This window comes from Eubalaena glacialis, chromosome 3 (genome assembly GCF_028564815.1).
Source record: "Eubalaena glacialis isolate mEubGla1 chromosome 3, mEubGla1.1.hap2.+ XY, whole genome shotgun sequence".
In the NCBI taxonomy this organism is placed as follows: domain Eukaryota; kingdom Metazoa; phylum Chordata; class Mammalia; order Artiodactyla; family Balaenidae; genus Eubalaena; species Eubalaena glacialis.
Genome location: NC_083718.1, coordinates 33,960,294 through 34,021,241, shown reverse-complemented (window position 1 = coordinate 34,021,241; position 60,948 = coordinate 33,960,294). Strand labels below are relative to the sequence as shown.

The 60,948-nt window shown below is 41.2% G+C and overlaps 1 protein-coding gene across 1 annotated transcript; it reads right to left on the bottom strand.

Moving 5' to 3' along the window:
* Window positions 1-2,258: 2,258 nt before the first annotated feature.
* On the bottom strand, window positions 2,259-56,720 carry DSTYK (dual serine/threonine and tyrosine protein kinase). Its single transcript, XM_061187429.1, has 13 exons — window positions 56,301-56,720; window positions 33,548-33,936; window positions 19,907-20,576; window positions 15,388-15,620; window positions 14,903-14,986; window positions 14,066-14,242; window positions 13,312-13,441; window positions 12,780-12,936; window positions 12,202-12,334; window positions 10,181-10,294; window positions 7,781-7,895; window positions 5,162-5,296; window positions 2,259-4,723 (listed from the first exon to the last, which is right to left on the bottom strand). Exons 1-13 carry the CDS (start codon window positions 56,563-56,565, stop codon window positions 4,536-4,538), a joined length of 2,790 nt encoding a protein of 929 aa, XP_061043412.1. The 5' UTR covers window positions 56,566-56,720; the 3' UTR covers window positions 2,259-4,535.
* Window positions 56,721-60,948: the final 4,228 nt, after the last annotated feature.

Sequence of the window (60,948 nt, the reverse complement as noted above, 5' to 3'; positions counted from 1 at the left end):
AGTGGCTGTATCAATTTACATTCCCACCAACAGTGCAAGAGTGTTGCCTTTTCTCCACACCCTCTCCAGCATTTATTTTTTCTAGATTTTTTGATGATGGCCATTCTGACCGGTGTGAGATGATATCTCATTGTAGTTTTGATTTGCATTTCTCTAATGATTAATGATGTTGAGCATTCTTTCATGTGTTTGTTGGCAATTTGTATATCTTCTTTGTAGAAATGTCTATTTAGGTCTTCTGCCCATTTTTGGATTGGGTTGTTTTTTTGTTACTGAGCTGCATGAGCTGCTTGTATGGTCACCTTATCTTTGACAAAGGAGGCAAGAATATACAGTGGAGAAAAGACAGCCTCTTCAATAAGTGGTGCTGGGAAAACTGGACAGGTACATGTAAAAGTATGAAATTAGAACACTCCCTAACACCATACACAAAAATAAACTCAAAACGGATTAAAGACCTAAATGTAAGGCCAGACACTATCAAACTCTTAGAGGAAAACATAGGCAGAACACTCTATGACATAAATCACAGCAAGATCCTTTTTGACCCACCTCCTAGAGAAATGGAAAGAAAAACAAAAATAAACAAATGGGACCTAATGAAACTTAAAAGCTTTTGCACAGCAAAGGAAACCATAAACAAGACCAAAAGACAACCCTCAGAATGGGAGAAAATATTTGCAAATGAAGCAACTGACAAAGGATTAATCTCCAAAATTTACAAGCAGCTCATGCAGCTCAATAACGAAATGCTACCTTTAGAATATGCTAAGGAACAGGCCATCCCTAGAAGTGCCCTAAGAGGTCTCAACCAGTACATAGCCACCTGTGATAACTACACTTGAAAGGAGGCTATTCAATTAGCACTTTGTGGACTCCTTGGGGACCTGTTAAAGACAGAAATTCTGAAGTTGAATTTAATAATGTTCAGAAACTAGGCCTCTCCCCTCTGAGCCCCACCCAAACAGGGGTTTGGAAGGCCAGGAAGGCCACCCCAGTCGCTCTGCTTGAAGAACAAGGCTGCTGAGGACTGTGTTCTTGAAGAAGCATACCCACGCTAAAAATGTGTACACCACAGACTGTTTTCTCCAAGATAATCATGATGAGGAAGAGAACTCAGTCATTCTGAACTTTATAGTAGGAGAATATACGGTATATGCATAAAGATGGGATATATTTAGCTGTGAAGGATGGCTGGAGTTAGCGGAGAGTTTCACAAGTGTAACAGGCTTATCTACATTAGATGACTATTGTGTAGGGGAGGCTGAGAACCAGAGATTCAACTCTAGCTTTTCCTTTAAGACTTAATCACAAACACATCAACTGTTTAAGGTGTGCTGCCATCTCCTGGCCAAACTTGTGTTGCAGTCAGATCACAAGCCGTTACAGCAAAAAGTGAAGCAGCTGTGAGTATGATGTGGTAATCCAAAACAAAACAAACACGCACATCCCCTGGGAGAAGGCATGCTGCGTGCTGACTGACAGTCCCTGGTGGCTACAGATAGCGCTGCTCTGCTGGTAGAGGCCTATGACGGTGTCCATCAGGCACTGCCGAGCAAGCAAATCTGAAGAGCAGGCTGAGCCTAAGAAGAAAATTCAAATATTCCACATGCAGATAGGCCCATATATGGATTCCATGCCCAGATTCTCTCACAGTGTAATGAAGAGTAGATAGGCTTGTGCAGAAGTTCAGGATGTTGCAAGTTCATGCTGAAAAGAGGCTGGCGGAAAGGGTGTGAACACAGGAGAGGCTCTGAAAAATAAATTGCTATCACTCCACTTTGCTCCCTTCTTCTTCGCTCTCCTACCTCCCATTCCCGGGCCCTACCCTCTGGTAGTGGTCATGTCAAGTGCCCAGAGACCGAGAGCAATCCATGGGGGAGAGTAACATGTTCCATCAATCTCCAAGGCAAACTGAAAGACCTCTAGGGTCCCAGTGGAAATGGAATGGAATAGAGAGCATTCTGCAGACACAGTGAGGTTAAGGGAAAACAAAAGCCAAACAGATATAAACCTAAAACGTTAATGTGATCTTTATTACACAGCACATCTGGTGTTTGTGCATCCCAGAAGTATACACAATACTCTATAAAACCAAACCCAGCCATTCAAAGTTACACTAAATGAAGACTTAACCCATAGCTGCATCTCTTAAAAATATACACAATTAACACTGTCCTGCTGTAACAATATCATGGAAAGAGACAGGTAGCACAAGGAGGGAGAGAGTATAAGAACTGAAGTTTGTGCCAAAGTAATTTTCTCTTGTTATTGCACTTTTATTCTACACACTTAGTATATTACACTTTTATTTAACACTGTAATAATAAACATTAGTCCTTTGAAACAAACAAAAACATTACATAAAGACAAAAGACAACAAGCTGTCCAGACCAATTTCCTTTTCAACCCTCTGAGTAAGATGTCTCCCCAGTGTCAGATGTTCACACACAGTCTCTTCAGTCAGCTCTGTGGACTGGATGTTAACAAAGCAGATAAAGTTAAAAATAAAACCCTTTTCAGAACAGTAGTGTACTTAAAACCCCCAAGGGAGTTTGCCATACAGGTTTCTCAAGTTGACTCCCTCCTAACCCATTTAAACATCACACTAGCCCTGACCCACCCCAACCCCATATTTAGAAGGATAAACCCTCTTTTTTTTTCTTTTAAAGAAAAAGTGGGTTATTTGATCCAGCAAATCCAAAAATCAAGCTTTGAAAACTCAAAGAAAGCAACTACTCTTACGGCAATGGACTCTTCGAGGGCCATTTATTCCACTCTGATGCAGTATGAACTTAGGAGGTTCCCTGATTAGTCAGATGGAATACCACGCATGCCTTCTCTCCAAAGCAAGGCCAGAGGGAGTCTATTCCCCAAAGTGCTGTTATAATCACCAATCCCTTTTGGCTTCTCAGTGCTAAATAATAAGCCAAAAAATAAAGTGTCATTCAGTGCAGTTATCACTTTGCAGCCCTGCTACCCCAAACCACTTTGCTGATCAGGAAAAAACTTTGTCAACACCTCTTTGGCAGCTCAAGTGAAAATGCAAAAAAATGCATTGGAGAGCTGACAGGTACTAGTTGAGAGTCCTACCAGTCCCCTGTTTCTATCCCCCGTGGTAGTAATATATCCCTCCCTTCACTCTTTCCTTGAATTTTAGTGTCAAAAATTAGGAGAAGCTGCTGCCTAGGCTCTGTTCCCTTGAAACTGATGGAGTCACAAATGACTTCTTTGGTCTGGGAAGAACCAGCACAGTTCTCCTTCCCAGAGAAGTGAAAGGCTTTCGCTCAATCAATGAGCCACTCTCTGCAGAGGATCCAGGGAACTAGGGCATGCCTGTGGAAACCTCACCCCGACGTGCATTCCTCAACGCCCCCAGAATGACCTTGCCACTGGCTCCCTAGGACTAAGGCAGCTACTCTGGAGCCCCAGGCTCCACTGCGTCTTCTGATTGCTCTGCAGGAAGGTCCGTCACTCAATTCTGAAGCAACAGAAGCGACCAGACCTCAAGCACGTTAAAAATGGCCAGGTAATCATTTCCAGGCTGGGGTAAATTGCCCTAATTAAGTTGGTAAGAAGGATGGAACACAGTAAGGGTAACTCTTTCATCCCATCCTTCTTCCTCCCCCTGCCACAATCTCACCTCACCATGTGGGAGTACAGACAACCAAAGCTAGGAGGTAAAATCTTCAGGACTTTGGCCTTGTTGAGCCCTCTACAGCCCAAGTGCTGCCAGGCCTCTTTGAATATCTAGTGTCTTCCCAAGTAATATACAATACAGTACATTTCATGGCACTGCATCACTTAAATAATGGATGCCAAGGAACAAAGAACCCCAAATTAGCAGACACTGTTATTCAACAAAAGCAAAGTATACACGCGTGTTATACATATGTATTCCTGTACTCAGCCTGCTGAGTGTTTAAATAACACTTCCAAATATCTACATGTGGACTCTGGCTGGCCTGCGCCTTTTCTCAGAAAAATGAACTGCAACCACTCATCTCCTTACTAAGCATCAGCCCCTCCCTTGCTTCTCCCTACTCAGGCACAAAATGTGGGCAATCTGCTGGAGTCTGAGAGCAGACTAAGCCACGGGGGATACACTGAAAAGGGACTCTGGGTGGAGAAAAACCTAACCTCCCATGTGTAAATGGAGCTATGAACTAAGACTTCCAAAGAATGTTAGGAATGTGGGCTCCACAATGGGAGCACAGAGTCCTAATTACGGCTGGAGTTAAAAGACAGTCTGGAAAAGGGAACTATGTAAGACTTTTCTTGAAATTTCATACAGAAGAGATTTATACTGACTTTTTGGCTAAAGAAATAGCTTGGGCATCAGTGAACTGCTGGATATGCTCACAGCCATCCAACTCTTCCCTATCCAGGAGTCATCTCTGCCTGGGAAGGTCTCAAGTTGCCCAGCAAGCATCAGTCCCCTTGGGAGCTCTCTGTAATGAATGTCAAATTCTTCCCATAGCCAAAAGGTGAGGGGAAGGAAAGAAAGAAAGAGTGAAAGAGAAAGGTCTCTGCTTTCAAGTAGAATCATCGAGTCCTCTGTTTGGCCTCTCAGAATGTGACTTGCATAGCCGGTCCATGATGCCCTGGAGCATGGGCTGGACAATGCCCAAGAGAGGTCTCTGAGAGGGGTCACCATCCCAGCAGGCTTCCATCAATTGCCAGCACTCCTCATCAAACACAGGAAGGCGTTCTGGACGGGCCCCTAGAGAAAGGAGCATGGAAATAAGACCAGAGGCAGCGAGAAGGGAACCAACACAATGAAGAGGCATGATCAGCTCACAGGCTGATTACGCAGTTGGGGCTCAGGATGCTAAACAATGCAGTGAGCTTTGGCTTCAACTGCAAATATCTAGGTTAGAACCTAATAGTAACTGTGATGAAAAACTGGAATACACTGGCATAGGATGTTGAAGAATTAGAAATTTTAAAGATAAAAACCTTTCTGAGAGTTCAGAACCACGCTGCCTGGAAGCAAAGGTTTGACTTAAATGTCTTTTCTGGATTCCATGATGGTTTAAATGTGTATGAGGTCCTGCTGTGGAGTGGCCAGAGAGGAGGACGGGAGGCCGCTGCGGCAGTGCCTGGTCTCAGTCTGCTCTCTCCTGGGGAGTCAGGGCAAAGCAAGGCTCGTGGCTCTTACCTCTCCGCACATTGTTCCAGAGATGGTCTTTGCTGGCACACCTCTCAAATGCCTCAGGGAGCTTGACAGAGCCTGAGCAGATATACCAGAAAAGAATGCCAAAAGCGTAGACATCCACAGAATTATCATACTTCCCTACAGCAAGAAAGGGTGACAAGTAGTGAGCCAGGGAGGGAATCAACAGCATCACCGCTAACTTGCATCTGCAGAGGTCTTTACACATTTTTTCCTAAAGCCTTTAATACCCATTATCTCTTATAACAACCCTGTTAGGCAGGACACATTTATAATGCCCATTTTATAATACGAAAAACTATGGCACTGGGAGGGCTAAAGATTAAAAGAGCCAAGACTAGAACTTGACAAAGGGGAAGGAAAACAGGCCTTTTATTTTATTTTAATTTATTTATTTTATATTTCACTGATATTCATTATATTTTGTATTTGATTATTGTTTGTGTGAAGTATTTTATTTTTTATATCTATTTATTTATTTATTTATTCATTCATTCATTCATTCATTCATTTTTGGCTGTGTTGGGTCCTGGTTGCTGCGCATGGGCCCTCTCCAGTTGCAGCAAGCAGGGCCCACTCTTCGCTGCGGTGCACAGGCTTCTCATTGTGGTGGTTCCTCCTGCTGCGGAGCACCGGCTCCAGGCATGCGGGCTTCAGTAGTTGCAGCACTCGGGCTCAGTAGTTGTGGCTCACGGGCTCTAGAGCGCAGGGGCTCAGTAGTTGTGGCTCACGGGCTTAGCTGCTCTGCGGCATGTGGGATCTTCCTGGACCAGGGATTGAACCCGTGTCCCCTGCACTGGCAGGCGGATTCTTAACCACTGAGCCACCAGGGAAGTCCGGGCCTTTATTTTAATGGGACAGTCAAAAAGATTAATCCTGAAAGGTCATGTTAGGGAAATAAGGTTGGGAAATACAGGTGGGTAGATAGGTTGGAACCATAACATAAAGATTTTTAAAGTCGGACAGAAGAGTCTGGATTTGGTGGGCAGCAGGAGTCATTTATGCTTTAGAGCAGGAGGTGACATGAAGAAAATATTTTAGAAAGATTATTTTTACAGCAGTAGGATGAACTGCAGTAGAAATAATCAAATGAATTTAAATACGAAGTAGCCAAGATAAAATAATAAAAGTGGGGATAGAAATTTTTTTAAAAGTCAGGGAAAGAAAAATGATGACTGTCTACTTCTTTTCAATGTGCGTAGGACTACAGCTATCCAAGTAACTCCTAATCCTTATATGTATCACTCAATGAAGGGTTGGGGGAAGACCTGTGGCTAATGAGAGAAATCCAAATATTATAAATTGCTAATTTTAAGTCTTACCAATACTAACGAGTGACCTGCCATTCCCTTTCCACCTTCCCTGGCAATGACACAACCTTCCTCATCCGTTCAGGCTCAAAACCTCAGAGTCATCTTTTAGTCATTCTTTTCTGTTCATCACCCATATCAAGTTAATTACAAAATCTTGCCCATCCTTCCTCTGAATTGATCTCAAATCTGTAACATTTTTTGTTTCAGCACTACTACCAACTTAATCCTAGGTCTGGTCTCCACCACTGGTCTCCCTACTTGGCTCTTGCCACTCAATCTGCCTTACCTACTGCTACTAAACATTTCCATGAACATCTCTTTTCATCCCTCACCTGTTCAAAAGCCCAGTAGCTCCTTACTTCTTCCAACATTAAGCCTTCACTCCACTGCATGAATTTCAAGCTCAAATATATCTTATCTCCAACTTGTTTGCTATTACTTCCCGAACTGATTTCTTTCCTGTCATGCTTATTTCTAATCGGCAATTTTGCTCCTATTTCCTCTCCCCCAGCCTCCAGAATTTTCTCTCCTACCTAACATGGTTGGACTCTAGAGACAGAAGGACCTAAATTCCAATCCCAGCCTCATTACTTCTAGCTCAATGTTTTGGGGTGGGTTTCTTCATCAATCTGGCCTCAACTTTATCCATGACATGGACATAAAAATGCATCAATATCACCACAGAATTGTCATGAGGATTAAATAGAACAAAATATATGACATAACATACCCACAGTGCCTAGCTCAAAGAATATATTAATAAATATATTGAGTTCCCTTCCCACCTACCAAATTTTCCAGATCTCATTCAGTTTCTATCCAGAATTTCACCTCTACCACAAAACCATCTAACATTTCTTCTCTGAACACCAACATTACATTATGTAGCACTTAATCACATGTTATCTTATACTGCTTCTTAATTATTTTACCTCTCAATATATCTCTGTCAACTGTAAGTTCTTTAATGATAGAGGACAACTCTTATTATATAGGAGTTATTCAATCAATACTTTAGGATTAAATAATTGGTTGACTATGGCAATGATGGCACTAATAGCCCAGAGAGACATCCAGTAGAATAGTTGGTGACTCCCATTTACACTTTTCTTTCTTGCCCCTTTACCTCTTCACTTGTCCCCCTACTTGTCTTAGGTTTCCCCTGTTCTGGTTTCTCCCCTGCCTATGCCAGAACTGCCAGTAGTACTTGTGGATACTACTTAGCCCAAAGGGTAGCACTTGGTTAACACACGGAGCCCTGCCGAAACCCACTCCCTGCCCTCCAGCTTACCTGTGAAAAGTTCAGGGGCCATATGAATTGGTGTCCCCACAATGCTGCCTGACATCATGGCCTCTGGCTTGCAGAATCCTAAGTCAGTGATCTTGGCACGGTTCTGCTTGTCCAACTGCCAACAAAGCAGGGTGAGAGTCATCCTATGCCTGGTCCTGCACATAGCGCTCAGCTGCATACCCAAGCTCAAAAGTAGGCATCTACCTCACAGCAGTACTTAATCAACTCTGCCTCTATTCTCCCTGTCGCCAGATTCACTCCCATTACTGTCTTCTCCCCATACTGTAAACAACCTGATGGCAAGGACTGTCTTTTTCATCTTTGTATCCCCAGCACTTAGCATAGTGCCTAGCACATATCAGGAGCTTAGCAAATCTTGGAAGAATGAATAAATGAAGGACACTGAGGAAAGTATTATTAGTTCCTGATTATTCTCCTCTGACCTCCAGAACCCAGGGCAGAAAGTTGCTAAATAAGAAGGTTGAGGTCCTCTGGTCAGCTGAGGAGGGTTTTTTAATTCCCTCTAGTTTCCTTTCCTGAGGTCCAAGACAATAAATCTGTCTCAGATGAATGGATAAAGACGATGTATATATACACAATGGAATACTACTCAGCCGTAAAAAAAGAACGAAATAGTACAGTAACATGGATGGAACTAGAGATTATCAAAAGAAGTGAAGTGAGTCAGACAGAAAAAGACAAATATCATATGGTATCACTTCTATGTGGAATCTAAAATATGATACAAATGAACTTATTTACAAAACAGAAGCAGACTCACAGATATAGAAAACTTATGGTTACCAAAGGGGAAAGGGGGTAGGGGAGGGATAAATTAGGAGTTTGGGATTAGCATATACCAACTTCTATATATAAAACAGATAAACAACAAGATCCTATTGTAGAGCACAGGGAACTACATTCAATATCTTGTAATAACATAAAATGGAAAAGAATACGAAAAGGAATATATATGTAGAACTGAATCATTTTGCTGTACACCAGAAAATAACACATTATAAATCAACTATACGTCAATAAAAATAAAAATTAAAAAAAAAATCGGTCTCATTTGGCTATTGACAAGCCTCTTAGGTTTCAGCCTATAATTTTAGGAAGATATTTCCCTCCCCCCAAAACTGCTATCATCTTTATATATCATTTTTTAAAAATAAATTTATTTATTTATTTATTTTTATTTTTTGGCTGTGTTGGGTCTTCATTGCTGCACGTGGGATTTCTCTAGTTGCGGTGAGCGGGGGCTACTCTTCATTGTGGTGCGCGGGCTTCTCATTGTGGTGGCTTCTCTTGTTTCGGAGCACGGACTCTAGGCACGCGGACTTCAGTAGTTGTGGCACGTGGGTCTCAGTAGTTGTGGCTCGCGGGCTTAGTTGCTCCACGGCATGTGGGATCTTCCCAGACCAGGGCTCGAACCTGTGTCCCCTGCATTGGCAGGCGGATTCTCAACCACTGCGCCACCAGGGAAGCCCTCTTTATATATCATTTAAGTGTTGCCAGAGACACTTCAATGATAATCCAATATATTTTCAAAAGGAGTATGTCAAAAGATTCTTTACAATTAGATAACAGGACTGGCAGGTTCATGACTATCTTACCTTTCAAGGTGTGTTTACCCATCTCAGTCCTCATCCAGCATCTCAAACCCTAAGCAATAACAAGACCTGGAATCCTCAAAAATATCAATGTCACAAAAGCAAAAAAAGGCAGGACTATTCTAGATTAAGAGGCTAAAGAAACATGACGAAAAGCACTGTATGATCCTTGGATTGGATCCTGGGCCAAACAAACAAATAGACCATATTTGGGATAGTTGAACATATTTGGGACAACTGGAAAATGTTAATATAGACTGTGTATTAACTAATAATATTGTATCAATTTAAACTTCTTGGGTGTGAAAAATGGCATTTTAATTAAGTGGAAGAATGTCCTTTTCCTTAGAAGATACAAGCTGAAGTATATAGGAGTAAAGTTTTATCTGCAAGTTACTCTCATATAGTTCAGTAAAAAATGTGTGTGTGTGTGTATGTGTGTGTGTGAAGAAAGAGAGAGACAGAAACAAAGAGAGACTACACTAGGAAAGAGAATATGAATCTGGGTGAACAGTATGTGAATCTTCATTGTACCAGTCTTTTAGCTTTTCTGTAAGTTTAAATTTTCTCACCAGTGTTGGGAGAAAAAATCTTAAGCAATATAAGCTAGGCCTATGATGCAACTCCTCCCTAAGCTTTGTCAAGTCCAAGAAACCATCCATCCACTCTGCTGTTAACTGGTCACAGTCTTTTCCTGTGACCAAATTTACATTTATGTATACCTCCCTCCAAAGGTCACTTACACATAGAGACAGGGAGTTATCTTGGGGAAACAGCTCTTACTTACCAGCACATTTTTCAGTTTGATATCACGGTGGACAAGTCCCTGGCTGTGCAGGAAGCGGATTCCTTCCACCACATCTAGTGCTATCTGCAAACGGGTCTCCAGGGTCAGCCCAGCCTTGGGGAGACAAAAGGGTTTACTTGTCACTAAGAAGACAACTCCTCAATCCAACTTGCTTATACCAACTAAGAGTTCCTTCTGTGAGATACTGAAAGACTGACCACACTAGGGTACACAAGGACAGAAAAGTGGATGAGAATAAGGGAAGAAGAAGGTAGGAGAGGGAAATAAAGGAAAAGCAAGGAAGGGCAAGCTATAAAGGCCAGATCAAATTCCTTGGAGGCAGCACTTAGGCCAGGTGGATGATCCCCAAATGTGACTAGGAGAGCCACAACCAAACGCCTGAAGGCATGAGTGCATCTCTAACCCTGAACAAACTCTAGAACTGCCTTAGAGGCTCAAAGTGAGTATTTCTAGGACTCTCAGGCAGATTTACTTCCATTGCTTTGTAGGACTGGTTAGCCTTTGGTTTTATGGATTCAAATACCAAAGTCGCTCATCTTACTTCTACCAATCCTCCAATTTAGGGTCTCTTGAATTCTGGAGAATGTTATATCACTCATCCAAAAGCCCATATATGGTTCTCTAACCCACTTATGGAAAAGCATCACATGGTGCTGAGCTTAACTCCCCTGAAATGAAGAAGGAAAGCCACTTGCAGGGTCATTTTATTCACCGTATTGATTTCTCATGGCTCCTGCAAGCATTTCTAAGGATTCTTCTGTCTTATTCCATATAAACTGGTACAAGAGGCACCTGTGAGAAGGGACCTACCAGATACTCTGGGGTTAGCTTTTCCAGCTCCAATGTAGAGGACAAACAAAAGAAACCTCTCTATTTCCCTGCTGGTGGCTGTTTTAGATGAGGGGAACTCAACATCCAACTGAGGGTATTTCACCTTCATTCAAAATCTTTCGCTTCTCACTGTCTACGGCAGAATTTGAATGCTATGGAACTGCTAACATTTTTGGTCTTCTATAACTTGTTCCCAACATTTCTTTGCATATTATCTCCCCTCTATTCCCCAAATGAACCAGCTGCTCCAACACAGTCAGTGTCCTTCAAATGTTCTGGGCACTAAGCTATTCCTTCCCCCTGGTATGACCTCTTCTTTCCATCTGCCCAAATTTTACCCATCAGGGTTCACTTATCCAACTCAAATGCCACCTGTTCATGAAATATTCACTGACTACAATTATTTTATTTTATTTTTTAAAATTTTTTTAAAATTTATTTTTGGCTGTGTTGGGTCTTCATTGCTACGTGCGGGCTTTCTCTAGTTGTGGTGAGCAGGGGCTACTCTTTGTTGCGGTGCGCGGGCTTCTCATTGCGGTGGCTTCTCTTGTTGCAGAGCACGGGCTCTAGGCGTGCGGGCTTCAGTAGTTGCAGCACACGGGCTCAGTAGTTGTGGCGTGGGGGCTTAGTTGCTCCGTGGCATGTGGGATCTTCCCAGACCAGGGCTCGAACCCGTGTCCCCTGCACTGGCAGGCGGATTCTTAACCACTGCACCACCAGGGAAGTCCCTACAATTCTTTTAAAAGCCCCTGGCCAATTATACTTTTTGATATCCCCTTATGTTGCTTAATACAGGGCCTTGTACAAAGTAGTCACTAATAAATATTTGTTGACAACAAAAACTAGCTTAATTCACTGAGAACAAAAAAAGAGAAAGAATAGCAGAGTTATAGGAAGCTTTTCTGCTCTTCTGTGTAGTCTAGATTTTTACCACTACCACGAGAGGTAAAAGTGGTGAACTGCAGTATTCTGGATATAAACTGGGCAAAAAAACATGTTCTGAGACATTTTTAAGGTTTTTTGGAAATGAAGGTAATAAAGCTTGATTACTCCAACATTGTCTTATGAGAGCTAGGGGCTCTGAATAAAGAAGAAAGGAGGAAAGGCCAGAAAGGAACCTGTGGATCTGGCTGCCAGCTGGACCTCACTCCCTCTTTGCCCTGCCTCACCTTCAGCCCACTGTAGAGGTCCCGGTGCAGCCGCTCCATAATGAGCAGCACAGCGATGCTGGAGCCGCCACCATAGTTGTAGTCGATGACGGAACCGTGCAGATCCACCAATCGCTCATGCTTCGGCAGAGACCTGGTGAGGAGCGGAAAGGTCTGGGCTAGAGCTAACCTTGCATAGCATGTCACCACAGTGGAAGAAATAACCCTGAGACCATGCATAGTCCAGGCCCAGAGGTAATAGCCCTCAGTACAGAGAGAGGGCAAAGAGAATGGCCTCTCTAACGAGGACAGAGAATTATGGAATCTAAAAACTGACAGGCCTTAAGGACTAAGGAAGAAAGTCAAATGGAAGGATGGGTCTGAGAAATTAGGATGGTGGGGAAAGGGCAGGTAAAAGCAGGAAAGGCCTTGAAGAGAGCACATTTCTGGGCCAGACACTGAAATACTGGCCTACAACATTCTGAGACATAGGAATGGAGAAACAAGGCATACTATAGCTCTTGGTACAAAATTTATACCAGGCTTCTAGCTTCTTCTCTGGATCGTTCCCCACAAAGATGAATGAGACCAGAACCTACCTCATGTAGTGGAACTCCAAAGCTAGGTCATTCCAGTGCTTCTCATCTGGAGGGACAACCGACTTGAGGGCACAAGGGAAGTGCCCCCCCCAATTGTCACACAGGTACACCACACCATACTGGCCCCGGCCCAGTTCCTGTCCCAGTTTAGGTTTACCTATAAGGTACAGAGACAGAGATAAAGCAGGAAGGATGGGAACTTGCTGGGCAACCTCCCTAAGATTCTTAGACGTGGACCTGCCTAGAAGCAGGAAGTCATAATTATGCCAGGGGAAGAAATCTGGATGTTTTCTAAACCAGTAGTAACCTAACTGGTTTAATTTAAATAAACTTTGGTTGTGTTATTTGAACTATATAAATAGCAGGACCAAACAGACTTCATCAGAAATTCAAAAATACATCAATGGGTGTTTAGGCAGCTTCGCAAGGAAGCAGCTTTAGACACTGGGATTCTCCAGGGTTGGACATGAGGATGTCAGGTATCCAGAACCTTCCTCCTCCAATTTACTAGGGAAAAAAAATAAGGACTCACGATGCAGCAAGACATCCTGTAAAGAACGGCTTTCCAGTGAAAGGCGGGCCAGGCGGGGAGCATGATCTTTCCGAACCTTCAGCCATAGATCTTCAGTTTTCTCCAACCGGCCTGAGTGGCCAGCTTCCAGCTGGGAAGGAAAAAGAAGAAAGAAATATGACTTATCAGGTCCCCAGCTTTGGCTTCCTCACCTATTATATAGGGATAATAATATCTACCTCATGAGGATACCTGTGAGAATTAAATAAGATATATGTAACATAGCTCAGAGATTGGCAGATAGTGAGCATTCATTAAGTAATAATTTTTCTTCCTGGATGCATAATCACATCTACCCACCCTCCCCTTCACACACATGTACACATGCACACGCGCACACCCCAAAGGGATAAGCAGATGTCACATAACTGCAAACTACTATGGAAGTTGGAATGTCAGCCCTTTCTGTCACTCATTCTTAAAATACTATATAAACTCATATAAAATTCCTACCCCTCGATTTTCATTCCTCACTCAGTGAAGTGGGGAGAAATTAATTGAGTTCCCTCCATTCTCTCTAGAGTTAGAAAAATATCCACATGAAAAATTTACTGATGAAACACCCTGTAACTTAGTATTATCCTTTAACAGAATAGAAAGGAAATATACTGATGATTTTTTTAAAATTATGTAGACAGCAGTAGACAAAACATTCCACAGTGGATGAGGTTCCTCTCTGATTGATCCAGCTGTATGTCCTTTCCTATATACCCACCTGCCGCAATGAGGCTGCAAAGGCCTCATGAGAACTGTTGAGCCGAGTCCGGAATTGGCTGCAAATGCTCTTGGCCAACTTGGAGGCACTGAGGCTCTCGATGGCTTCCTGGGCCACCTTTCTCTTCCACTCTAGTGTGATGGCAGGTGGGCTCACCCATGTGATGCGCTGGATGATCTGTCAGGATGAGGACAGTGAGAACACTGAGGGATGGGAGACAGGAACCACCAGGAAGAACCAACGCCCCTCCCTCTCTGGGTTACCCACTCGTTAGGCCAGGATCTTAAGATAAGAGCTGTATGAAGTCCAACACTCTCCAATTCCATCTACCTCAAAATCGGGGCTCAGCCCAACGGAAATCATCAAAGAACACTAGGCCTAGTCTGCATGCTCACAAATCAATACATTACATTCAGTACTGGGGGTGCCTGATAAATCCCTTTCTAAATACAGCAAATAACTCTACGTAAGAGTCAGATGGAACATCAGAAAGGAAACCACACTCATGGCCTCTGGCAACAAAGCCTGGTTCTGAGAAAACACTTAGGTTGGGAAAAAGAAATATGAAGAAGCCAGTGAAGTAGGGTTTTATGGCTCCATAAAATATCATTTAGACACATCACTTTTAATAGTTAAAGGGGGTACTGTTAATAATTATTTCAGAACAGGCATAAACCAGGGTTCTCCCAGGCAGGCAAACCAGGACAAATGGCCACCTGCCCTGACAGACATCAGTTTGTTTAGGACAGACATCCTAGACATCAGTTTCTGTTGGAACGACCAAGATTCACCTAAGCCAACTAGGGGCTGAAAAACACTTCCCTAAACAACCTCTACCTGTTTGATTTGCTCCCACAGCATCCTTGTAACTGAGGACCCTGAGTGAAATGTGACTTCAACATGATAGGCAGCATTTAAGATCTGAAAGACAGTACACAAACGAAAGTCAATATTCCCTGAGTAGAGTGGCTAATTAAAAATGCAATAAATGATATTTATTTCAAGAACATGGTCCCGTTTCAAGGTTCCCAAATCTATCCCTCAGTATATGTGCAGAGTCAATGCAGGCTGATCATCTATTTGATGACTATTTGGGCTCCTTTACTTCATCTTCATCTTCTTGCTCATTGACTTAACTGCAATTTGACAATTCACAAGCACCTCCCACAGGCAGTAGTCATGAGATAGGAAAACAAAATAAAATTCAAACTGGACTGGCAAAAAGTTGAAAGGGAAATTCTTGACTAACTTGAAGCTGTGTTCGTGGGTGGATTCTGTTTCATGTGTTATCTGTGACACACTCTTAACTACCCTTTGAGTACCTGTTTGAGATAATTACTGGTGATGTGAACCGAGACATCCTGAGACTTCTCCAGGCTCTGCAGACACCGTTCCAGGGTTCCGACGAAGCTCTCACGTAGGTAATCCACAGAGCTGATCAGCTTGTTAGCCACTGCTTGATTAAGCCGGGAGATGATGAGTTCCTGGATCTGTCGGATGCAGCATTTGATCTCTCTGGTGCCCACTGGTTCTCCATTCTCAGGGACAATGACATCTATGGAGGCAGAGCAAAAAGCTAGTTGGCTGTGAGGGGAAGGGGCGGGCACACTGAATAAAGGCAGCTCCCAAGTCAGACCCAAGGAGCTACCATGAACAACAGCTACTAAATGCATATGGTTGACAAACTGACTCTCAGTATGACCACGGGCCATGCAATCCTCAACTACTTAAGGCATCTAAGAATCGTGAGAAGGAGCAACTGTGTACAGAATGAACCTATTGATTTTGTCAGCTCTTATATCACATTTATAGAAGAGGAGGAACAACATTTATTGACTGCAGACTATTTGAAATGCACAGTAAGTATTTTTCATATGTAATCTAATTTAATCCCAACAACAACACTGTCAGGGGTATATTACTGGTTATATTTTATATGTCGGGAAAAAGCCTCAAAGAGAGAATAAAGTGGGCACTGGGAGGGGATGGTACAGCTAGGAAGTAATATAGCTAGCATTTGAACCCAAAGCTCATGGATTCCAAAGCCTCTGATCTTTGTAATAATTCACACTTCCTAGCATATTAATGAGAAAAATCCAAGAGTCAAGAATTCAATTTTAATCAACTACTAGAGAAATAAAAAGTAAAACTGGAACGTTATCCCCACTATGCTACTAGCTCTCAGGATTAGAAAAGTCTGTTTTGCAAACCAGAGGACAGAAGAACTTAAGAGAAGACAAATCACCTATAAAAATTCCACTCCTAAAAAGGCCCTCTCTAATGTTAGAAACTTATATTGGTACCACCTCTTTGGAAGAAATCTGGCAATATCTATCAAAAATTTAAGCTAACCAACCAATTAACAAAAGAAATCTATATACCCTTTGACCCAACTATTGTTTCTGCTTCTAGGAATTACTTTTCTAGAAATATACCCTTACAAGTCTCAAATATATGCATGCACAATGATGATCAATGCAGTATACTCTAAGAAAGAAAGAAAGAGAAAGAAAGAAAGAAAGAAAGAAAGAAAAAGAAAAAGAAAGAAAGAGAAAGAAGGAAGGAAGGAAGGAAAGAAGGAAAGAAAGGAGGGAGGGAGGGAGGAAAAGAAGGGAGGAAGGAAAGGAAGAAAGGAAGGAAGAAAGGGGCTTCCCTGGTGGTGCAGTGGATAAGAATCCGCCTGCCAATGCAGGGAACCCAGGTTCGAGCCCTGCTCCGGGACGATCCCACATGGCTGTGAAGCAGCTGGGCCCGTGAGCCACAACTACTGAGCCTGCGCTGTGGAGCTCACGAGCCACAACTACTGAGCCCGCGTGCTACAACTGCTGAGGTCTGTGCGCCTGGAGCCCGTGCTCCGCAACAGGAGAGACCACTGCAATGAGAGGCCCGTGCACCACAACGAAGAGTGGCCCCCCTCACCGCAACTAGAGAGAGCCCGCATGCAGCAACAAAGACCCAATGCAGCCAAAAATAAATAAATAAAATAAATAAATTTATTTTTAAAAAAAAGAAACCAAGAAACAGCCTACATATCCAGCAGTAGAGGAACAGTTAAATAAATTAAGGTATATCCATTAGAAGAAGACAAATTTCTCTGCACATTTATGGAGAGATCTCTAAGATATGGGATAAGTGAAAAAGTAAGGGCAGAAGAACATATAGAGGAAAACTAGATGACTAGGAGACAGTATCTTTTTATCTTTGAGTAAAGTACCATGTTTATAGGTATTATCTTTTCAAAAAATAAATAATTTATAAAGTATGTATGTCATGCTACCTAGTGTGCATGCATTACCTTTATTTTAAAAGAAACATAAATCAGTAATAAAAATCTGGCTCCATAGGATATGTGGCAGCTCTCTTCTAAATCTACTTGTCATTGCCTCAAGGATACCCAGAATGTATTAGAACAAGGTAAGAAGCAGCACGTTAAGTCCTGTCTAAGATGTAGCCAACTAGGTAAGTAGAACCACAAGTCCATGATGTAGTTAACAGAGCCAGACATTTGATCTACTTGTTCCCAGTTACTCCACATCTGAGCTAACCACTGTGTCCCAGGTACCAAACATGGTATACCTGGTACATGATAGACAATCAAATGTTTCATTGACTGCTCCACCTACCTGCCCTGACAACCCTTTATCATGTCTACTCTGATGCTGGCATTGATGCTCCAGTGTCTTTTACTCAGGCACTGAATTAAATTAAACATTCAGAAGATTTCCTAGGATTTCCACTGCAAGTGAGCACTTCTCAGCAACTCCTCCCTACAATGGGAATTCGCCAAAGAGGTATCTTTGTTCATCTTTAGAAAGACCGATAAGAAATCAAGCATCCTATGCTTGCTAAAGTATATTTCCTTTGTATCTATAAGTGTGACAAACATATACCATCACTCACACACTCATTCATTTTCCAAAGATATACTATACACAGACTCTGTTATTTGCTGCAAGGGATATAGTGATGAATAAAGACCCAGATCCTGTTCTTCATTTCTAGGATTTTAGAAAATAGAGGAACATAAATAACTATAATAATAAGATAAAAAAGTGAAATACACCAGAAGTTTCAGTTCCAGATGAAACTCTATGGGAGTTCAGATGAACTGCGATCATTATTAGCTAAGAAAATTAAAGACAACTTCATGAAAAATGTTGTTTGGAAGAGGCCTTGAAGGGTACGTAGGATTTGAAAATTCACAAATAAAAGACATTCAGGTTTAGGGCAGGGCATAAGCAAAAAAAAATAAAAATAAAAATAAAGGAAGCATACAGAGGACAGGAAGCAGTTGAGACCAACCAAAAAAGAAATTACAGGAAGGTGCATAGTGGGAAACAAGACTGAGAAAGTTGGAAAGAGCTAGGCTTTGGAAGATCTTGAATACTAGGCTAAGGAGTCTTAACTCAGTCTGTAGAAATAGAGCCAATAAAGATGAACTGGAGAAAGGAGAGAAAGATGTCAGTAAGATCAGTCAGGTAACAATAGTTCAGTTAGACTAAAGAAGAAGGAATAGAGAAGCAAAGGTATATATGAAATAGGGAAGAAGACTCAGCAGGACTTGGCGACTGACTGGATACGGGGACGAGAGAAAGAAAACAGTTAAAGACCATGCTGAGGTTTTTGTTTGTTTGTTTAAGACTTTTTTTTTTACTTTTAAAAATTTTTTTATTTTTATTTTTTTTATTTGGCCGAGCCACGCGGCACGTGGGATCTTAGCTCCCCGACCAGGGATCAAACCCGTGCCCCGTGCATTGGAAGCGCGGAGTCTTAACCACTGGACCACCAGGGAAGTCCCCATGCTGAGGTTTTGAAGCTGGTTCCCAGGAAGATGGTAGTATCGGTAACTGGGAACAGATTAGGAAGCAGTAAAGCATGGAAATTAAGAGTATGGGCTCAGGAATCAGACTGTCTAGATTCAAATTCTGCCTCTACTATTTAGTATCTATGTGACCTTGAGCAAACTACTTAACCTGTCTAAGCTTGAGTTTCCTCATCTAGAAAATGGAAATAAGCAGAATCCACCTAGGGAGGTTGTTTTAGAAAAAAACAAAAACAAAAAACTGATGCTAGGTCCCATGTCAGAAATGCTGATTAGTAGGTCTGGAGTGGTCTTTAATGGTCTCAAGCATCTACATTTTCAAAAAGCCTCCCAGGTTATTTGGATTCATAGCCATGACTGAGAACCTAAAGGGTAACGTGCAAACCACGTACTTTAATTAATAGGTAGTAGAGCTAATGTTCATGCAGAAGTCAGTATACAAAGTCAGTAGGATCTAAACCTCAGACACCAAAAGACCAGACTAAGCATTTGGCCCAGTTTTGTTAACAGTCATTCATGAAGAATGGGAACGCCAGAAAAGCTAAAACCGCTACTTTGGGAAATCCTTCTGAGTTAGGTCTCAGGAGCAGCCTGAAAAGAAAATGAGACCATGACACACAAAAAAGAACCGACAAAGAAGCATGGGCCATGCCAAAGGAACCAGGGTTAAAGCATGACTTAGTGACATTCTTCAAGCAGCTCTTCTCCAGTTTTATCAAGGTCAAGGGGATACAGATATAAACTGGAGACTAAAGAGCACTACTGGGATGAATTTACCAAAAGCTGGACTAACAGTCCTAGGAAGGAATGATGGTGGAATCTTCCAGGAAGGTCTCTCAGAACAAAAGAGGCCACCTTGGCTAAATGATTTAAGGTGGGCTCCTGCTAATGACAGTGGGGGTAGGTGAGATGATCCTGAGGTTCCTTTGGGCTTCAGAATTAATGTACTCAACTTCCAGCTGGAAAAGAGTTAGAGGATGCTGTAGTCCCCGCACCCTACCAAGTTCTCTAGGACCTACCTTTAAACTCCATGTTGGCAGCATCATCCAGAAGTTCCTCCTTCATGGTGTTAAGCGTCTCAACGATCATGTCCTTCATTTCCTCCTGCTTTCGGTTGGCAATATTCATCAGTGATTCGTACAACTCATTCTCCTTTTTTCGTGTATATTCTAGACGTTTGGGAGTAATCTGCAGGTCCCGCTGCATGTCAAAGGCCTGGTTAATAAAGATGTCGAGGCAGCGGCAGTGCACCAGGTTCAGGGCCTTGGCTGCGTCCACCAGGTGAGTCTGTAGCACCTGGTGAGAAAATGTGTTCAAGTGTCTCAGCTTCTCACTTTGCTCCACCAACATGCTCTGAGCTTTGGTGTCCTGGCTGGGGGTCCCACAGTTACAGTGACTGCTGCTCAGATAGCCCAGGTCAGTTAGCTGGCGATGGAGTGGTGATCTTTCATTCTCCATTCTTCTGGTGGAGGAGCCGATTATCTCCGAGCCCAGCTTCGGCACTTTGAAAAAGAATACGGGAAAGGAGAAATACTTTCGGATTTCCTGAAGCTCTTGCTCATCCCTTTCAGAGAGTTCATCTTTGTGGAGTGCATAGGTTATCACAGGCAAGAAATCATTCACCAAGTCACCCAGAACATCCACTGTGGGCCGGAGGCCTTGGCACGGTGCTACCACAATGTCCACTTCCTAGAAGGGGAAGAGGGTCATATCAGCACTTCAGGGTCAGAACCAATCCTTGCCTCCCCAAAGTCCCACACTGAGACCAAAATCCAGATCTATGATGGGGCAACTGAACTTCGGTATGCCCCAATCATTTGTCCACCTCCTTCCTTGGTTACCAAGACTCCCTGGTGCAGCCTATGCAGGCAGGCACTCGTCTAGAGAGAGTGAAAAAAAAAATAAGTAGAAAGGATGGCAGTCCTTTTAGCCATTTTAGATAAAAAAGAATATTTAGTCCCTTTTGTTGCTTTGGAAACTCCCATTAATTCCCTCTGATGAAGAAATAAGACAAATAGTAGATGAAGAAAGAACTCTTAACAGACTGGGAGTGAATCTGCCTAGAACATTCCTCCCCCTCTTTCTAACCTGACTAACTCATCCCTATCTTTCTAACCTGGCTAATTCCCAAGGTCCTTTAAATCTCAATGTATACATCGTGTCATACCCCTCGGGAGTCTTTCCTATTACACAATCCCGAGCACTTCTCTACTTCTCCTTTTCTTAATGTTCAACACATTTATAATTTATTTATTTAAAACCTAATTTTTTCCCATTAGCCTATAAACTCTTAGAGGACAGGGACCATGTCTATCTTGTTCACTACTATAACTCCAGTGCCTAGTACAGAGTAAGTCCTTAACTTTGTTGAATCAATCAATCAAGCAGCAAACTAAAGGCTGTATCTGCCAAACATTACCGTCCTATTCTAGGAGTTGGCAGGCATCCCAAAGTCTTAGCCGCCTAAGTCTTAGTAATACCTTTATGCTCATGCTCACTTGCTCTGGCAGAGACTAAGGTTTGCCTATCCAATATTTAACCTCTGCATTATTCGGAAGGCAATGTCTTTTATAGACAGGGGTGGCCAATAACAGGTGGGGCAACAGGAAAGCTCTTTAAAGGGTTGATTCTACTAGTAAGTACACCCTTTGGACTTGCCCTTCTCGCTTGGAGCACAGATGTGACAGACAGAGCAGCAGTGATCATCCTGCAGTCCTTGGGCAAACGTGAGAGTAGAAGCCAGCCCCGAGGATGATGAAGCAAAAAGAAATAGGGGGACTTCTCTGTGGCACAGTGGTTGGGAATCCACCTGCCAATGCAGGGGACACGGGTTCAAGCCCTGGTCCAGGAAGATCCCACATGCCGTGGAGCAACTAAGCCCATGCGCCACAACTACTGAGCCTGCGTGCCACAGCTACTGAGGTCTGCGCGCCTAGAGCCTGTGCTCCGCAACAAGAAAGGCCACTGCAATGAGAGGCCCATGCACCACAACGAGGAGTGGCCCCCGCTAGCCACAACTGGGGAAAGCCTGTGCGCAGCAACGAGGACCCAATACAGCCAAAAATAAATAAATAAATTAATTAATTAATTTAAAAAAAAAGAAAGAAATAGGGAGCTTGGATCTCTGATGACTACAGAGCTGCCACACCAGCCCTCAACTGCCTAGCTTTAGACTTCATTTATGTGAGGGAAAAAAGTAACCTCTGTCTTGCTTAAGCAAGCCCCTATTTTTCTGATTGTTACATACGATGGAATCCAATCATAACTGATAAACCCAACGCCTAAAGTGAGTTTCAAGAATGATCTTTGGTTTAGAAACAACTTTCCACAGGTCCTTTCCCTAGCTAGTAGTTTCTTTTTATTGTTCTACTTCTTTCCTAAGGATCTTGAAGCACTTAAGAGCATGTATTTCCATCCATGCATAGGTTCCTCCAAATCTCTGAAATTGCCTACTTTGCCTGGCACTCCAGACCTAAGTGCTGACCTGGAGACTTGTGCCTATATCACCATTGCAGGCACACCAACTCCAAAGTCTGCAGACTCAAAATCAATCCTTTGCAGAATTCTAGTACATTTTAAAGAGTTATGAAAGAACTCAACACAAATCTGCTCAAGTCTGTGTCCTTAACAGTTATCAGATGTTGCAAATTTACTTTATTTGAAATCTAAGATATGCAGTTTGTTTATTTTCTTTCAGACTAATACTCTGTTTTTATTCCTTTTTTGAGCAAGAGGTATTATTGATGAAAGATTTTTAAAAATCAAAACCTGGGATTTTTTCCTTTTTGATCTCCTCCAGATAAGGAAGAAAGGGCTGGGAAATGCCAGCCTATTGTTTCTTGGAGAGAGAGAGAGAGAGACAGAGAGAGAGAGAGAGAGAGAGAGAGAGAGTGTGTGTGTGTGTGTGTGTGTGTGTGTGTGTGTGTTTTGAAGGACAGAGAAAGAGAGAGAGAGAGAGACAGCGCTCTCCTATTTCCAGCAAAGCACAAAGGTCTCACCTTCTTCCTCAACAAAGAACTCATAAATTTTATTCTCAGGTAGGTCACAGAACTTTCATTTGGCTGGCCACTTTGAACTCCCTAAAGCTAAAAGTGCTTTTACCATCTCAGCATTTGTAATTTGAGCAAACACTGTATAAATCCACATGCTTTCTACCCAAGCCTAGGCCAAGAAGAAATTTGCTGTTTCATGTGTGCCTCGAATTGCATGGAATGTTTTCTGATTGGAAGACTAGTGTGACACTCACCCTGCTATTCAAAACAAGCCCCTTCACTACACTGAGTCACACTGCTGGAGTATCAGTCACTTCATGAGGCACATTCAAAAAGTGGGTAAGTAAGAACTTTTAGGGTTTAGAGTACGACATGCAATTGCCTAAATGCCAACGCTTTAATTACATATAATAATTAGATAGGCTAGAAGAGAATCCCAAGAACTGAAAATTTATAACAAGATAATTATAGATGACAGTGTTTTTTAAAAATATTTTAAAAATTGCTTCTGTCTTAAGTATATATCTTTTTAAAGGTATAAATCAATCAAACTTATTATAGAAATATTAAGGGAAGAAAGCCTAAATATTCAAAACCAAAGTTAAGTGTTGTTTAGAAAGTTTTCAGGAAGAATTTTGTTTGCTTGTTTATTTGATGGATTTTCTTAAAATTCTAAAATAAACTTCCAGGTTTTCCTCAAAGGACCATTTTGTGTGTGTAATACAACCATCAGCCAAAGCTGCCAAGTCCATTTGTAGAACCAATATCCTTTGTAAGGGACAGTTGACTTTAATTGATCATAGTTGCAAATTCATTTCTTAAAAAATGGATTCAGTGGATAAAGAAGATATGGTATATATATATATATATATATATATATATATATATATATATATATACACAGTGGAATACTACTCAGCCATAAAAAGAATGAAATTTGGCCATTTGCAGTAACATGGATGGACTTGGAGAGCATTATGCTAAGTGAAATTAGTCAGACAGAGAAAGACAAATACTGTATGATATCACCTACATGTGCAATCTAAAAAATAAAACAAACTAGTGACTATAACAAAAAAGAAACAGACTCACAGATACAGAGAACAAACTAGTGGTTACCAGTGGGGAGAGGGAAGGAGCAAGGGGCAAGATAGGGGTTATGAGGTACAAACTACTATGTATAAAATAAAGAAGCTACATGGATATATTGTACAATACAGGGAATATAGCCCATATTTTATAATAACTATAAAGGAATATAACCTTTAAAAATTATGAATCACTATGTTTTACACCTGTAACATATTATATATCAACTATACTTCAATTTTTAAAAATTCCCCAAAAATGAATTCTGATGGTAGGTACCGCCTGGTACATCGGCACCTAGAAAGAAGTTGTCTACTCCTAAATACATCTTGTACTAAACAAAAATGGATAGAAAACAAGTACCATGCTCTCTCTTCTCCGTTCCCCAGTTAATTAACTTGTGCAGTCGGTCTCACTGTTCTGACTATCAAGACTGTTGGAAGACAGGCAAAAAGAGCTGCTGGCTGAGACTCTGGCAGCAGTACAAATTAGACTGGAATGTGATATGTGATTCTGCAATACTCACGGCAAAGGGATGACTCATGCCTGACGGTTATAAACAAAAAGGGAAGCCAGCACTGTCTCCTGGAGACAGGGAGTGAAAAAAAATTCACAGAGAGGATGAGCCCTGTTCTGGGCCCTATTATGGCCACCTGAGAGGGAAGACTGACCTCAGACTGTTTCATGGAAGGCTGTATTCCTTCCTGGCACTTAGAACAGTGTCTGGCACTTAATAAGCATCCAATAAATAAATGTGCAATTGGACTTCCCTGGTAGTCCAGTGGTTAAGACTCTGTGCTTCCACTGCAGGGGGTATGGGTTCGATCCCTGGTCGGGGAACTAAGATCCCACCTGCTGCTTGACGTGACCAAAAAAATAGTAATAGTAAATAAATAAATAAATGTGCAATTACTGGATGAATAAATGATGCCTTTACTACTTGCTCAAAACCACTTTCAATCATCATATGTAAAATTTTCTATTTTTAACCCATATCCCACACATTTATCTGGAACTGCTATTTGCATCTACTCCAAGAATGAAGCAGTGAGTAAGCATTTTGCTCCTAACTCAATCAAGGAAGAAGAATCCCAGGGGATCATGAGAGTATGCCATAATTCCCATTTTGAGTCACAGCAAATTCCTAAAGAGATTTCTCTTTTAGAATACATCTGCACAAATCTGTCGAATCTACCTAAGTTGATATATTACCATCAATTTTTTTGGCAAGACTAAGAGAATGTAATAGAAAGGAGATTGCTACTCTGCAAACACCAGAATTTACCTCTCTGGTTTTGTTTTTTATGTAAAAGTTTTTTATGTAAAATGACACTACCTTAAGTGCCAAGAAGAAATGGCTCAATCACTGAAGCCTGACCACTTCCTAAGAATATTGGCTCTTACTGGTGAGGACTGCTTACTCTATGGCTCATGGCACATTACCGAAACTCAATGATAGCTAAGGATGATTATCTTAACTGATGGTTCAAACAGAAGATGATCACATACTCAGGTAGGTCATAAATATCTTTGCTTTCTCTATAGTTCTGAAGCCTCATTACATCACACAGAAGAGAAGTACCTAACTATATAAGAGTCCTGCCCTTGCCCAGCAACTGACACCGACTCGACTTCAATCCCTGTCTCTGTATGCTACCTATCGTCACCATCAATTCTCCTCCCATGCCCACTCTCACAGGGCAATGGGAGGTTTTTCCCATCTGTTTTTACACAGGATTGATTTTTCCTCATTTTTATACAGTTCTCTGAACTATCACTCTTAAATGTCAATTACATATTAAGGTAAATACCTCCCTCTTCTTGTTACATTGTAGAAAATCCCTTTACTCTTGGTCCAAACACTCTCCACTGGGGAGCTGCGAATGACTGAGATGCTTTCTAGAATATAACAGGCCACAAGCAGCTGTGTCAACCCAGAGCTTTACCCCAGCAGTCAGCATAGAACAAATATAAGCTCATCTCCCTACCTAGTAAAAAGTAGGGAGTGGTAACTCAGAGGCCATAACAAGACTTGGGAAAAACCATAATCCCAACCAAAGCCCTGAACTAGCCACAGAAAGCATGAGACCATCATGCTAAAAGTGGAAATATGTTTACAATCCCAAACAGCCCAAAGTAAAGGCTTTAGCTCTGTGTCTCAACTCATAAGCATGAAGCCCTTAAGGATCAGAACTATCTGATTTCATACTGTGAGGAATGAGATAACAGACAAGTTGACAAGAATGTACTGAATAGCCTCTGTGCAGTCTATTGGGTTGGCCAAAAAGTTCGTTCGGTGAGGGAATACATTGTTTAATAAAATTCTTGGTGAAAATGAAAAACGTGTCTTTTATTTTTACTTAAAACCAAATGAACTTTTTGGACAACTCAATACCTTGTGGATATTCAAACATCCAGGTACCCACATATACAGATAAAAGTAGGAAAGTGAAGCTTTATTCTCTTATCACTTACTAGACCCATCAAGAGAGACAACAGTAGAATGCAGAAGAAGGAAGAAGGGGAAACTTTACCTTTTAACTTTATAACTTTAACTTTTGTATTTTTTACCTTTTTTATAACATCTCTCCTTTCATTTTATTACAAAAGCACTTCATAATAATTATGAAGAACTTTGCTTCTAACTAGAGCAGAATAACTCTAAGTAAGCTGGAACCAGAAGGACTTAAGTTTGACAAAAGGAAGGAGTTCCACCGTGGATGGCTGTCAGGGAAGGGACAGGTGACTGAGAGAATAGGAAATCCTCTTCTCAAGGACACTGATTAATCATTCAAAGGGAAGCTTACTAAGTGCCTGACACTGTTCTAGATGCTTTACACCTAGTCTCTTATTTAAGCCTCACACCAGTCCTAAGAGATACAGATTACTACTTCTATTTTACAAATGCGGGACACCCCAGCACCACAGTCACACAGTTAAGTAACCAAGCCAGGATGTAAGTCCAGGCCCACCTAACTACAAAGACTGTGTTTAAACAGTAACTGAAGGTCCACTGTTTCAGGAACTGTCTGGGCTGGTGTTAGGAAAGTTCTGAAAGAAGAATAAAGGATGGACAAGATGATTTCAGGGACCCTAACAGTCCTACTGTCTATGTTAAAAAGTATACACTGGCTATAAGTAAAAGCCCTGCTCTGCTATGAAACAATGCTGCAAAAGAAGTCAAAAAGAAAATATTTTTAATTGCCCAAATAACAGAATTTCTGCCTGCTGACAGTACTTTCAACCTCTGCATCTCTGAATCAGGGAGGATTCCCTACGGCCACCATCCATTACCCAAAGGGAAACACAAACAGATCTTTGAGATAGTGAAAACAGAAAGAGACGCCATTTGGTGCAGGAAAGAGGTAGATAGCATCCTTAAAAAGGGAGAAAACAGAAGAGGAAGATTAAGACCATAATCTCTTGCCAGATTTTCCCCCAAAGAGCTAATCTTAGAAGGCCAAAAATGAATCAGTGGTGGTGAATTGAGAAAATATAGCCTCAGCTTTAAGCTGTTCTTTTTAAGAGGGATCAAGGCTACTATAGTGAGCATAGGGATTTTAAAAAGAATCTTGCCTCTAAACCACATATAACCTTAACAGGTACAATTAACCTATTAAAAGTATTACCAGGTTTCTTGGCAAAGAGCAATGTATTGGTTATATTTCACTATGTATGTTAGTGTGTGTTAGGGGAAAGGCAAGAGCGATGTTAAATTCAAAGAACATAGAATTACTGCCTAGAAGGAACTTATAATTTAGCATTTTCCTGAACTTCCCATATCCTTTTTTAACACATCACTTTAGTTCCCCTTTCTTTTTGCCCCATAAAATCAGGGTTTCTTTAATTATATTTCTAGAATAGCATTATTTCTCTTATACATATTACCCCAACTTTGTTTCTTTTCCCTTAGAAACGGCCATCTTTGACCTAATTCTATATACTCTCTCCTTACAAAAGTATCTGCTTACCTTGAAGATAGTCACCCAAGCTTCTTTCCAACTTTTTACCAGTCAACTGTTATCTTTCAATCTAGATACATTCAAGAGAAGACATGGTATCTAACTAAAAGTAAGCAACACATAAATTTAGTTTCATAAGGCGCCAAAACAAATACCAAAAACAAGACAAAAATTGAGAGAAGGTAGTTTTCTAGCAACAAACAATGTTTAGTAAATTTGGGGGTTAAAATTTTGCATAAATTTGTGATTTTTAGTAAGATACTTTGATTTGGGGTTGTGAAAGTATTAACTGCTGATAAATTAAAACTAACAGTGTCTGTATGGATCAATGGAACAGAATAGAGAGCCCAGAAATAAACCCATACACCTACGGTCAATTAATCTCCAACAAAGGAGGCAAGAGTATACAATGGAGAAAAGACAGTCTCTTCAGCAAGTAGTGTTGGGAAAGCTGGTAGGTCAGTCTCCCAAGGCAATAGAAATAAAAGCAAAAATAAACAAATGGGACCCAATCAAACTTATAAGATTTTGCACAGCAAAGGAAAGCATAAACAAAACGAAAAGACAACCTACAGACTGAGAGAAAATATTTGTAAATGATGTGACTGACAAGGGCTTAATTTCCAAAATATATAAACAGCTTGTATAACTCATAACAAAAAAACAAACAACCCAATCAAAAAATGGGCAGAAAATCTAAATAGATATTTTTCCAAAGAAGACATACAGATGGCCAATAGGCACATGAAAAGATGCTCAACATCACTAATTATTAGAGAAATGCAAATCAAAACTATAAGGAGGCGACAGAGGAATAGATAAAGAAGATATGGTACATATATACAATGGAATATTACTTGGCCACAAAAAAAACCAAAATAATGCCATTTGCAGCAACATGGATGGTCCTAGAGATTGTCATACTGAGTGAAGTAAGTCAGACAGAGAAAGACAAATATCATATGATATCACTTATATGTGGAATCTAAAAAAATGATACAATTGAACTTATTTACAAAACAGAAATAGAGTCACAGATATAGAAAACAAACTTATAGTTACCAGCGGGGGAAGAAGGGGGGAGAGATAAATTGGGAGACTGGGATTGACATATACACACTACTATATATAAAATAGATAACTAATAAGGACCTACTGTATAGCACAGGGAACTCTACTCATTACTCTGTAATGATCTATATGGGAAAAGAATCTAAAAAAGAGTGGAGATATATATGTATAATTGATTCACTTTGCTGTACACCTGAAACTAACACAACATTGTAAATCAACTATACTCCAATAAAAATTTTAAAAAGTAAATGAATAAAATAGATCACAACAGCAAAGCAAAACTGTAATGAGGTACCACCTCATACCAGTCAGAATGGCCATCGTTAAAAAGTCTACAAATAACAAATGCTGGAGAGAGTGTGGAAAAAAGAGAACCCTCCTACACTGTTGGTGGGAATGTAAATTAGTACAGCCACTATGGAGAACAGTATGGAGGTTCCTTAAAAAACTAAAGAGAGAGTTGCCATATGATCCAGCAATCCCACTCCTGGGCATATATCCAAAGAAAACTATAATTTGAAAAGATACATGCACCCCAATGTTCATAGCAGCACTATCTACAATAGCCAAGACATGGAAGCAACCTAAGTGTCCATCGACAGATGAATGGATAAAGAAGATGTGGTACATATACACAATGGACTACTACTCAGCCATAAAAAAGAACTAAATAATGCCATTTCCAGCAACATAGATGGACCTAGAGATTATCATACTAAGTGAAGTAAGTCAGAAAGATAAATACCATATGATATCACTTACATGTGGAATCTAAAATATGACACAGATGAACTTATTTATGAAACATAAACAGACTCACAGACAAAGAAAACAAATTTCTGGTCACCAAGGGGGAAAGAGGGTGGGGGAGGGATAAATTAGGAGTTTGGGATTAGCAGATACAAACAACTATATATAACACAGATAAATAACAAGCTCCTACTGTATAGCACAGAGAACTATATTCAATATCCTGTAGTAAACCATAATGGAAAAGAATTTGAAAAAATATACATATATGACTGAATCACTTTGCTGTACAACACTGTAAATCAACTAAAAAATTATAAATCAAATTTAAAACTTTTAATTTTTAAAAATTAAAAAATAAAAATATCAATGTCTGTATGAAATTACAAACAGATTATTTCCATTGATGGCTACTGATTGAGGGTTATAAAGAGAAAATTTTACTACTCCAAATGGTCAAGAGCTCAAAGTAGTAAAAAAAAAAAAAAAAGTTTATTTGCAAGTCATTAGACCTTTCCTGGAAACATTAGTCTACTTTAGTTCCCTGAACTATACCCTACCAGACATCACCATGAGCCAGTAACCATGACAGTGTGTGGCAGCCTGGCTGCCAGGTGACATGTACATTTGTCCAAAGGGCCAGAAAACACCTGATAGGGATAAACAGGCTATTGATTAGAGCAGAAAACTGAGAGCTATGAAACTGCCACAGAAAATGAAATGCCACTGCTAGGCTGCAGGAATCCCATCTTAGGCTGAAGAAGTTTAATCATCTCTGCTTCTTTTTATTCCTTTTCTTATAGGTGTTCATAGGGAAAAACATATACACACTCACACATCAGACTGAGGCAACTCTAAGGCAGACAGCTGTGTTCCACTGGACTTGTAAAAGGAACAAAAAAGAAAAGGAGGTGATGTATGTACCAGAAAGGGGGTGAAGGTTAGGGAGGGGAAGTATGTAAATGAAGACAGAACTAGTCCACACGCAGCAACAAAGACACGATGCGGCTAAAAATAAATAAATTAAAAAAAAAAAAAAAAAAAGACAGAACTAGTGAATATGGTGAATGGTAAAATGTGTTGCCAGCTGGAAAATGACTATGTTTTAACACTAAATGAGGTTTCAGAAACTAACAGCTTGATAGTATTCCTCTATTATTGAATTATGAACTGAGAATCTCAGGGGACCCAGAGCTAAAAAGCTGGGAATACTGTGGTATTCCATGTGGGTACCATGTGAGTTGGCCTATTCCAGAACAAATTGAAAATGGCTAATTTATGAGGCCTTTAAAGTAACGTATTAGAAGAATGACCATTGTATAAGAGGGTAAGGGGAAATTCTGTTTTAATAATTTGACAGTTAAAAATGAACATCTCACTTCCCCTATTTCAATCTTGGTTTCCTTTAGCTAAATGTTTCCTTTCTTTACCACTCCCTTTACAAACCAAATGGAAGGGCTGTTTAGAGCTAACTCCCTGGTCCTAAATATAACTGGAGCTAAACAAAAAAAGATCTTTCTCACTGGCACAAAGAATCTTCAAGGTAGTTAGGAAATGCTCCCAGCAGTAAGCTGAGCATCCCTGAAACACTAAATGGAGACAGGAGCCTGACTATAGTGACAGAGCAGGGCCTGAGCGCCCCAAAGGCTGCTAAGGCCCCTCTGAGGCTCAGCATCAAGGGATTCTAAAGTTAGAAATGCTGTTTCCACATCAAAACCATTGGAGTATAAAGCAGATCCGGAGAAACACTGGCTAAGGAAGCCTCACAAACCACATGAAACAGAACATGAGAGGCTGGAGAATTCCACAAGAAAAGAGAAGAATATTTCTCAAGAAAGAGAATATATATTTCAACTGTGCAGAGAGAAAATTGATTAGGTATCTCAACTTCCCTCCCAGCCAAGTAGGCTCCTTAACCGTTAACTCAGTTTGAGTGCTTACTACATACACCTGGAGCGGCGCTGGGAACTCTCACCAGTAAGATACGTGCTCAGGTATGCACTTGGGAAATGACTCTCACTTTCTTTTCTGTGACTTTATTTTATCGCCTCAATTCATGGGACACAAGTAAATAAGCATTAAAAATTAAAACCAATAAAATGAAGGGACACAGAAAAATCAATCAAATAATGTGCCTGTCCTGCAGATGGCTTTGTTCACATTCCAAGACTGTTTATAAAAGGCAAGAACAGGAAAAATCACCACCCAACCAATAGCAGTCATTTCAGCTATTTAACAGTATTTTTTAAGTTGCAGGTCACAATACATTAAGTCAGATCATCAATTTAGTGGGTTGCTACCATCATTTTTTAACAAAGGAAGTCAAATACAAGAGAGAAGAAAATATCAGTGTGTTTTGCAAGAAGTAAAAGTATTGTCTCATGAAACTTTATTTCAAATGTATGCATGTATATATGTACTGGGTCCTGATAATAAAATGTTATTTCTTAGAGTGAATTAAAATCTAAAAAAGTTTGAAAACCACCAAGCTATTGGTAACTGAAGGAACTAGACCAGAACAGAATACTATAGAGATTGTGTATGGATCAAATACTTATGAATTGTGAAGAAGTTTGTGGGTCAACTGAGCAGGCTCAGTCAATAAACAAAGATCACTGTCAGAGCTACTGTCAGAGTTATCCAAGAACTCTAACATCGTCCTGGAGCTAAGCAGTGCACGCTCCCAGTCTGAACACAGAGGAAAGTCACCACTGAAACTGAGCTGAGAGGAAATGCTGGCTGGTATACGTAGCCCCCTCTAGCATTTATCGAGATAAAAGAAATCTGGACTCTGGAAGGAAATGAGATGACAGTTTCTACTTCTAGAGGATCACAGGCCGAGGCCACAACCAAAGGACTCACTCACTGACTGAGAGATCAAGCCTTCTAGAACAGGGGTAGGTGAAGAGAAGAAGAAACCATTCTCCTAGTCCTGCCAAACTAGCCCTTCCTTCCTGGCACAGCTAACCACGGTAATGGACTCTCTGTTTTGAGCATGTCTGCATTCTTTTATTCCTACCAGCTCCTGACCCCCGACATAGTCACGTCCTCCGCTCATCCCAATGTGGCCTAATCAAACAGCCCAGTCCTAGCTATACAGTAGCAAGGGAAGCCCTGCACAAGAGACAAGTCCTTCCTAAATGGAGATCTGAATACCAGATAGACAATATGATCTTTTAGGAGATGCCGCAAGACCTGTGTTCTGTTTGGGAGTTGGAAGAATATCTTTGAGAAAAGCAAAGATATTCTTCAGATGACGGGATCTCCATATCTCCTTACATTGAGCCAGACCTGTCCTCAAGTTCTGAAGTCCCTTAGAAAGTAGGAGACATGATCTGTCCCACTTAGTAAATAATGGCAGGTCTAAGGAAAACTTCAAAAGTTCTTCACTTGTTCTCAACTCAAATAAGAACATTAATCATCTTACTTGCACCTTTTAGAAAGGGATGGCTAGAGACAATTCTAGCAACACCTTCCTGCTAAGAAATGAAAAAAGGATTTCTAACCCTGATCCTAATTCTGTCAAAGCACATTGAGATGCAAGTACCACAGTCCTTCAATTTTAGACAGGGATTAAGCAAATTGCCCAGGGCCTTGCAGCATGGTAGTAGGGGCAGGGATGGGCACTGCTACAGCCTTGTCTGGTTTTCAACTTCCTAGATCATGTTCCTTTGACTCTATCAGCTGATGCTCAGAGCCCAGAGTACATATTGCCAAATTACTTTCTGAGAAAGCTCAAATACAAGGAAAGCTGGTATATATCTGTGCAACTATATAAGTATGAGTTTGGTACCTGTAAGAGAGCATGGTGCATCGTCACCTCCAGTTCGGCTAAAACATGGGCAGCATCCTCACTGTCCTCTTGGACCTCCAGGTCCTCCTCAGGGATGGTCTCCCAGTTGCCCTGGTGAGCAACCAGCGTGTGCACTAGTTCATACTGGCCAGGGAGTGCCAGGCTGACCCGAGTCTGAGTCCCATAGGTGAAGCGGAGGCGCCGAAGCTTACAGTTCTCCTCACTGCCCAGCTTGGTGGTGGGAAGCACCTGCACCCCCAAGAGCAGGTTCAACAGCTGGCACTTGACATTACAGTCCTGGCCGAGGATCAAGATGCAGGGGAGGCAGTCCACAATCTGCTGGAGGTACTTCTCTTCCTTAGGTGGGAAGGAAATGCAGCTCAGCTGGCCTGGTTGGGGAAGGGGAGGGTGGAGAAGGAGAAAGGAGTACAGAGAGAAGAGTAAGGAGGGGTAGGGAAAGACTGCCAGGGAGATCCCATTAGGATGTCAGGCTCCTAGAAAGAAATTTCTAGGAAGCTCTTGGCTGAAGGAGATACCAGGAAAACATCCCAGTCAGAAAAGGTTCCTCAAATATCAAACAGGATCCCCCTCTCTGGCTCATTCCCAGAACAGTTGTTTCTATCCAGAAAGGTGGCAGTGACCTGATCTACCCTCCCCTCTCGTTTTTCAACCAGTGGAGGGACAGCCTAAGGAGTTTACAAGGACTCAGGTACAAGATCATTAAATTGACAAAGCCAGAAAAGACCACACTAACTGGGATGTGAATCCAAGACCCGAATATATCAAAATGAAAACCTTCCTTGTGACACAAGACCTCATACTTGAACATATAAAGGCCCTTTAAAATGACTCTACCACATGCAGTTTTAGCTTATTTTCCTCATTTATAACATATTTTATAACTAAATGTATGAGCCAGTCTTTAAATACGCATGTATTGAAATAAAATGTTATTCAAGTGTGCATAAGCTCTAGAATCTTTTCTGGTTCCTTTCACTGATGGCTGGTGACAGCATCCCAGCTGCCAAGTCATCTGTTTTCTTAAAACACTGGGTGCTCAATTAAGATCAATATCTCCTAATCAAATCACATTCTTTCAGTTTATGGAGGACAAGACCCTGAATAAGACAAAGGGAAAGAACTACCTGTTAGGATAAAATCCAGGCAAATCTAGGAAGAGATGTGATCCATCTCAGAAATATCCTTTCAGGACACCACACTCATCTAAACAGATCAAATAATACTCAGGAGAAAACAAGGGACTTCCCTGGTGGCACAGTGATTAAGAATCTGCCTGCCAATGCAGGTGACATGAGTTCGAGCCCTGGTCCGGGAAGATCCCACATCCCTCAGAGCAACTAACCCCGTGCGCCACAACTACTGAGACTGTGCTCTAGAGCCCGTGAGCCACAACTACTGAGCCTGCGTGCCACAACTACTGAAGCCCGTGTGCGTAGAGCCCGTGCTCCGCAACAAGAGAAGCCACCACAATGAGAAGCCCGTGCACCGCAATGAAGAGTAGCCCCCGCTCACTGCAACTAGAGAAAGCCCGCGTGCAGCAACGAAGACCCAATGCAGCCAAAAATAAATAAATAAAAATAAAAAATAAATTAAAATTTTTTTAAAAAAGAGAGAAAACAAAAGTCTTCCTAAAGTATGAGAACATCTATTTGGGAAAAAGAACCAGAAATTAGTTGACTAGAACTCTCATATTCTGAACTCGATCACTCCCCAGCTTGTTCAGTGGCAGTGCCTGCCCAAGTCTAAGATTCAGGCAACTTTGTGTTTGTCCAGAAAGGCACAGACACACGGTTCTTAGGCTGTTAGAAGTCCAATCTCGGAGCCAAATACATACATCTTAATTGAAATTTAGGGTGGCACCAAGTGAAACAGTATTTGCTTTAGTCACTTAACCATGAGCTGTTCATTTTGTTTATGTAATTGAAGCAAGAGAGGCCTGATTCATTTAAGAAGTTGTCCTACTTCAGACTCTACCTATCCTGCTTCAAACTCAGTATTTCAAATCCTCAAATCTTTTTCTCTCCCACAAATGGCACCACCAAAAGATTTAAGGAAGTTGGCTTTCACCCAGCCCCCTTTATGAATTTCATTAAGCCCTTCCTTTCATGTCGGCCTATAAGTACATCACCTGGCCAGCACATGTAAACCAGTGATACGAGACACTGAAACAGGAAATCTATTCTCTTGCAACAGAGATGAGAAAGCAAAGTGTTAACTGAGTGCCCAATTGTGTGCAAGGTATGTACTAAGCGCGAGAGTAAAACACCAGACAACTGGTCTAATTTTTGACCCACTGATACAATCTAAAAGCAAGGGGACACAGCCAATTGCTGTGCGACCACTTAGCAAGTAGTGAGTCCTGAGTCCCTTCATATCTTATTGACAACTAAACAACACCACAGTTGTCAGGGAGGAAAAACAATTTTCCTCTACCCTTTTAGTTTCCTCTGGCTGGGTCTAAGAATTAAATTGACATGAGACAGATTACCAGGAGAAAATGAAATTTAATTAGGTACACATGGGGAATCTGAACATGAGATTCCAAAGACGGGTTAAATGAGATACATATGTCATCCTGGACTAAGGAGAAGGGGTAGGGGGCTGGGTCTTCAAAGGGAAACAAGGCAATTCACAGTAAGAATGAAGAGTAAATGTTTGGTAAACAAATGTTTGCTGGGCCATCCAGAAACAACGGGACATAGAGAGGACTTTGACCAAACAGGCCTTGCTAGGTTCCTCCCCTGACTACTACACCTGGTTCATATTACACTGTAGCTAACCCTGGTGATAGCTCTCTTTCTGGGATAGGCCCTCTATCTAAATTCTTTTAGGCAGTTAAGGCAGAGGAGATAAAAGCTCTTCCTGAGCCTTTTGTTTCTTTAAAACAACCAAGCCTAAAGTAATCTTCATACCACAGAGACACATTTTGGGATGGTAAATTTTGCTCCCCTATACAGACTATTCTAGTTGTATGTTTATAATTACCAAAAGCAGGAAGAACCATCATATTTCCCTCTGTATCCTCAACACCCAACACAATGACTAAAAAATAGTTAATGCTTTGTTATACGCTTGCTTTGTTATACGCTTTGTTATACGCTTGCTTGCTCTGTGTAAGACTCCATTTACCATGGAGAATTGTCTACAGAAAGCCATAAGTGGTACTACTAAGTACTGAGAAAAGTCCAGTAGCATGATGAACAGTCTGGTACCATGAATAGTATAGGAGCAACTGTCATTCCTGAAAACCTCCTTCATCTCAACATGGAGAGTAGAGGTGGACAACAGAATAGTACCTCCCCATTCACCTGCAGACCACAGTCTCAGCCTGAGCAGTGAGAAGTCCAGTTAGATTCGCTCTTATCTACCCTTCCTGTTCTTTCTCTTTTCCCAGTCTTCCTCAGATCTCAGACGGGTGTCCAAACTCCTATAACAAAAGTTATAAAAATAAGCCTAAATAAAAGCCATAATAAAAATAAGCTTAAATGAGTTTTGTGACTGCTGCTGCTTGGAGACCAGGTAACAGAGAACAAAAACCAAGTAACCATTTTTCAGAACCAGAGGGAGAGATCTCAACACCTCTGAGACCTCAGGGTCAACTATAGGAAAGCCAGTAAACCATGCTGCATTGGCCAAAACCACAGCGGACATACCCCATTACTCATCTGGTCCAAATTATCACACCCCCATCTCTGTAGTGACAAAAATAGTCACTATAAATAAACCTGCTAGAGTCAAACAACCATAGACCAGTGCAATGGGAGAGTGGGCTGACAGCGAAACCAGTTCTACTTTTCGTTTCCACGCACTCTGCTAGGGTTCTGCGTGCAACCCACTGGACTGAGAAAAGGTCTTCAAAATGGATATCGCCATCTGTCTTTCAAAACGTCATTATCCAAGGCCTTTGCTTCTCCCACTAATCTTTAGCTTTTTCATTGCTCTTCAACGTGTCTACAAGATTTGAACAAGAGCATGGAGAGAAATGAAGCTGAAATGAGATAGTTTCACTCCTTGCTCCTCTCGGCAAATGCGTCGGTGAGGGAGTAGGTAGAGCACCAGCCGAGGGCACACGCTCCGATCCCGGGCTTCACCACTGACTGGCAATCTACTTGTTTCTCTCAGCCTTGGATTTCTCATCTGTGAACTAAGGGACTTGGATTAGATCATCTTTAACATCCCTTCCAGTTCTGAAATTCCAGGATTCCATCAGGTTTTAACTGTTGAAAGAAAAATAACTGAGGGGGATGGGCAGTTGGTCTGATAGTTTTTATTTCAAACTGTACGTGAATTTAATTACTCGAGCTCCCCCTGGACTACTATAACGGCAGATCAAAAGCTGCCTGAACTAGCCAGGGGCTCTGAGGACCTACCAGGCAGTTTCAACAGTTTTCTAAAGAAGAGATTAAAAACTGTAGACTGACGGTAGGAGGGAGGAAGAAAATCTGTTTCAGAGCTAGAGCAGCTGCCTCACTGACAGTTAAAGGACTTTGAGTTAATCAGGTTTTCTTTTGTAATTAATATAACAGCATCTGCATATGGGGCTGCCGGAAAGTAACAGCACGGCCTCTCAGCTGGAGCACATTAACCCTGCCAACTCTGGCTGCAGGAAAATTCAAATCAAATTGTCTTAAATGCAAGCCAAGACTTTTTTTTTCTTGATGATTCTTAAAAACAGATTATCTTGATTTGCGTTACTTCTAAACAAACGTTTCAAACTACAAGGAGAAGAGCAGCTAAAGTAGCAACGCATTTTGTTTATCTGTTTTAGATAATGAAGGGGAACGAAATATATCATCCCAAAATATGCCTCTTTGACATATTATTTTGGGCAGGTTATTTTTAAGAAACAGCAGACACAGGTGAAGCTCTGGAAACTGAGAAGTTACCCTTTCGTAAGAGACATATTTAAAAGGGAAATCTCCATTTGTAAGGGTGTCTTCCTCCAGTACCAGGAAGAGGAGGGCTCAAAATCTCTAGAAACTCTTATCAATGCAGAAGGCAACCACTTAAAACTGCATAACAACCTTACCCTTGTTTACTGTGCTTTTCCTGATAACTGCCCATAAATGACTCCCCCCACCTCACCCCACCCGAGTGTTTTATCTTTAGCTGGAAATCGTATTTAAGGTAGTGGCTTGGGCCATTTTGGAGTCACGCAGTTTTTCCAGGGTATCTCCCATGTGTACAGGAGGTACACATGTTATTAAATTTCTGGTTGTTTTTCTCCCATTAATCTTTTTATAACAGGGGTGTCTCAGCCAAGAACCTAGAAGGGTAGAGGGAAAATTATTTTTCCTCCCCTACAATAATATTTACTGAGCCCTTTCTAAGTACATCACTTTATTTGCCCCATTTCATTTAATGCTCACAATTCTACCAGACATAAACTATTATTATCCCCATTTGTAGATGAGGAAGCAGTAGCTTAAAAGGCAAAACAGAACAAAAAAGAAGCCATGTTTCTCCATTTCTCTAAGCAGATAAAAAGTGGAACACAGGGCAGAGCAGGAACTGTTCTTAGGTCTCAGGGGGCCAGGTGAATACTTAATGGTAAACAATGTCCCTGAAGGGTGGCAGAATATGCCATCCCCCAAAATGTCACTTTGGCATAAGGATTATTTTGAGCTAAAGGCACTCGACAAACAGCAGGTATAAGAAGGGCGCTCTGACCTCCCCTTTATCTTCCTGAAAGCAAGAGATAAAACCCCCATTGGGAAGATGTCCTCCCTATAACAGAAGGAAAGCAACATTCTTATCACCAGAGACTCGGAGTCGAGATCAAGAAAAATCTGTACAAATAAGCCTTGTTAAACTAACCAGTACCTTCCTAGTTACTTTCCCACCGTTAACTGCCCTAGCCCAAGCCCCTTTGTCTTGTCACGCTTTCATAATTTACTTCTTTGTCCAGTTCAACTCTGTTTCTTTGGGTCTTCATTCTTTTGTGAGGACCCCCATGTACATGTAAAATTTAACAAAGTGCTTATGCTTTTCTCCTGTTTATCTGTCTTATGTCAGTTTAATTCTTAGGCCCAGCTGGGAATAATAAGAAGACAGAGGAGAAATTCTTCCTCCTCTACCCGCCCTACCACACTTTCTCCCAATGTGGGGCCAAACACAACTCAGTAGTTGTAGAACCCCAATTTTAAGCAGACTGACAGAGTCCTTACGGAAACCGCCCAAGACGATGAGGCCTGGGAGAAAAAAACAGCATTAACACTAGCTGGTGAACACTTTTAAAAAATGTTATTCTTATTCTACCTAAGAGCTCTAGAGTCCATTTTCTAAAAGAAACAGTAGGTACTTTTCAGAGAAACCTTTAATGTTCCTCTCATCAGTTAGTGTGTATTACCCTTTGGGTTGAGGTTAAGATTATTCTAAAAAGGGAGAATTGGTGGGAAGTAATGTTAATAACTTTTTTAAATTAATTAATTTATTTATTTTTTTAATTCTTGAATTTTATTTTTTTATACAGCAGATTCTTATTAGTCACCAATTTTATACACATCAGTGTATACATGTCAATCCCAATCTCCCAATTCATCCCACCACCACCCCCACCCCCGCCGCTTTCCCCCCTTGGTGTCTATACGTTTGTTCTCTACATCTGTGTCTCAATTTCTGCCCTGCAAACCGGTTCATCTGTACGATTTTCCTAGGTTCCACATATATGCATTAATATACGATATTTGTTTTTCTCTTTCTGACTTACTTCACTCTGTATGACAGTCTCTAGATCCATCCACGTCTCTACAAATGACCCAATTTCGTTCCTTTTTATGGCTGAGTAATATTCCATTGTATATATGTACCACAACTTCTTTATCCATTCGTCTCTCGATGGGCATTTAGGTTGCTTCCATGACCTGGCTATTGTAAATAGTGCTGCAATGAACATTGGGGTGCATGTGTCTTTTTGAATTATGGTTTTCTCTGGCTATATGCCCAGTAGCGGGATTGCTGGATCATACGGTAATTCTATTTTTAGTTTTTTAAGGAACCTCCATACTGTTCTCCATAGTGGCTGTATCCATTTATATTACCACCAACAATGCAGGAGGGTTCGCTTTTCTCCACACACTCTCCGGCATTTGTTGTTTGTAGATTTTCTGATGATGCCCATTCTAACTGGTGTGAGGTGATACCTCATTGTAGTTTTGATTTGCATTTCTCTAATAATTAGTGATATTGAGCAGCTTTTCATGTGCTTCTTGGCCATCTGTATGTCTTCTTTGGAGAAATGTCTATTTAGGTCCTCTGCCCATTTTTGGATTGGGTTGTTTATTTTTTTAATATTGAGCTGCAAGAGCTGTTTATATACCTTAGGGATTAATCCTTTGTCCGTTGATTCATTTGCAAATATTTTCTCCCATTCTGAAGGCTGTCTTTTCATCTTGTTTATGGTTTCCTTTGCTGTGCAAAAGCTTTGAAGTTTCATTAGGTCCCATTTGTTTATTTTTGTTTTTATTTCCATTATTCTAGGAGGTGGATCAAAAAAGATCTTGCATGATTTATGTCAAAGAGTGTTCTTCCTATGTTTTCCTCTAAGAGATTAATAGTGTCCGGTCTTACATTTAGGTCTCTAATCAATTTTGGTTTATTTTTGTGTATGGTGTTAGGGAGTGTTCTAATTTCATTCTTTTACATGTAACTGTCCAGTTTTCACAGCACCACTTATTGAAAAGACTGTCTTTTCTCCATTGTATATCCTTGCCTCCTTTGTCATAGATTAGTTGACCATAGGTGCATGGGTTTATCTCTGGGTTTTCTATCTTGTTCCATTGATCTATATTTCTGTTTTTGTGCCAGTACCATATTGTCTTGATTACTGTAGCTTTGTAGTATAGTCTGAAGTCAGGGAGTCTGATTCCTCCAGCTCCGCTTTTTTCCCTCAAGACTGCTTTGTCTATTCGGGGTCTTTTGTGTCTCCATACAAATTTTAAGATTTTTTGTTGTAGTTCTGTAAAAAATGCCATTGGTAATTTGATAGGGATTGCATTGAATCTGTAGATTGCTTTGGGTAGTATAGTCATTTTCACAATGTTGAGTCTTCCAATCCAAGAACATGGTATATCTCTCCATCTGTTGGTATCATCTTTAATTTCTTTCATCAGTGTCTTATAGTTTTCTGCATACAGGTCTTCTGTCTCCCTAGGTAGGTTTATTCCTAGGTATTTTATTCTTTTTGTTGCAATGGTAAATGGAAGTGTTTCCTTAATTTCTGTTTCAGATTTTTCATCATTAGTGTATAGGAATGTAAGAGATTTCTGTGCATTAATTTTGTATCCTGCAACTTTACCAAATTCATTGATTAGCTCTAGTAGTTTTCTGGTGGCATCTTTAGGATTCTCTATGTATAGTATCATGACATCTGCAAACAGTGACAGTTTTACTTCTTCTTTTCCAATTTGTATTCCTTTTATTTCTTTTTCTTCTCTGATTGCCGTGGCTAGGACTTCCAGAACTATGTTGAATAATAGTGGTGAGAGTGGACATCCTTGTCTTGTTCCTGATCTTAGAGGAAATGCTTTCAGTTTTTCACCATTGAGAATGATGTTTCCTGTGGGTTTGTTGTATATGGCCTTTATTATGTTGAGGTAGGTTCCCTCTATGCCCACTTTCTGGAGAGTTTTTATCATAAATCGGTGTTGAATTTTGTCAAAAGCTTTTTCTGCATCTATTGAGATGATCATATTGGCTTTTATTCTTCAATTTGTTAATATGCTGTATCACATTGATTGATTTGCATATATTGAAGAATCCTTGCATCCCTGGGATAAATCCCACTTGATCATGGTATATGATCCTTTTAATGTGTTGTTGGATTCTGTTTGCTAGTATTTTGTTGAGGATTTTTGCATCTATATTCATCAGTGATATTGGTGTGTAATTTTCTTTTTTTGTAGGATCTTTGTCTGGTTTTGGTATCAGGTTGATGGTGGCCTCACAGTATGAGTTTGGGAGGGTTCCTTCCTCTGCAATTTTTTGGAAGAGTTTGAGAGGGATGGGTGTTAGCTCTTCTCTAAATGTTTGATAGAATTCACCTGTGAAGCCATCTGGTCCTGGACTTTTGTTTGTTGGAAGATTGTTAATCACAGTTTCGATTTCATTACTTGTGACTGGTCTGTTCATATTTTCTATTTCTCCTGGTTCAGTCTTGGAAGGTTATACCTTTCTAAGAATTTGTCCGTTTCTTCCAGGTGTCCATTTTATTGGCATAGAGTTGCCTGTAGTAGTCTCTTAGGATGCTTTGTATTTCTGCGGTGTCTGCTGTAATTTCTCCTTTTTCATTTCTAATTTTATTGATTTGAGTCCTCTCCCTCTTTTTCTTGATGAGTCTGGCTAATGGTTTATCAATTTTGTTTATCTTCTCAAAGAACCACCTTTTAGTTTTATTGATTTTTGTTATTGTTTTCTTTGTTTCTATTTCATTTATTTCTGCTCTGATCTTTATGATTTCTTTCCTTCTGCTAACTTTGGGTTTTGCTTGTTCTTCTTTCTCTAGTTCCTTTAGGTGTAACGTTAGACTGTTTATTTGAGATTTTTCTTGTTTCTTTAGGTAGGCTTGTATAGCTATAAACTTCCCTCTTAGAACTGCTTTTGCTGCATCCCATAGGTTTTGGATCGTCGTGTTTTCATTGTCATTTGTCTCTAGGTATTTTTTGATTGCCTCTTTGATTTCTTCAGTGATCTCTTGGTTATTTAGTAACATATTGTTTAGCCTCCATGTGTTTGTGTTTTCTACATATTTTTCCCAGTAATTCATTTCTAATCTCATAACGTTGTGGTCAGAAAACATGCTTGATTTCAATTTTCTTAAATTTTGAGGCTTGATTTGTGACCCAAGATGTGATATATCCTGGAGAGTGTTCCATGCGCACTTGAGAAGAAAGTGTAATCTGCTGTTTTTGGATGGAATGTCCTATAAATACCAATTAAATCTATCTGGTCTATTGTGTCATTTAAAGCTTGTGTTTCCTTATTAATTTTCTGTTTGGATGATTTGTCCATTGGTGTGAGGTGTTAAAGTTCCACACTATTATTGTGTTACTGTCGATTTCCTCTTTTATAGCTGTTAGCGGTTGCCTTATGTATTGAGGTGCTCCTATGTTGCGTGCATATATAATTGTTATATCTTCTTCTTGGATTGATCCTTTGATCATTATGTAGTGTCCTTCCTTGTCTCTTTTAACATTCTTTATTTTAAAGTCTATTTTATCTGATATGAGTATTGCTACTCCAGCTTTCTTTTGATTTCCATTTGCATGGAATATCTTTTTCCATCCCCTCACTTTCAGTCTGTATGTGTCCCTAGGTCTGAAGTGGGTCTCTTGTAGACAGCATATAGATGGGTCTTGTTTTTGTAGCCATTCAAAGCCTGTGTCTTTTGGTTGGAGCATTTAATCCATTCACGTTTAAGGTAATTATCGATATGTATGTTCCTATGACCATTTTCTGAATTGTTTTGGGTTTGTTTTTGTAGGTCCTTTTCTTCTCTTGTGTTTCCCACTTAGAGAAGTTCCCTTAGCATTTGTTGTAGAGCTGGTTTGGTGGTGCTGAATTCTCTTAGCTTTTGCTTGTCTGTAAAGCTTTTGATTTCTCCATCAAATCTGAATGAGATCCTTGCCCAGGAGAGTAATCTTGGTTGTAGGTTTTTCCCTTTCATCACTTTAAGTATATCATGCCACTCCCTTCTGGCTTGTAGAGTTTCTGCTGAGAAATCAGCTGTTAACCTTATGGGAGTTCCCTTGTATGTTATTTGTCATTTTTCCCTTGCTGCTTTCAATAATTTTTCTTTGTCTTTAATTTTTGCCAGTTTGATTACTATGTGTCTCGGTGTGTTTCTCCTTGGGTTTATCCTTTATGGGACTCTCTGCGCTTCCTGGACTTGGGTGGCTATTTCCTTCCCCATGTTAGGGAATTTTTCGACTATAATCTCTTCAAATATTTTCTTGGGTCCTTTCTCTCTCTCTTCTCCTTCTGGGACCCCTATAATGTGAATGTTGTTGTGTTTAATGTTGTCCCAGAGGTCTCTTAGGCTGTCTTCATTTCTTTCCATTCTTTTTTCTTTATTCTGTTCCACAGCAGTGAATTCCACCATTCTGTCTTCCAGGTCACTTATCCATTCTTCTGCCTCAGTTATTCTGCTATTGATTCCTTCTAGTGTAGTTTTCATTTCAGTTATTGTATTGTTCATCTCTGTTTGTTCTTTAATTCTTCTAGGTCTTTGTTAAACATTTCTTGCATCTTCTCGATCTTTGCCTCCATTCTTTTTCCGAGGTCCTGAATCATCTTCACTATCATTATTCTGAATTGTTTTTTTGAAAGGCTGCCTATCTCCACTTCATTTAGTTGTTTTTCCGGGGTTTTACCTTGTTCCTTCATCTGGTACATAGCCCTCTGCCTTTTCATCTTGTCTATCTTTCTGTGAATGTGGTTTCTGTTCCACAGGCTGCAGGATTGTAGTCCTTCTTGCTTCTGCTGTCTGCCCTCTGGTGGATGAGGCTATCTAAGAGGCTTGTGCAAGTTTCCTGATGGGAGGGACTGGTGGTGGGTAGAGCTGGCTAGTGCTCTGGTGGGCAGAGCTCAGTAAAACTTTAATCCACTTGACTGCTGATGGGTGGGGCTGGGTTCCCTCCCTGTTGGTTGTTTGGCCTGAGGCAACCCAACACTGGAGCCTACCTGGGCTCTTTGGTGGGGCTAATGGCAGACTCTGGGAGGGCTCACGCCAAGGAGTACTTCCCAGAACTTCTGCTGCCAGTGTCCATGTCCTCATGGTGAGACAGAGCCACCCCCTGCCTCTGCAGGAGACCCTCCAACACTAGCAGGTAGGTCTGGTTCAGTCTCCCCTGGGGTCACTGCTCCTTCCCCTGGGTCCCGATGCACACACTACTTTGTGTGTGCCCTCCAAGAGTGGAGTCTCTGTTTCACCCAGTCCTGTCGAAGTCCTGCAATCAAATCCCACTAGCCTTCAAAGTCTGATTCTCTAGGAATTCCTCCTCCCGTTGCTGGACCCCCAGGTTCGGAAGCCTGACGTGGGGCTCAGAACCTTCACTCCCGTGGGTGGACTTCTGTGGTATAAGTGTTCTCCAGTTTGTGAGTCACCCACCCAGCAGTTATGGGATTTGATTTTATTGTGATTGTGCCCCTCCTACTGTCTCATTGTGGCTTCTCCTTTGTCTTTGGATGTGGGGTATCTTTTTTGGTGAGTTCCAGTGTCTTCCTGTCGATGATTGTTCATCAGTTAGTTGTGATTCTGGTGTTCTTGCAAGAGGGAGTGAGAGCACGTCCTTCTACTCCGTCGTCTTGAACCAATCTCTCATTAATGACCTTTTGATGTCTCTAGTGACCCATTAGGTTAGATACGTTGTTTAAATTGTTTTTGGAGTAATGGATTTATATCATCACACTCTCCTTCTTGCCTGTTTTCCATCCCAGTCAATAATATGAGTGAAGGCCAGGGTAAGGTATAGTCAGTCCATGGCCAAGGAGGGAAGGCACTATATGGAATAAGTGAAGTGGAACTCTATCTTTGCCTTATCCTATTCTTGAAACTCATAAGGTTGATGGGGCTTCAGAGTCAATTCAGGTCTCAACAGAGTTACTACTGCAATACTTGTTCCTGATACCCAAGGATTTCCCTCCTTTGGTAAAATTTTTTACCTCACCTTTAGCACTGAACTTGAAGTCCTCTCTGAAAGTGACTGAAATACAAAGGATTTTATAAGTCACTGAAGTAATCAGTGACACAAATATGCATTTCCACAAATAAGTAGTGATGTTTTATTTCTTATTAACTACATGTGCCAAGAGTAAAGGACAAATCCTAAATTGAGAAATGAACATTATACAGTCTTTCTACTACAATCAATTCTACTACAAGCTTCAAGGTATTGAGCTACAAAAACCCCAGGAGCTGAGAGAGAAATAATTCTGCCAAGAAGCATTTATTTATCATTCCCAAACAAGCTCTCTGACCTTCAGCTAAATTTAAAGGATTCTGAATTTTAGAGGAGGCATCCCCATTTAAGGAAAACATATGCTTAGGGAGTCTGGGTTTCAGAATCTTCAGGACCAAATAATACAAGGTATTTTGGTTGAAGGGGATGGTTTTTGGAGATTAGAGATGGAAATGTACTCAAGCAGCTAAACCTCTTGTTGGAAGCTGAAAGTCAAGCTGGCAGAAATGTCACTAAAGTTATCCTACCTGGTGGTCATGTTAAGATCTTGAACAGCTTTTGAAAAGCAGACTGTACTGGTACCTGGGAAGAGGGACATAACCTCCCCCCAACCCTTTCCCCTGCCCATCCCCCCCCAAGGCTTATATCTCCTGGGAGCCATGTGACATGAAGAGACCATACTCAGCAGCCTGCTGACAAGTTCCCTTCTGGGAGAAACTGCTCCTGAGGCTGGTCGAGTGCAGAGGGAATAGAAAGGCAGCTGGCAGCTGAAGCTGTAATTTATGGGATGCAGAGATGGAAGCAGTTTTTCAAGGAAGCCGACCCCATGCTTCACTCAGGGCTTAGTTCCTGTCATTTGGAAGGCAGCTTCTTTCAGCTAGTTACCATTAAGAATGATCCAATGGTGGGAATGTGTAAAAAAGACATAGGAACCACCTCAAAGGGGGGCTTACTCACCGGACTGGGGACAATTTAAGCATAAAATTTTTTTTAAATGATAATAAGAAATTATAATCCATTGAAAAAATTCAGAAGTCCCACACTGATATAAATAAATAATAAACAAACAATGGAAAAGGAATGCTCTAACTTTGCAAATACCAACTAAGAAATATAGAAGAAATAGTGGATAGAAAAACCACCACTGAGGCAGGTGGGCATTGTCAATGGACGCTAGGTCTAGTGGAGGGAGGCATTTTCAGGAACAAGATCATCAGTGAAATCTTAGAACACCTTCCCACAAAAGACTAATCAATTGCAAAAGGAAAAACTGTGACTTTAAGGTGGAGAAATCTAACGGACACCAACGTGACCAGAGATCAAGCTTAACATCTCCAAGGGTGGGTGGGCCGACAACATGTACCCCTGATGTGACTGCACATCACGTCATTTCTGTGCCTAGTCCTGCTGAGAGCTCATGACCTGAGTCTAGTCATGAGGAAGCAGCTAGATCCAGGCTGAGGGTCATCCCATAGAATGTAAAGCCTGCTCTTTAAACCTGCCAAAGATATAAATGCCAGGGAAAGGCCGAGAGACTGTCCACATTCAGGGAGTCTGAAGACACATGATAACTAAATGCAACATGTGCTCCTGGACAGGATCCTGGATCAAAAGAAAAAGACATTACTGGGACAGTTGGCAAAACTTAAATGGGGTCCGTAGACTGGATGGTAATACTGACTCAATGTTGATTTCCTGATTTGGGAAGTTGCATGCTGATAGCATGTCCTTGTTTGGGAGAAATGCACACTGGAAGTGTTTAGAAGAGATAAGACAACCTATCTAGAGCTCACTTTCACAAGGTTCCGAAAAATATATACATATAATAGAAAGAGAGAGATTAGGTGATGGGGCAAATGCAATAAAATCTTAACAAATGGAGAACCTGCATGGAGTGGGTATGAGAACTCTCTGTACTGTTCTGGCGACATTTACATAAATTTGAAATTATTTCAAAATAATTTTTAAAATATTGGCCAAAAAGATAACTAGCAAAATGTATCCAGGTCTGGATCTCAGAGAAAAGAGATTAAGAGATAGAATTCTACTCATCAAAAAAACCCAGCAGGTAAAAAACACATCATATACAGTAATAATACAATTTAAACAATAAGTTTCTTCACTGTCCCCACTTCTGCCCTGCACATTACCTTCTTTCTCCTCAATCTTCCTGTGATCGTTTTCTGATGCCAGTTCTGAGTCTGGGGAGTCCAAGGCACTCATCTAAACAAGCAGTTCAGGATCAGATTTAGAACCCAAGTCCTCAAGACTAAGCAGTATAGACAAACACCCACTCCAGGACAGGACACTTTGATGAAAGTTACCTATAACCATCCAGTTCATTGAACAAGAAGCCACCAGAAGAAGCTTGACCTTGTACTGCCTGCAGCAGCCTCCTGATGACTCAGCAGTAGGGAACACACCTCCACCTCTTCTGCAGCTCAGGCCTCTTTATCACATGCCAACTAACTACTTTTACCCTCGACTAACCAACCACATTTCCAAGTTGCAACAGCAGAACTTCTCCACTTCTCTCCATGGAATATGAGCCAGCAGAGCAGGCCAATTGTTCAATCAGGAGAAACTGAGATAGGTTTCCCCAGGGGGCTTCTTATATGCCAAAAGAATAAAAATGACTTTCCTCCTACTAGCTGTTTTCCCCCAAGTTCTTCGTTCCTTCTTGCTCCTACGTATCTCCATAATATTAAAAGTTAAGGCTACAGTATATTGCACAGAATATTCCTAAAAAGTAAGCTCCATATTGGTTCAGTCACTGTCCCTCTAATTTGAATAAAAACAGAGCTTTTATTCAAATTAGTCTTGTTATCCAGTTGCTTTTATGATACGGCCTTACTTAGTCTTTAGTCTGGAAAGTTCGGCTTAACCAAAAAAATCCTGGGAAATGTAATTCTCTCCCATTATATAAACTAGAAAGGGTAAAATCTGTCTGGCATAAATAACACACTGAAGTCTTAATCTGATGAAGCTAAAATTAGACCTTTTTTTATATCTGAGTAAAATAAAAGTGATAAAAGCATTTTTTTTTAAAGAAGTATGAGGTTTTTTTTTTTTTAATAATCAAAGGCTTTTATGAATACATAAGCTATTACTATTCTTTGGGATAGTTTTGATATCTTATTAAACAAGTGAAAAGCAAAACAATCCTCAAGTTCTACTTCCCATCTTCCTGCCCAGAGAACACCACCCCAGGGAACGGAAGCACATTATAAAGCCCAACTCCAAAGACTTGCAGTCAAAAGGTTCCCGCAGCCACATGGCACCCCACAGGCTGGGGATACGTCCAAACCACTCACACTGCACACTGCCTACTAAATACGACAGAAGAAGGCACCGCATGTGATAGGCAATTCAACCAGGGGCCCACAGGGGATTCTGATGAGTCCCCATGCTCTGACCAACTTTCCTTCAGAGAGTTTTAGTTTGGACTTTGGAGGAATACTATCTATAAGGAGACCTTCTCAGAGAGGCTGATTTATAGCTTTAAGCAAGGGGGCACATAACCACTGCTACATCTATTCTCCTCTGTTAAAGTGTCAAGTTCCAGGATCCCCAAGATTACCAGACTCCCCGTTTGGCAAAGAATGGAATCAATTTTCAAGCATGGGGTGGCCTATACTTAGACTGAAAATCCTACAGGGGACTCCAGTCAGACCTCTGAGAGTCATGAAAGAAAAGCTGCGTCTTTCACAGGGACTCTACACTCTTGTTATGAATGGCACCATTCAGATTCCCTGGACCACGTAGGAAGCAAAACCCACTATCCCTAGAGGTGAACTATTTTCCTACAAAAAGTAAAGAGTAAATTCACCTTAGGTCTTAAAACTGTTAGAGAACAAACCACATCCACCCACACTCCTCATACGCTTCATATTGGCATCCCTGTGAGTAACCTCTGATGAAGATAAAAGATACTCTTAACAACAATCTTCATGAATGCATTCTGCTTTTGAACCATGCAAACAAGACAATTATAGTTATTCCATCCCAGAGACAGACTGGGGCTAGTTTTCCTGTACTGTCAGAAAGTTAGTAAAGCATCTCAACTCCTGTTTTTATCAATGCCACTTAATCTTAGAATTTCTCATATGCCTTATCCTCCTGTCCTCAAAGACTAATGGTTAAGCAGGAAACCAATGTGTAGGAAATCCTCTAGAGGGAACATGATGAAACACTAATCCTTCTTTCTTTCATAACATCAGCTTAGAATTAAAAATATCAATTAGTTGGACAATGTTTCACCATTGTGTGTCCTGTACCCAGTACAAAGTTAGGCATTAATAAAGATTTGTTGAGTGAATGAATATTTACTTCCCATATCGTGGTGAAGCTCCGGTATTGCATGCAACTCATTCTTTGGGACGTGAAAATCATTCTTTGGGATACTGGCAGCTCCAGCCTAATTAGTCATCTATCAAATGCTTATCATTGTTCTGTTTTAGGGGCCCAGACAGGAAAATGTGGGCAAAGATACAAAATCCCATATCTTTCATGGGGGAAAAATTGCCCTTCTGAAGTGGAAAAAAACATCATTCCAATATCTACCAGATATGTAAACGATCTAACAGATACTTACTTGCCTGTTATGTACAAAGCACTATGGTAGGCATTGCAGGGGATACAAAGATGAGTAAAACAGTCTTTACCCTTAGGAGTTCACGATCTAGTAAGCGAGATAAGACAAATATATCCATAGCTATCACATGAATAAATAAATAAAAACATGATCTGTATGTCCAGAGCCTATAGGAATTGAGCAATAGGTTTAAGGTGAAATTCATATTTCCCTTTACTTCAGTAACATATTTTTTGAGGTTTTATTTTCAAAAGATTGCTTTTGAGAAGGGCATTTATTGCAGGAAGATTCTTTGTTGACTTAACATAGTGAGACAGAGAAGCATGGAGAAATAAATGCTGATGCTTGGAAAGTGGACAGAGCAAAACAAAATCTAAAGACCAGATGGATTTTTATTTAAATCCATGCTTTCTTTAAATGCTACTTGCAAGGCTGAAGAACTAACCATATTGAAATCAGTAATGCCTTTTAAGACTAAACTAAACATATTGCAAATGATAATAATCTTAAAGGTAATAATGTCTTTTCTTTCAAGAGCAGGAAGAATTATCCAAGCCTTTTTAGTAGTGCGCTGCCCCATGCCATGGGAAACAGATTACCTAGCAAAGGAAGATTAGGAAGGGGAAAGGAAAGGGACTGGAAATTGGAATAAAAGGCTTGAGTAGGTAGTGTCACATTATAATCACTCAATCAGATAAAATCTCCCACTGAAGTAGATTATGGTTCCATGTCAAGCTATGGAGCCTGGGTTATGACTCACTTGTAACATAATCTCTCCACTGCCAGGGTGCATTTTCTATTCCCATGGCCAGATCAGGAAAGAACAAGGGAGGAGTCACAGAAGCAGAATGGGACTGGGAGCTCAGAGACCTGGGCCTAAATCTGGCTTCAGCTCAAAACTGTTCTGTCCCTCATTCCATTCGTCACTCCTCTTATTCTTCCCCCGACCCCCCTGTTCCAGCCTCCTAATCTAATGTTCACCAAGTACATACACACATACACACACACACTCAAATGTCACATATGTTTAGTACTAACTATATGCCTGTGTTAAGTGCTTTAATGTATATTATCTCTAAATATCACAACAACTTTGTGAGGTAGACATTATCACTCCCATTCTATTTATTTATTTAGATATAATTCACGTATCAGAAAACTCATACTTTTAAACCACACAATGTAGTGGTTTCTAGCATATTCACAAAGTTGTACAACCATGACCACTATCTAATTCTAGAACATTTTTATTCCCCAGGAAGAAATCCCATACCCATTAGCAGTTATTCTTCATTTTCCTCTCCCCCCATCCCCTGGCAATCACTAATCTACTTTCTGTCTTTATGAATTTGCCTGTTCTGGACATTTCAAATAGATGGACTCATACAATATGTGGCATTCTGTATCACTCCCATTTTACATATGAAGAAACCAAGACTCCAATAGGTTAAGTAACTTGCCCCAAGTCCCACGGTTAATAAAAGGCTGAACTAGAAGAGGAACTCAGGTCTGATTCAAGTGCTTGTGCTTGCTTTTGACTACTTTTTATTTTCCACTTGTTACACCAAAAAACAATGGTGGTTAAAACTTTTGACTACTATATGCTGCTTCCATACAGGAAGAAAATTGAGAGAAAGTGAAAGTTTTAGATATAATTGGGGAAATGGGGTTTTGTTCATCTAAGGTAATAAAAGTAATAAATAAGAATCACAATTATAGCACCATCTCTGCTAAGCTTCTGTTGAAATGCTGAGGCAGCTCTTCTAAACAGACCATGGCAAATTACTAGAAAGCACACCCATCCCAGTCTCTGGCTGTTTTACCCCACAACCAACTTCCCTCCACCCCTCAGCCCCATGAAGATGGCAACTATAAGAAACCAGGCTGTAAAGAATATCCTCTTTCCCAACTTTCCATCCCTTGCCCAGATGTCACTCTGCCACTTAAAGTGTATTATCCATACAAATTTCTGTCTAACAAGTCCAAGAAAAATGTGCACTAGGGCTTTTCTTAAATAAATAAGTACATTAGTGCTTTTCTTCTCCCTTTTAATTCTGGCAACCAAAAGAGGGTGAAGGATGTTGGAGAAACGAAGTTGTTACCAAACCAATCGCAAAGAGCTATAAAAACCTAAGAACTGTAACTCACATAAAATGCCTATAACCTACCTTTAGCTTTTTGCAGTTTTTCTACTTTATATGTTGCATATGCATATGGCTGAGATTAGATTATCCCTTTCTAGAGGGCCAGGTTCAGATCTTCCTAGTCCTTTTCCTCCCTCATCCAACATAAACAAACAGGTGCACTGTAATGATAATTATAATTTTTTTTCTTTCTTAGGAGAAAAGTATAGAAGGGGAAGACTGATCTCCACTAACCCAAGGCCAAGACCAATGTTTTTATTTGACTCTTTAACCCTATTACCAGGTGCTCAAATGTTTATTGACTAGTAATAGCTAATACTTACACAGCACCTTACCAGGCACTGTTCTAAACACATATATTAACTCCCAACAACCCTAGAGGCAACTACTATTATTATAATCCTCATTTCCAGATGAGAAAACTGTGGCACAGCGCCATTGTGATCTGCCCATGGTCACTCAGTTAGTAAGGAGCGGAACCAGGAAGAAAGGAATGTAGCACAGATTAAAGCATTCCAACTAAATACATTTGAGTCATTCCAATTTCTTAAAATTGAGAGGTTTATGATACACTGCAACAGCTTGGAACTCTGCTAGATCATAAAACAAGAAAAATACTTCTCCCTCTGCTACTTTGTAATACTCCACTCTGCCTGTCTTCAGAAGTGCTCAAAGCCTTTATCTCATTACTTCTGAACCCTCTGACAGAGGAAAATCAACAGATAGAGGGGCTGTCATTCCCTATAGTTAAGTGAAAAGAAGGCCAATGCTTTGGGAAGAAAAGGAGGACCTGAATCAAGGCAATTTCACTTATAATTCAGTTTTCCCTGTACAGGCTGAGCTACTCTCATTTTAGATTCCACCCACTTTTTAACTTCTAAAACATCATGTACCTTATATACCCACTACACTGCCCTCAGTGAATTCAAAACTGTGAAAATTAAGAAGGAAGCATTATTTGGGGGGGTCCTTCCCATCTCTTTTGTGGTTAAAAGTGAAATAATAAAAATTTACAGTTAATCCATGATCTTCAATTGCTCAAATACCATACTACATCCAACCGAGAAGACACTTCCATTCTGAAACAATGATTAAAACCTTCAAAAGAGGTTTTAAGAATTGAGGTTAAGAACTGAGTGTTCCTTCGCTTAACATTTCAAGTTCCTATTAATCAGAAACCAACATTCACAGAAGAAAGTTGAGACAGTCTCTGAATGAACTTCACCTTGTAAAGATAGTCTGTAAAGGGAGAGAACAAGAGCTAGTTGTCTTTTAAGGAATGGTTTCTACCTTCTAACACAATCACCCAAACAGCTGGGAAAATGGCATCCCCAAAATATACATAGTAAGTGCCACCTCACTAATTTCTCCTGATGTTCCTTTTCACCTCCAAAAATAAAACTCTCCACACTAAAGGAATGGAAGCATTTTATGGAACAAAATCAAATGGCTCCCAGTCCTGTCATCTGTACCCTCCCCTGGTTTTTATTTCAGATGGACAGACTCCAGAGGGTGAAGAGAGTTACATACGAAAAGATTAGTTCATGATGCAGTCAACTAGAAAAGCCAATGAGGCAAAATACAAAGGTGCATTTGTATTTCTTAAGTTGGCTTTTAAAGAATAAAAAGAAGAGCCAGCCAAGGTGCCTTGAAAACCTCCATCTCTCTGAGGTGAATCTACTCTCTGATTTTTTATCAGTAGTAATTCTAAAATAGTTGTTATAAAATTACACCAATAGAGGGCTTTTTAAGATAAGCTATAAGAAAAACTTGTGAGCAGGGAAAGCCGCTGGAAAGCATTGCTGAGGGAGAGGGTGAAAGTACACGTTCTGGGGCTCATCCCTGAAAACATCTGCCCTTCTCACCAATTGTTTTTGATAGCCTCACAGAAATTAGTCCCCTGTATGGGTCCATTTTAAGAATAACAAATCTCTGGGCAGAAGATGGCAAAACCACAACTTCAGAAAAGCTAGTCATCCCCCCTCATCCCACTTATTCCATGAGGTAAAATAAAAGCTTTTTTATTTACATCCAGGCCAACTAAGTGGAATATCATCAATCAGAATCTTATTTTTATCACCATTTCTGGAGTCTCAGACAAATTTAGGATATTAAACATGCAACTTTGGAAATATAGGGCCCAACACACAAACTCTGAAGAGTTTAAGAATTCACTGCATTCTACGCCTCATGTTCAAATTTGCTGTCAGCATCTAAATTAGTGTTTCTGAAAGTGTGCTTGCTGGCCCACTTGCATCAGAATCCCTAGCCATGGCTTGTGTTTAGATTCTTAGGACCCACCCACTAGACATAATCAATCTGTGGGATAGAGCCTGAGATATTTTCAACATTAATCTTAATACACACTTTAGTTAGAGAATCACTCAATGAAACCCATTGACTGCTATACTGTCCCAAGGTATCCGTCTGCATGGGATGCCAGTCCCTTCTTCCATCCAACCTGTTATTTCCTAATTAGACCAAGTAGTTATCAAACCCTCCAGTTCCCCATCAACAGCAGTTTAAGAGGAAGCAAGAAATTAGGAAAGGTCAAAGACGCTGCACGATTTTAAATGCTTTAGGGCCTCTAACACATCCCAGAGGGAATCAAGTTTCAGGACCAAAAAACGATCCTTTCCCTGTCTAACTTCTTCACCCTAAACGCAATCCGCATCTCTGGCAATTCCCTGGCACCCATGAGACACCCTTTCCTTAAGCGACCCCAGCCCCATTCCCCAGTACATTCCTTTCACAGAGTTGCCACATGATTGATGTAAGCTTATTTCACATACATAATCAAACACACAGACGCACGCACACACACACACACACACACACAACGGACACACACAAAATCCACTACAGTCCCCTGGCCTCCTAGGGCTCCCTGCCTACCGCCCGTCCTCCATCCCTCCATTCCACCATCCCTGACTGGGACTCTGACCACAACTGCTCATCCCCGAACTCAGAGCAACTTTCCTCTCTCCGAGGCTTAACCTCCGCCCTCTCAAACTGGGGCCCTCCGCGCTCCCGCCCGTGCACAGCCCGGCCCCCTGGATCCTGCTCCTGGAACTCCTGCCTTCGGGCGCCCCTTGCCCCCTGGTCCCCGCGGCCGAGTCCCTGGAGCCCCTCCCCTCCCCCACCCCGAGAGATGCCCTCCCACGGCATCTCGGATCCCGCCAGCTCAGGCCCGGGAGCCCCGCCACGCGGCCCTTCTTCCACTTTCCGCCTCTTCCCGGGGTTTTGCAGGGGCAGGGGTGCGGCCCACCCTCAGTTTGCCTCTCCAGCCCTGTCTTCCTCACGGCTACCCTCCTTACCCGCCTGCAGCCCGATCTCGGCGACATCGCCGGCAGGGCCGCGCTCGGCCCCGCCGCCTTCCGTGGGGGAGGAGGGACAGCTGTGATTGTGGGAGCCTTTGATGTCGCGGAAGAACTTCTGCGTTTCGCGCAGATTCTGCCTCAGCCGTCCCAGGTAGCGGCGGTAGCGGCCAAAGCCCCGGCACAGCTCGCGGATCATTCCGCCGCCTCCCGGGCCGGGACCCGAGACCGGCTCGCTCCCCCACGGCACCCCGTCGCCGTCCATCGCCTCAGCCTGCTCTGCCTTCGCGGCTTGGTGCCCGGCCTTCTGGTCCGGCTCCCCTCCTCCCGCCCCCCAGTGCTTAGGGCAGGAGGAATCCGCCTCCTGACGCCCCCGCCTGCAGTCGGCCGGGTTCCCAACCTCCGTCACTGCCGTTGCCGTTGAAAACAAACCAAACCGCAGTGCGCCGCGAACGGAACCTTTATCTCCACTATCCAGAGGAGTGAGGGAACGATCACCGGAGCACCCCGTCACTGCGGGGTCTCCTGGGACTTGTAGTCTGGGCCGGGGCCGAGCTCCAAAACCTGGAGACTGTGGATGCGACCGACCGCCCTTTGGTATACATCTCCCCCGTTCTCACACAGAGCTCACACGCTCTTCCCGATTTAAAAACATGTTCCTACTCCCTACAGAAGTGTCCCTGAGGAGAGAGAGCACCTGCAGAACCCGGACTCCGGCAGAAGTAGGGGTGCCTTACTGAAATCAGAGCGAAAGATTTTAATAGCAAAGAAAAGTAAGGAAACAAGACTGAGGCTAGTACTGTCTCCATGGCTACCCTAAATGGCTCTCACTTTCCAATACAGTACATACTGGGGAAGCGGCTGAAAATACCACGGAAATAGGGAAACCCCTCATGTTTGCATTGCATCCTCCTTTTCAGACTTTCCTTCTCCAGGTGTGGAAGGGGGGTTGTAGAAGGGTCGTTAAAGAGCTGTAAGCTGAAGTTTAGTTGGTTTCTTGAAGTAGAGAGACCAAGCTGGGTAAGGGGAAGTTGAGGTTAGTAACCTTCCAAACCAGTTCTGATTATCTTAATTTGGCTTCTACTAATATGGAAGACTTCTAGTGACGTGTACTGTGACGGAGCCCGGGACACAATTAGGAAGAAAACAAAACTTGACAACCACTTCTTTTTCAGTTCCTGCTTTCTTTCTCCTCTTCTCCAGGCACAGAGCCCTCCTGTCTTTCTTGCTATGGAAAGACCCCATCTTCTACCCAGGCCAGATGTCTTTTCCCACAGGCTGGATAGTGTAGTTCCCCAACTGAATTTAAGAGGAGACCTGAGTTGGAGTCAGAACTTCCCCAATGCCTTGCCTTGAGACCTGTGAAGTAAGGGTTTGGGCTAGTTGATCTTTATGCCCTCTAAAATTTTGTGAGTTTTGCTTCAAAAATGTTTGCTTTGGTCTTCCAACCTCTCATTCCTGGAGTGCAAGTGCTCTTAGCTAATTGATGTTGTGATAATTGGGTTAATTCCGTGCAAAATGGGACGGTTTTACCTATCCAGGGGCTTTTAGTATTGTATAAAAAGGGGTCACTGGCTTACATGAATCTCTACTTGGTAAGTGCATGTGAAGTCTGCCCCTAAGGAAGAACTTCAAATTCCTTCTCATGTTCTCCTTCCCTTTTACTTGCTCACGTATTCTCCATTTGTCATTCTTTATCTTTGAAGACCCCTTCAAAGACCATTGCAACCCCTAAAAGGCTCAGTGAAACAAATGAAAAGTTTAATGCAAGATGGTTTATACTACTTTTTAGAAGAAGTGCTGTAACAAAGCAATGTGTGATGATTTGCCACACACAGTAATTTCTAGCAAAGGAGATCAGATGAGAGAGTAGTTGAGCTGGAGTTGTCCAAAAAAGGAATTGAGAATTAACATCTTGAAGAAAGGGTGAAACATGGCTAGGTGGAAGTAATCAGGGAGAGCATTCTGTAAGGTAAAGTTCATGGAGCTCATCCTTTTAAAAACTATTCATTAGTTCTTTATTTCTAAAGTAAGTACAGTAAGTCCCCTACATACCAACGAGTTCCGTTCCAAGAGCATGTTCGTAAGTCCAATTTGTTCGCAAGTCCAACAAAGTTAGCCTAGGTACCCAGCTAACACAATCGGCTATATAGTACTATACTGTAATAGGTTTATAGTACTTTTCACACAAATAATACATAAAAAACAAACAAAAAATAAAGAAAACATTTTTAATCTTACAGTACAGTACCTTGAAAAGTACACTAGTACAGTTCAACATCTGGCATACAGGGGCTGGCATCGAGTGAACAGGCAAGAAGAATTATTGACTGGAGGAGGGAGAGGAGGTGGGAAGTGGGAGATGGTAGAGCTGAAAGATCATCAGCAATAGGAGTCGGAGGGCAAGCTGCAATTTCGCTCACGCCTGACATTGATGGAATGTCACCTTCGCATCTTTGAAAGTTCGCAACTTGAAGGTTCGTATGTAGGGGACTTACTGTAATATAGGACTATGGAATAAAATTCAAATGGTGCAAACGGTATGCAAGGGAAAACTAAGTCTTCCTATTACTCCCTGTCTCCCAGTCACTTAGTTCCCCTCCCAGGAGGTAACTACTGTTGCAGATATAGATACTATATAAATATATTTTTTAAAACACAAATCTAGCATACTATACTTACTCTATTCTGCCCTTACAGACTCTTCCACAGCAGAACATAAAGATCTGCCTCATCCTTTTTGACTGTATATTATACTACCATATGAATTGGGATGTTTCAATTAACAGGTCCTCTGTTGATGGACCGTTAGGTTTTGTGCAGTCTTCTGGTATTATGAACAATGCTGCAGTAACTAACCTTTTACATACATAATTTTTAATATGTGTATGTCTCATCTCCATTTTTGATCTGCTGGGGAAAGTGATCAATTTTTTCCTGCTATTTAAACCTTTAAAGGGTGTGAATGACAGTGAACTCTTCCTAAATTACAATCACTTACAAGTAAAAATACATATTTTATTCCAATATCTAATTCTAAGGACAAATGTGGGAGAATAAGGGTTTGAATGATAACGAGAGAGGATTTAAGTTAGTATAGGAAAGTGTTTCCTGCAGGTGATGAGTGTTAAACACTTAAACGCACAGAACTACTTTTGTTCCCTCCTAGGACACCACTAAAATGACAGTAATGGAATTTTTTTAAAAGCATAAGCCCCCAGTAATGAGAGGAGCCAGTAGCAAAAACAAAGTAGAAGCTGGAAAGCAAATGGACAAGCATTAACTAAGTTACTAGCCTGGAAAAACCTGAATCCAAAACCCAAAGTGGGAAAAGCTGAGACCCAACCTGATGTACACTGCAGAATCCCTCAAGTCTCAGGAATTGGTAACAGTAGTTCCCCCCCTAGCTACTGTGTATAGGACAACAGGGCTGCCATGTACAGCTTGTACCATGGGCAGGGATTAAAACAAGGATTTTGAAAGCTGTTTAAGAGCAGTTAGATCTCCAAGTCACCTTCCCCTTCTTCAACTGTCCCCCTGACCCCACTCCTCCAAAAGAAGACTGAAGTATTTTTTCTCCAGAGAGGGCTGAATCAGAGGTCCCTGTATAAAATGGGAGATTAAATGAACTAATGGATACTGAATGTGAAGATTCCCAACCCTCCTCCTCCATTCAATTCCTAGATCTCTAGCTACAAGATGTTTACCCTCCAGAGAGGAAACTTGCAGTGTCTTCTTTAAGGAATCTGACCAGCCCAAGAGGAAAGGCCCAAAGACACTGACATCAGAACCAAGATTTTGGGTTTTATTAAGGTATAATTAGGATACATTACATTAGTTTCAGGTATACAACATAATGATTTGATATTTGTACATATTGCAAAATGATCACGACAGTAAGTCTGGTTAACATACATCACCATCCATAGTTAAAAAAATTTTTTTCTTGTGATGAGAACTTTTAAGATTTACTCTCTTGGCAACTTTCAAATGTGCAGTACAGTATTATTAACTCTAGTAGCCATGCTGTACATTACATCCCAGGACTTATTTATTTTATAACTGGAAGTTTGTACATTTTGACTCCCTTCATCCGTTTTGCCCCTGACCCTCATCCTCACCCTCACCCCAGCCTCTGGCAACCACCAATCCAGAAGAGAAATTTTTGTCTGGCTTGTTCATTGCTGTGTCTTCAGCACCTAAAAGAGTGCCTGTCATTTAGTAAGTGTTCATTAGATATTTGTTGGATGTTCACTGTAGATATTTTTGAATATTTAGAAAAACACAAAGGAGAACATGGTTTAAAAACCACTCATGGGGCTTCCCTGGTGCAGTGGTTGAGAGTCCGCCTGCCAATGCAGGGGACACGGGTTCGAGCCCTGGTCTGGGAAGATCCCACATGCCGCGGAGCAAGGAGGCCCGTGAGCCACAACTACTGAGCCTGCGCGTCTGGAGCCTGTGCTCCGCAACAAGAGAAGCCGCGATAGTGAGAGGCCCGCCCACCGCGATGAAGAGTGGCCCCCGCTTGCCGCAACTAGAGAAAGCCCTCGCACAGAAACGAAGACCCAACACAGCCAAAAATAAATAAATAAATTAATTAAAAAAAAAAAAACCACTCGTATTTCTATTCGGAAAAAAACAGTAGGTT

Excerpts from the sequence above, each read along its gene's own strand:
- DSTYK (XM_061187429.1), bottom strand. The coding sequence starts at position 56,565 with ATGGACGGCGACGGGGTGCCGTGGGGGAGCGAGCCGGTCTCGGGTCCC. Across the intron at positions 10,295-12,201 it reads ACCTCTACAGTGGGCTGAAG|GCTGGGCTGACCCTGGAGAC; the intron begins GTGAGGCAGGGC and ends TGTCTCCCCAAG. Across the intron at positions 5,297-7,780 it reads GGCCCCTGAACTTTTCACAG|GGAAGTATGATAATTCTGTG; the intron begins GTAAGCTGGAGG and ends TTCTTGCTGTAG.